The sequence below is a fragment of the Phyllobates terribilis genome, unplaced genomic scaffold (genome assembly GCF_046119375.1).
Source record: "Phyllobates terribilis strain yellow unplaced genomic scaffold, ASM4611937v1 Scaffold_5__5_contigs__length_657084704, whole genome shotgun sequence".
NCBI classification, from domain to species: Eukaryota; Metazoa; Chordata; class Amphibia; order Anura; family Dendrobatidae; genus Phyllobates; species Phyllobates terribilis.
The window spans coordinates 435,356,879-435,428,967 of NW_027362765.1; the positions used below are offsets into that span (position 1 = coordinate 435,356,879).

General features: G+C 43.7%; 1 protein-coding gene across 1 annotated transcript; it reads right to left on the reverse strand.

Annotated features, from left to right (window-relative positions):
* Positions 1-4,283: 4,283 nt before the first annotated feature.
* Positions 4,284-51,151, reverse strand: LOC141271615 (uncharacterized). Its single transcript, XM_073681658.1, has 4 exons — positions 50,971-51,151; positions 49,376-49,773; positions 48,876-49,044; positions 4,284-4,423 (listed from the first exon to the last, which is right to left on the reverse strand). The coding sequence occupies exons 1-4, from the start codon at positions 51,032-51,034 to the stop codon at positions 4,284-4,286; spliced, it is 771 nt and encodes a 256-aa protein (XP_073537759.1). The 5' UTR covers positions 51,035-51,151.
* Between the last annotated feature and the right edge of the window lie 20,938 nt (positions 51,152-72,089).

Here is a 72,089-nt window from a genome sequence, read left to right on the forward strand (position 1 = left end):
TGCCTGTCTAGCACTAATTATATGCAGCTGCATTATTCCTCAGAAGGACTTATTTCAGATGGATATATATATATATATATATATATATATTGTGGAATACCTATACTAACAGAACGTTCAATGGACCCTCTTATGCTGTATCATACACTTCAGTCTGCCACATACACTGCCTGCCTGCTTAACTCCTGCTATCACCACTGAATATATGCAGCTGGATTAGTCCTCAGAAGGACTGTTCTGATGGATATAGATATATGTTGTGGAATACCTATACTAACTATAAACAAGCAAATCTCTCCCTGACGCAGCAGCAGCTCTCCCTACTCTGCCTGTTTCCATAGTAGACTGTGACGAGCATGGTGGCGCCCAGTCTTATTCACACCTGATGATGCTGTGCGGACAGCCTATCACTGTAATGCCCACAATCAACATGGCTATGGCACTACAGTGCATGGCAGGCAATCCCTGCATGTTCATAGGCTCTCTAAAGAGTGCCAAACATGTAGGGAGTGGACCCGAGTTCCCGCCCAAGCAACCCGGAAATACTCGCCGAGCGCCAAGCTCGTCGAGCACAGTGATGCTCGGGAGAGTACCAAGCAGTGGCGGGCATGTTCGCTCATCACTAGTTAAGACCAGTAACAAACTGAACTATATGGCCCCTGGCTGGGTTCCACATATTCAGTAAAGTAAAATACAATCAAAACCTCAAAAAGTAAAGCAAAAAGAAGTTTCTGACTGCATAATTTTGGCAGGGTCTACCACTATGTTCCACTGTCTACTTGACGCTGTAGAATAATCTACAGATTCACGCAGCATCTGGGTTCCCACTACTCAATCCACTGCTATTCTGTTAAAGAACAATTATATATTTGAATAAGATAATGTATTAAAAAGGTGATATCTATCTAAAACTGAGATATGTAATTGTGTGTCTAGAATGTGTATGTTTGAGAAGTCAGAGCACACAATGCATTGAAGATCAGCCAGGCATAGGGCACACATAGCAAAGAAGATCAGTCAGGTATTATAAGTCCAGCGTACATCATGGATCTTCTATAGGAGATACAGCAGCAACTTGAAGTCTAGTTACCACATAACATACACTGAGTAGTTTACACATGATTCCCTGAATGTTTCTATGTGTAAACCTTTTTTAAAAATACACTGAACTGTGCAGCTATTAGAAAAGTGTGAACGGACATGTGCTGTTGTCCATTTTTCAATGTGTTTGTTACACGAAACCAGCCTCTAGAATATCTTTGTTTAAATGAATTAAAAGGGTTATACCACCAAACACAGCTGTTTTAAAATTGAAGTTGTTTTTGGTACTCCGTACAAATGAGTGGCTATGAAAAGCCACAGGCAACCAGACATTTGTAGTATTAAATATTATCTATTCCAATAAATCTGCTCTCCGTTCTGGTTTATAGGAATGTGTGACCAAGGTGAGGTATTTCTCTGTTAAGTCCATATGCCTTAATAGGGTATATATATGTGTTATCTTGATAAAACAACCCATTTTATTTTTTTCGAAGTTAGAGTATTCAATAGTTGGATGTAAAAATAATAAAACCATGCAATATGCAATACAAACACACCTAAAAAATAGAATTTGCAAATGACGCAAAGGAAACCATCAAATCAGTGTTAAACGGTGATCACATGTGGCGTGTGGTTATGGATTACTAGAAAATAAAACCACTACATAATCCTGATTTCCATGAATTTACAATTCAAAACCTTATAACACCAAACAATACAAAAACCTAATTATAGTTACATTTCTTCACACATTCCTGGACAATATCATATATACACTCACGTCATCCTTCTCCTGAGAGCATTTGTTCTTTTCAACATAAAGCTTTTTGAAGTTTCATGTTTTCATCTACCTGATCACTGTCTACAAATCAGAAAACTCTATTTATAAGGGGAGGAGTTGTAGAAAAACTTTAAATGCAGAGTGAGAGTCTCCTGTCATCCCAAGCGACTCTGGTTCTTCTCCCCTCGGGAAAGTGGACTGAGAAGCTCTGTGCAGCCATGAAGTTCCTCATCTTCTTAGCCCTAGTGGTTTTTGCACTTGCTGCTCCAGCTAAAAAGCCTGGTGAGAATATTTTTACTTGTAGAATGTATGAATACATGTTCTTTTCATAGGTTCATCTGTTTGCCATCATATTGTGGTCATGAGGACCATGTTATGTCCATAGTTCCTGTCAGGAAGTGCATGGAAGCCCTATGACTCCCTGGTATGGAGTCACACTGCCTCTATGTGATTCTGTATAGACTTTGTTGGGTGCTGTACTGTAGGTATGGAGATATTTTCCTCTAGAATATAATATAAGGAATCCTAAGGAGGTACTGTTGAAGACCAATGTTCCTCTATAAGATCTCTTCAAAACCGAGAAGTTGACTCCTGAACTAGTAATGTTACTGCCGATTAACTAAGGTCTCAGAGTAATTTAGAGTTTTTTATAGCTTTTCTTTAAATTAAAATGTAACTTATGCAGAGTGTTATGTTATGATAGTATGACTTATGCATGGATTTTAGCTAAAAATCATCAACTGAGTTAAATGAGAATATATCAGTGATCTTATTTTGATGGGCTAATGGGAGAGTTGATAACTTTTTTATTCACTTTTATTTTTAGTTCCTTTCAGCTCATTTATGACACAGACTCTATCAAAGTTTAATATGCAGGAAAGCAAAGAAGCTGTAAAGCAAAACTGCAAATTTTTAATGAAGCTGAATTGCAAAAATTATTTATAGACTCAAATGCATGCATTTAATTAAGTAAAAAATAAAAGTGTCCTCTGAGGTGGACTTAGCAATGAAGATAAATCTGATGGAAGCACGGTTTTGAAAAAGGAGACAAATTCAGCCACACATGTATACAGATCAGTAATTCAGTACCCATAGAATCATAGAAGTTTATGGCAACATAATGCATATCCGTATACCTTTAGAATCAAATAAAAAAATAAATACATAAATTTAAAAATCCCATATTCTTTCATTTGTCATAATTCTATGTGGTGCCAAATAATGTATATGTGATTTTTCCACAATTACCTGCATTTGACTTTCACTATTTTCTGCAGAGGTTAATTAGAACTAATGATTAATCAATTGTATCTTTAAACATAAATGTATATTGTACATGTTTTTCCAACATTATTGTTAATGTTTTTTGACCTATCACAGTTATTTGCATTGCAGGGAGTCACCACCTTCGGAATTACATTTGTCCTGACATTTTGTTTACACAGTCATGGGTCGCATTTCTGGCCTCTTCACTATAGGCCAGGCAACTGGCTGCATCCAGGTGGAGCTCACTGCGGGTCATAAGGTAATGTAATCATCGTAACCTTTTGACATACTAAGCTAAGGCATGGATGCGGCTTGAAGTCTTGGCCTTTAGCGAAGAGGCTGGAGATATGGCACACCTGACAACAGAAAGAAGAGGGCAGGACGGAAAGGTGAGTATTGGTTAAAAAATAAATAAACACATCTCCATCTGCCCTGCTGCTTGCCATGTGGACCCTTCTCTCTGCTTTTTCTTGCCACTTCTCAAAGGCTTCAAGTTGTGTCCAAGCCCCGGAGGTCACTGCGTATCATAGTATCATAAAAAAGTTGCAACTTTGTGACGTGCACTAAATTCCAAGGCCTGGACGTGTCCATAATCCCTAGCCTATAGTGAAGAGGCCAAGAGATGACTGAAAGAAGAGGATCATATGGCAGGCATCTAGTAGCAGGGCAGCTAGAGTGGTCAGCAGTGATATTTTAGTGTTTTTTTCCAGTTCTCTTCCAACTTACATAGAAATCAAGGTTACGAATAAAGCTGCAGAAGTATCTAGTTCATAACCTAGGGACTGCCTGTATTCAGAAAATGCATGTGTAATATATTAAAAATATGAGAAATATTTACAAAATGTTTTTTCATTCCAGAAAACCACCCTGGAGGTCCACTTGGCCATAAACCTTCACATCCTCCACCCACTGGCAGTATCCATCCATTTCATCATCACAATGTAACAGGATTACCCTCACATCATAACTATTCCAGACCACCTCATACTCAAGATTCAGAAGATTCAAATGAACATCCATTTGATCATCGCAATATGACAAGTCATGATAACTGTTCCAGACCACATTATCCACAAGATTCAGAAGATTCAAATGAACATCCATTTGACCATCACAATGTGACAGGACATGATAACTCTTCCAGACCTTTTCATTCAGAAGATTTGGATGGTGATGATCATCCAAGGCATAACAGTCAAGTTCCAGATGTATTTGGCTCAACCGCACCCAAGACTGGCAATCCTCCACCAGCCAAAGGTCCTAGACCAGTAGGAGGCTCATCACACTCTGGACATTCTGGCAAGTCACCAGCTGAAGCGGTATCACAAGCCAAACCTGGACAGGTAAGTTGAGTAATAATTGATCAATAATGTTTATGATAGGTATTCACTTTCATGGAAAATGTAGGAGATAAACATTGGGGCCTTGATTACAGCTTACAAGGAGATTTTCATTCATCTGTGATTATGCTGTAAATGATGCATAGGGACACATATTTCCAATTTACAAGTCAAGGAATAGAGGGATCACAGCTTATAATGGAGCAGAAAGAGCAGCAAAGTTGGATGTCGCTTAGCTTTTCAAAGAACACAAATGCTAAAGGTAATGTTCTGTACATAATTAGTGTATAATATCTATTTATCTCTGCTAACATCTATTTCAGGGTCCTAAATCTAGACCCAAACGACATGTGAATCATTCTGAGAATCATCCAACAGGAGCTCCACATGGAGATCATACATGCTCAACTCACACACATGAAAGTGGTGCAAGCAGAGCAACACACCCAGCTAACCATGGTGGGGGCAAGCCGGGAGGACCCAAAGGCCAAGCTAAGTTATGATTCTTATTAATCTGTGAGTTGTCAAATTTGAAATATTTATTCTTACATTTATTAATAGTGTATCAATGGCGTGTGATATTTGCCACATTTTGACTTATTATTAAATCAATGTGATGTGCAGACAATGTGCGCACATAATTAATGATGAAAACGTGCATGGAATACAGGGCTGCTCTCTAAATGTTGGTTTTGGGATGCAAGATAGGAGTAATGTTGTAGATACTGGAACTGTCTTCTTGTGACACAATTAAGTCCTTGGTAAAAATAAATATGCAGACAGCCCGATAATTCTAATAACTTGTTAGTGCATAATTGTGTTGTGCTTTAACAGGAGTCTGGGTATATTTCTGTTAATAGTCATAAAATACTGTTAAAAATATGACAGTAAATGCTACATACATATACATAAAAAAGGTTTAAACACATATATAAATACTTTTTAAAATTAAAAAAATAATTCACAAATTATTTAACTCCTTTGGAACAAGGCAAAAGACATAACTGATTTGATTTTTTGTGGATACAGCCGTATGAAGGCTGTGGCTATTTTTTGAATAACAAGAGGGATGAAATTGTGAATAAAATGTAATTTTACAATTTTTTTAAAGTTTTGTTTTTACTCAATTCATTATGCAGTAATACTGACCTGGTAACTAATTCTTCAGGTCAGCATAATTACAGTTATACCAGAATTGTACAGTTTTTCTTTTAACTATTAGTAGTGAAAACATTTTTTAAAAAAAAAACATTTGACTTGCGCCGCCATTTTCTAAGATTCCTAAATTTTTTATTTTAAGATCGGTGGAGCTGGATTAGGGCTTGTTTTTTTGCCTGTCAAGCTGTAATTTTCACATACAGCATTTTGAGGCATATAAAACGTATTTATCACTTTTTATTGCATTTTTTTGAAGAATTACATTGAATTAAAAACCAAAAATCTGGCGTTTGTATTTTTTTTCTCATTTCACCATTCAACAAGTATTTTAAATATTTAATATTTTGATAGACCGGACTTTTACAAACGTGGTAAATGGTAATACCAATATTAATATTATTTTTCTAGTTTTTATTTTAAAACTGGGAAAAGTGGGTGATCCAAAGTTTATATTTGTTTATTTTTTTACTGTTTTTAAAACTTTTTAAATTTAATTACCTTATTTTTTTAGTGCTTATAAGGCACTTTACCTGCAATATTTAACCACGTAATAAGGTCTTCTTTAAAACTCAGTCCATAGCTGGCTTTAGAGGAGTTTCAAACTGGTAGCAACATGGGCCATAATAGCCCATCAGTCTTTCACGACCTAAGCATAGGGGGCCATTGGCAGCAATGCATGCGCTCACTGTCTATCACGTTATTTAAATGCTACTGTCAGTGACTGAAAGCGGCATTTTAATAGCTAAACAGCAATGATGCCATGGGTGTATCAGAAGTGACAGACAGTTGCCCTGTAGTTGGTTGCAGGAGATCTCTAGATTGGCATTACACACACCTTCTTAGAAGCTGTCTCTCTAGGACCCAGCGGCTACCTTCCTCTGGCTAATTAACACCCTGGCCTGGGTGTATAAAAACCTGCTGTGTTCCAGAAGGAGGTGCTGGTGATATTTATTACTCCTTGTGAAGGCTTGAGCAAGAGCAGTACTTCTTCCTCTCTGGTGTTGAGGATGTGTGCGCAGTTGTCTCGAGTTGTCAAAAGCTAAGCAATTTTCCCTTGTTGGTCCTCTTTGTTGTCTTTAGTGTCAGTGGGGATCGACTAGCGCTGATCCCCTTCCTTCCCTAGCCAGGGCCAAACACCAAGGAAAGACAGGGTGAGGTACGAGTGCGGCGATTGGTGAAGAACCAATATAGGGACTTTAGTGGAGACAGGGTGATGCTAGGTCTATCTAGGAGGTCTCCACTCCCCCCCTTTCCTTAGAGTCTGGGCTTCCTTTGCCTCTTCCCTTTGTGTTGCACTAAGTCTTTCCCACACCTTGCGTGACATTTGAATGGTGTTATCGGTGATCGCTGCCATTACAGGCAAATGTCTGCTATGTATTACAGTTAGTATTTTCCCTGTATGGAACAGGCATAGCCCCTGTGCCCGCTGAATATATGCCCACCCTAGCCATGACTAACATATATGGCAGGGTGTGTGAAAGGGCTAATAAATGCACAGAAAAAAAATCTGTGTGATCCTAATGAACAAAAATCCTAAAGTATTCAATTGCTGTAAATTGAGAAGAGACAGTTTGTATAAATAGAGAATATTACAGAATAAATATTTTATTTGTAAAATCATATCATCATTCTAAATTATGATTAATTTTGGCAATATTTTAGATGTCCAGACTTTTCTAACCATCTTTATATTATTTTTGTTTTGCAGGAAGCTGAGAAGAATGATTTCAGAGTTTAGAGAGTTAGCAATCCCTCCATAAATGTAATAGCAAACGTTAGCATGACTGCAAATAAAATAATAATAAAAAACATTTCCATGAAGTTTTGTTTTTTTAAATATATTTTTGTAAAGTTTGAGCATCTTGTAGTAACAGCAATATAGAAGTGAATTAAAGAAACCGAGCCACAAAATCACAGAAACTGTGGACAACTGGGGAACTGCTTTAGGAAAAAAAAGCAATATTTCTCTTACATATACAATCCATTTAGAGAAGAAAAATATCAGGCCTTGTAATATATAGCTACAGATTCTTAAAATTAAAAGTAAAAATGGATCTTTATTGAACTACAGTTTCTGTAACTCCTAGAGTATTACATTTTTTTAAGCCCCACACAGGAGTGTATACAACTTTCCTATAGACTGCATTCACACATCTGTATGAGACGTCTGAGTGTTGTCTGATTTTTTTCAAACACTTGGACCCATTGAGTAGAATAGATGTATACACAAATCCATGAATTGAGATCTGTGTTACTCAAAGAATGTCCTATTTTGATTCATAAGATTCCTGGATAAGAATAGGACATTAAAGTCAGAGACGTACATATAAATCATGAAGTCTCATAGCAGAAGATCTAATTGGGCCTGTCCTCCGCCACAAAAAAAATATTTGGTGTGGTCACAGAAGAGCATATCTCACTACTTTGCAGCCCTTACAAAGCAATTTTCTTCATTAAAGCCCTTAAATTCCCCTTTCATTGCCCCCATAATGTATAATGCCAACAATAGTGCCCCAAAACACAGTATGATCCCCCACAGTGAATTCCTCCACAGTACCTTTTACACCCAACAGTATGTTGACCCTACTGTACCCCTCTTCTCAAACCCTTGATTAAAGTATCGGGATGACCCCCAACATAGTATAATGCCCCAACTGTGACCTCACAAGGTTTATAATGAAACTCCATACAGTATAAAGTCCCCCATACACCCCTCCACACAATATGATGACACCAACACAACCCCCACACTGTTAATGGCCACCACTAGCCAGGTAAACAGTATATTGGCCCCCACACAGCCCTCCAGACAGTATGAGGGACCTCACACAAACCTTCACACTGTATAGTTGCTTGCATACAGTATAATGGTCCCACACATAGCCCTGTAAACAGTAAGATGACAACCACATATACATCCAAACAGTATGATTGCCCTTCCCACATAACCCTGAAAATACTCTAATGGCCTCTCACTTTGCAAACATTATAATCGCCCATCACATAGCCCATACCCCGTATAGCACTTCATAAAGTGTAAAGGCTCCCACATAGCCCTCCATATAGTATAATGGCCCCCACATAGCCCTCCAAGTTCCGGTGAAGGGCCCTTCCCCTCGACTTCCGAGCACTATAGTGGCCGCGTGGTCTGCCACCATTGGCAGTACGCCACAGATTAAACTCTATGGAGATTCGTGAGACATGGATGAAAATTGGAAGGTTTTTGATTTGCTTTTGTTTTTCATCCGTGTCTCATGTATCTGTTGTTTAGTGATAAATTTTATTAAAAATATATGACCTTCTTTTTATTGGATTACAGTCCAGCACGACTCTTTAGTGAGAAAAAAATGGAAGACAAAAAAATGAAAGTGTTTAAGCCCCTTCCGCCTCGAACTTGTTATCACCTTCCAGACCAGGCCAAATTTTTCAATTCTTACCAGTTTCACTTAATGAAGAAATGACTCTGAAGTGTTTCAATATATCCCAGTGATTCTGAAACAGTTTTTTGAGACATCTTGTACTTCATGTTAGTGGTCAATTATGGTAGATATGTTTTGCATTTATTTATGAAAATATTGAAAATTTGGCAAACAGTTTGAAATTTTCACAATTTTCAAACTTTAAATTTTAATAAACCAGATAGTTATATCACATAAAATGGTTAATAAATCTTGACATCCCCATCATTTTTAAACATAATTTTCTTTTGTTAAGAAGTTAGAAGGGTTAGAAGTTAATCAGCAATTTTCCATTTTTCCAGCAAAATTTACAAAACAATTTTTTTAGGGACCACTTCACATTTGAAATGACTTTGAGGGAACTATGTGAGAGAAAACGCCCAAAAGTGAAATCATTCTAAAAACTGCACCCCTCAAGGTGCTGAAAACCACATTCAAGAAGTTTATTAACCCTTTAGGTGTTTCACAGGAATAAAAACAATGTGGAATAAATGAAAATGTAAATTTTCCCACAAAAATGTTGCTTTAGCTCCAAATATTTCATTTTCACAAGGGTAACAGGAGAAAATGCAGCAAGGGCAACAGGAGTTTTGGCATAACATTTTGGCTTTTTGTTGCAATTTGAATTTGTTGCAAATTACACTTGAGATGGGCAAACATGCTTGATGATGCTTGAATATCACTCGAGTATCTGGGTGCTCGGATATGCTCGGCACTTGGCTAGCATTGGCTGGTGCTCAGATTTGAGTTCCCTTCCCGCATGTTAGTTTTCTGTACACAGCCAATAAACGTGTGGGGATTGCCAGCCAGTCACTGCAATGCCGCAGCCATGTTGGTAGAGGCATTACTGTGATTGGCTGACCACATTACATCATCATCAGGGATTATAAAAGAAAAGGCACCACCACGCTCAGCACACTGACGCCATTGCACAGATCAGGGACAGTTCTTATTGGAGGGAGAGAGTGGTTGTCCAGGACTGTATGTGCACGGTTTTACTAATCAAAGCCCTCTAATGTTGATACTGGTGTAGACGCTGAGCCATCATATTATCAGTCCTTCTAAGGGTAACTGTGCTTTGTGTTATTTGTATAAGAAATAGTGTTGAGCGAACATGCTCGACACTGCTCGGTACTCACCCGAGCATCACGCTACTCGGGATGTTCGGCGAGGACCGAGTATTTCCGGGTTACTCGGGCGGGAGCTCGGGTTTCCGCCCTGCATGTTTGGCACTCTTTACAGAGCCAATGAACATGCAGGGATTGTCAGCCAGTCACTGTAATGCCGCAGTCTTGTGGCTTGTGGGCAATACAGTGATTGGCTGGCCGCACAGCGTCACCTCGAGTTTTTAAAACTGGGCGCCGCCATCTTGGACACAGTTGCTCCAGATCAGACAGTGTAGGGACAGCGCTGCTGATTTAGGGAGGGATATATCCTGCGAAATAGTTAGTGTAGGGTCTGTAAAGGCTGCCAGAGCAAACAAACAGTCCTTCTCAGGACTAATATCCATCCCAGATATCAGGCAGGCAGGCAGGCTGTATAGGAGACGCAGTTGTTATACCAGCAAATGCTGCATTACAGTTCTGTGTGCTCCTGTTGCTGAAATTGCTGGACATAGCTCCAGGTCTCGGGGGCCAGGAAAAATCCTTTTTTTTCATCTCAATCATCTTTTTTTTTCCTCCTTCACACTGTACAAATACCCATCTTATTAACCTTTTCGTGTCCCCCAAATATATCTGTTGAAAATAGTCTGGTGTAGGCCCAAGGAATACAAGTGTGGTTTTGCTGTTCCACGGTAAAAAATCTCTATTATCCTGCTTTTGGCATTTTTTGCAGTAAGAAAATAATATTAGTGTCTCCTGATTGTTCAGACACAAATATATCTGTTGAAAATAGTCTGGTATACACCAGTAAATAATATCTGTGGTTTTGCTGTTCCACGGTAAAAAATCTAAATTTTCCTGCTTTTGGCATTTTTTGCCGTAAAAAAAAAAATAATAGTGTCTCCCTGAATTTTCAGACACAAATATATCTGTTGAAAATAGTCTGGTGTAGGCCCGAGAAATACAAGTGTGGTTTTGCAGTTCCACGGGTCAAATTTCTGTATTATCTTGCTTCTGGCATTTTTTGCCGTAAAGAAAAACAATAGTAGTGTCTCTTGATTGTTCAGACACAAATATATCTGTTGAAAATAGTCTGGTATACACCAGTAAATTATAACTGTGGTTTTTGCTGTTCCAAGGTAAAAAATCTCTATTATCCTGCTTTTGGCATTTTTTGCCGTAAAAAAAATAATAGTGTCTCCTGATTGCTCAGACACAAATTTATCTGTTGAAAATAGTCTGGTATACACCAGTAAATTATAACTGTGGTTTTGCTGTTCCACGGTAAAAAATCTCTATTATCCTGCTTTTGACATTTTTTGCCGTAAAAAAAAAACTAATAGTGTCTCCCTGATTTTTCAGACACAATATATCTGTTGAAAATAGTCTGGTGTAGGCCTGAGAAATACAAGTGTGGTTTTGCAGTTCCTCGGGTCAAATCTCTGTGTCATCCTGCTTTTTTGCATTTTTTGCCGTAAAGAAAAACAGTAGTGTCTCCTGATTGTTCAGGCACAAATATATCTGTTGAAAATAGTCTGGTGTAGGCCCGAGAAATACAAGTGTGGTTTTGCAGTTCCACGGGTCAAATCTCTGTATTATCCTGCTTTTGGCATTTTTTGCCATAAAGAAAAACAGTAGTAGTGTCTCCTGATTTTTCAGACACAAATATATCTGTTGAAAATAATCTGGTGTAGACCTGAGAAATACAAGTGTGGTTTTGCAGTTCCACGGGTCAAATCTCTGTATTATCCTGCTTTTTTGCATTTTTTGCTGTAAAGAAAAACAGTAGTGTCTCCTGATTGTTCAGACACAAATATATCTGTTGAAAATAGTCTGGTATACACCAGTAAATTATAACTGTGGATTTGCTGTTCCACGGTAAAAAAATCTCTATTATCCTGCTTTTGGCATTTTTTGCTGTAACAAAAAAACTAATAGTGTCTCCCTGATTTTTCAGACACAAATATATCTGATGAAAATAGTCTGGTGTAGGCCCGAGAAATACATTTGTGGTTATGCAGTTCCACAGGTCAAATGTCTGTATTATCCTGCTTTTTTGCATTTTTTGCTGTAAAGAAAAACAGTAGTGTCTCCTGGTTATTCAGACACAAATATATCTGTTGAAAATAGTCTGGTGTAGGCCCGAGAAATACAAGTGTGGTTTTGCAGTTCCACGGGTCAAATCTCTGTATTATCCTGCTTCTGGCATTTTTTGCCGTAAAGAAAAACAATAGTAGTGTCTCCTGATTGTTCAGACACAAATATATCTGTTGAAAATAGTCTGGTATACACCAGTAAATTATAACTGTGGTTTTTGCTGTTCCAAGGTAAAAAATCTCTATTATCCTGCTTTTGGCATTTTTTGCCGTAAAAAAAATAATAGTGTCTCCTGATTGTTCAGACACAAATTTATCTGTTGAAAATAGTCTGGTATACACCAGTAAATTATAACTGTGGTTTTGATGTTCCACGGTAAAAAATCTCTATTATCCTGCTTTTGACATTTTTTGCCGTAAAAAAAAAACTAATAGTGTCTCCCTGATTTTTCAGACACAATATATCTGTTGAAAATAGTCTGGTGTAGGCCTGAGAAATACAAGTGTGGTTTTGCAGTTCCTCGGGTCAAATCTCTGTGTTATCCTGCTTTTTTGCATTTTTTGCCGTAAAGAAAAACAGTAGTGTCTCCTGATTGTTCAGACACAAATATATCTGTTGAAAATAGTCTGGTGTAGGCCCGAGAAATACAAGTGTGGTTTTGCAGTTCCACGGGTCAAATCTCTGTATTATCCTGCTTTTGGCATTTTTTGCCATAAAGAAAAACAGTAGTAGTGTCTCCTGATTTTTCAGACACAAATATATCTGTTGAAAATAATCTGGTGTAGACCTGAGAAATACAAGTGTGGTTTTGCAGTTCCACGGGTCAAATCTCTGTATTATCCTGCTTTTTTGCATTTTTTCCTGTAAAGAAAAACAGTAGTGTCTCCTGATTGTTCAGACACAAATATATCTGTTGAAAAGAGTCTGGTATACACCAGTAAATTATAACTGTGGATTTGCTGTTCCACGGTAAAAAAATCTCTATTATCCTGCTTTTGGCATTTTTTGCTGTAACAAAAAAACTAATAGTGTCTCCCTGATTTTTCAGACACAAATATATCTGATGAAAATAGTCTGGTGTAGGCCCGAGAAATACATTTGTGGTTATGCAGTTCCACAGGTCAAATCTCTGTATTATCCTGCTTTTTTGCATTTTTTGCTGTAAAGAAAAACAGTAGTGTCTCCTGATTGTTCAGACACAAATATATCTGTTGAAAATAGTCTGGTGTAGGCCCGAGAAATACAAGTGTGGTTTTGCAGTTCCACGGGTCAAATCTCTGTATTATCCTGCTTTTGGCATTTTTTGCCATAAAGAAAAACAGTAGTAGTGTCTCCTGATTTTTCAGACACAAATATATCTGTTGAAAATAATCTGGTGTAGACCTGAGAAATACAAGTGTGGTTTTGCAGTTCCACGGGTCAAATCTCTGTATTATCCTGCTTTTTTGCATTTTTTGCTGTAAAGAAAAACAGTAGTGTCTCCTGATTGTTCAGACACAAATATATCTGTTGAAAATAGTCTGGTATACACCAGTAAATTATAACTGTGGTTTTGCTGTCCCACGGTAAAAAAATCTCTATTATCCTGCTTTTGGCATTTTTTTGCTGTAACAAAAAAACTAATTGTGTCTCCATAATTTTTCAGACACAAATATATCTGTTGAAAATAGTCTGGTGTAGGCCCGAGAAATACATTTGTGGTTATGCAGTTCCACAGGTCAAATCTCTGTATTATCTTGCTTTTTTGCATTTTTTGCTGTAAAGAAAAACAGTAGTGTTTTCTGATTGTTCAGACACAAATACATCTGTTGAAAATAGTGTGGTGTAGGCCCGAGAAATACAAGTGTCGTTTTGCAGTTCCACGGGTCAAATCTCTGAATTATCCACTTTTGGGCCATTTTTACCTAAAAAAAAACTGTTTGAGTATGTCGCTCACAGTTCAGCCGCAAATATTTCTATTTAAAATTTTCTGGTATACCCCAGTAAACAATTACTCTGGTTTTGCCATTCCACGGTAAAAAATCTCTATTATTCAGCTTTTGTTTTTTTTTCCGTAGAGAAAAACAGTAATAGTTTCTCCCTGATTGTTCAGATTGTTTAAAAGAGTCGGGTGTAGGCCAGGGAAATAGAACTGTGTTTCTCCTCTTCCACAGTTCTAATCTACTTTTTATTACCCTTTTTCCATTGATAGTGCGAGTGTAAGCTATTTTACTTCCTTTACAATGGGCGAGGCGCTTGGCAAGGGACGTGGAACTGGACGTTCTGGTGATGGTGCGTGCAGAAGACGGGGCTGTGGCCAAGGTGAAAATGTGCCACAACCAACAGCCACATCTTCTCGCTCCCACTTCTTGACCGAATTACTAGGGAAACACAGAACAACACCAATGTTGCGAGCTGATCAGTGTGAACAGGTTATTAATTGGAGAGCAGATAATACTTCCAGTTACCTGGGCACCACCACCTTCAGTCTGTCTTCCACACGGTCAACTCTTAGTAGCCGTGAGTCTCGACCACATACTCCCCCTCACCCTGATGCTCCTTCCTCCTACCATGCCCAGCGCTGTCAGACAGCAACTGATCCCACAGTTGGACACTCTGAAGAGCTGTTCACTGGTCCATTTCCAGATGTGTGCCCCTCGCCTGCTCGGCTTGAAGTGGTGGAAGAGGAGATCCTATGTAGCGATGCCCAAATATTTGAAAAGCCACGGCCACGGGAAGTCGACGCTGGCAATTTGTCACAAGAGGTGGACAATGACGAGACACAATTGCCAGGAAGTGAGGAGGAGGATCGTGGTGCGAAAGTGGAAGAGAAGGAGGTGGTGGATGATCTAGTAACTGACCCAACGTGGCAGGAGGACATGCAGAGCGAGGCCAGCAGCACACAGGGTGAGGGAGGCAGAGTACCCCAACAGGCAGGAAGAAGCAGTGTGGTGGCTGCACACAGAAGGCGGGCAACAGCTCCCCGTAACACCAACACGAGGGACGTTGCCAGTACAACCTGTAGGTCTTCCAGAGTCTGGAATTTTTTTAAAGACTCTGCTGATAACCCCAAAAAGGCCATTTGTACCACCTGCCATGCCAGCATCAGCAGGGGTGACAAAACTACCAGCCTGACCACCACCAGCATGATCAGGCACATGGCAGCAAAGCACCCGACTTTGTGGGGCGAACCCCAGGGTCCACGACCAGAGTCAGCGGGTGTCACCACTGCTTCTTCCGCTGTTGTGCGTGCAAAAGAACCCCTGTTGTGTGTGCAAGGCAATCCCCTGTCCATACTGCATGCAAAGATGCCCCCTCCTCTCAGTCTTCACTTGTTATGGCAGTTTCTCAAGAAACAGCATCAACATCCACGTCCACGTCCCACCGCAGCGTTCAATTGTCCATATCCCAGACCTTTGAACGAAAGCGGAAATTCGCAGCTAACGCCCCACAGGCCACAGTCCTAAATTCGCACATTTCATGACTGCTTGCATTGGAAATGCTGCCTTTTAGGCTGGTGGAGATGGAATCCTTCCACAACCTTATGGCGGTGGCCGTCCTTCGGTACTCGGTCCCCAGCTGACACTATTTTGCCTGGTGTGCCATCCCCGCACTACACAAGCACGTGTCCCAAAACATCTGCTGTGCCCTCAACAATGCAGTTACTGGGAGAGTCCACCTGACAACGGACACGTGGACAAGTGCTTGTGGCCAGGGACGGTACATCTCCCTGACGGCACACTGGGTAAACATAGTGGAAGCCGGGACTCAGTCGGACCTTGGGACGGAACACATCCTCCCCACACCGAGGATTGCGGGCCCTATGTCAGTCAGAGTTGCCCCCACAGTGTACAGCTCCAGTGCATCATCCTCCTCCTCCTCATGATCAGCCTCCATCTCAGATATCACCACATCAGTTACAAGCTGGAAGCACTGCAGTACTGCCTCCGCCAAGGGGCAACAGGCTGTGCTGAAAATTCTAAGCTTAGGTGAGAAACCTCACCCTGTTTGTGAGTTGTGGACAGCTGTGAAAGAGCAGTCCGATCTGTGGCTGAGACCGCTGAACCTACATCCAGGCATGGTCGTGTGTGACAATGACCGTAACCTGGTGGCGGCTCTGAGGCGAGATCACACACATACCATGCCTGGCTCATGTACTTAACCTCGTGGTTCATCGGTTTCTTAAATCGTACCCCGAGTTGCCAAATCTGCTCGTCAAAGTACGCCGCCTGTCAGCTCATTTTCGCAAGTCGGCTACAGCTTCCGCCGCCATTGCTGTGTTGCAGCAGCGTTTGCAGCTTCCGTCACATCAACTGGTGTGTGATGTCCCCACACGTTGGAACTCTACCCTCCACATGTTGCAAAGGATTTGTGAGCAGAAGACAGCAGTTGTGGAGTACCAGCTGCAACAAGGCCGTAGATATGCAGGTCAGACTCCACACATAAGTCCTCAGGAGTGGACCTGGATGTCTGACATATGTACCATCTTGACAAACTTTGAGGAGTCTACCAAGATGGTGAGAGGTGATGACGCCATCATTTGCATCAGCATTCCACTTGTCTGTCTTTTGAAACACTCTCTGCAGAGAATTAAAGAGGAGGCATTGCAGCCAGAGTATGATGAGATGGATCAAGAAGCCGTAGCGGTCGATTACACACAGCCCAGCCTCATCTCATCCCAACGTGCATTTGGGGACAATGAGGGAGAGGAGGAGGAGGAGGAGGAGGAAGAACAGGAGCTTGTATCGTGCGCTGTAGACGGTAGTACCTGTACAACTGTGATACCGTCGGTTCAGCGTGGGTGGCCTGAGGACAGGGGGGTGGAGGAGGAGGAGGAGGAGGAGAGCATGGTCAGTCGTCATCTTGGTGAGGACACAGAAGTCTTGCCCATTACCAGTCTGGCACGCATGGCTGACTTTATGTTACGCTGCCTTTACCGTGACCCTCGTGTTGTCAAAATATTGGGTGACAGTCATTACTGGTTGGTGACACTTTTAGACCCCCGCTACAAGGAGAACTTTCATTCTCTTATTCCTGAGGTGGAGATGTCTACAAAAATGGGGCAGTACCAGAAGGCCCTTGCTGCAGAGCTGTTAAAAAAATTCCCATCTGAACACGCTAGCGGCAGAGGTCACAGTTCGTTGACCAACCAAGGCGTACAAGCGAGAGAGAGGCAACTCCAATCCAGCAATGGCAGGGGAACACTGTCAACGTTCTGGGACAGTTTTCTGAGACCCGCCCAGCTTACAGGCCCTGAGGAGCGGGGTACTCTCACAAGGAGTGGAAAGTTTCAAAAGATGGTGAGGGAGTACCTTGCCGATCGTACCAGCGTCGTCCGTGATTCCTCTGTGCCTTTTAATTATTGGGTATCCAAGCTGGACACTTGGAATGAACTCGCTCTGTACGCCTTGGAAGTCCTGGCCTGCCCTGCCGCTAGCGTGTTATTGGAGCGTGTTTTTAGTGCCGCTGGGGGAATTATAACTGATAAGCGCACTCACCTGTCAACTGCCAATGCTGACAAGCTGACTTTTAACACAATGAACAAGGGCTGGATTGGGCAAGACTTCTCATCACCACCAAATGACAGCAGAGTAACATAAAGTCAAATCCACAGTGTTATTTCGGGAGGTGTATTCACATGCACCGCTTCACACCCACACATGGGTATACGCTTCCTCATTTTGGCTGTTTTATGTTCTTCTCCTTATCCTCAGCCTCCACCACCACTATACAACCAGGGTGACCGTGGTCTGTGTTGCCATTATTGAAATTTCCTCCGTCCTTATTTTTGTCAGCTTTTGCTTGGAAAGCATAAGCAAAGACTGAGGGAGACCCACTCCCCAAAAATGGGAAAAATATTTTTAAAATGCTGTAATGTATGGCTCTTGTAAGGGGCATTTAAAGCGTATTGTTAAGCTACTGGTACCTCCACCACTTTTCCGAGGGGCATTAAAAGCGTCTTGTTAAGCTACTGGGACCTCCACCACTTTTCCGAGCGACGTTAAAACCGTCTTGTTAAGCTACTGTGACCTCCACCACTTTTCCGAGGGGTATTAAAAGCGTCTTGTTAAACCACTCTGAACTCCACAGCTCTTCCGATGGGCATTGAAATGTTGTTTTTAATTAACTCTAACCTCCACGACTCTTCAAACAGGCAATGCATTTCCTCCTAATTTTTGGCAGCTTTTGCTTGGAAGGCATAAGCAAAGACTATGGGAGACACACTCCCCAATAATGGGAATAATGTTTGTAATATGCTGTACTGCATGGCTCTTGTAAGGGGCATTGCAAGTTCCTCCATGCTAATTTTTGGCAGATTTTTCTTGGAAGGCATAAGCAAAGACTATGGGAGACACACTCCCAATAATCGGAATAATGTTTGTAATATCCTGTACTGCATGGCTCATGTAAGGGGCATTGCAAGTTCCTCCATCCTAATTTTTGGCAGCTTTTGCTTGGAAGGCATAAGCAAATACTATGGGAGACACACTCCCCAATAATGGGAATAATGTTTGTAATATGCTGTACCGCATGGCTCTTGTAAGGGGCATTGCAAGTTCCTCCATCCTAATTTTTGGCAGCTTTTGTTTGGAAGGCATAAGCAAATACTATTGGAGACCCACTCCCCAATAATGAGAATAATGTTTGTAATATGCTGTAGTGCATGGCTCTTGTAAGGGGCATTGCAAGTTCCTCCGTCCTCTTTTTGGCAGCTTTTGCTTGGAAGGCATAAGCAAGGACTATGGGAGACACACTCCCCAATAATGGGAATAATGTTTGTAATATGCTGTACTGCATGGCTCTTGTAAGGGGCATTGCAATTTCCTTCGTCCTAATTTTTGGCAGCTTTTGCTTGGAAGGCATAAGCAAAGACTATGGGAGACACACTCCCCAATAATGGGAATAATGTTTGTAATATGCTGTACTGCATTGCTCTTGTAAGGGGCATTGCAAGTTCCTCCGTCCTAATTTTTGGCAGCTTTTGTTTGGAAGGCATAAGCAAAGACTATGGGAGACACATTCCCCAATAATGGGAATAATGTTTGTAATATGCTGTACTGCATGGCTCTTGTAAGGGGCATTGCAAGTTCCTCCGCCCTAATTTTTGGCAGCTTTTGTTTGGAAGGCATAAGCAAATACTATTGGAGACCCACTCCCCAATAATGGGAATAATGTTTGTAATATGCTGTACTGCATGGCTCTTGTAAGGGGCATTGCAAGTTCATCAGTCCTAATTTTTGGCAGCTTTTGCTTGGAAGGCATAAGCAAAGACTGTGGGAGACACACTCCTCAATAATGGGAATAATGTTTGTAATATGCTGTACTGCATGGCTCTTGTAAGGGGCATTGCAAGTTCCTCCGTCCTAATTTTTGGCAGCTTTTGCTTGGAAGACATAAGCAAAGACTATGGGAGACCCACTCCCCAATAATGGGAATAATGTTTGTAATATGCTGTACTGCATGGCTCTTGTAAGTGGCATTGCTTGTTCCTCCGTCCAAATTTTTGGCAGCTTTTGCTTGGAAGGCATAAGCAAAGACTATGGGAGACACACTCCGCAATAATGGGAATAATGTTTTTAAGATGCTGTACTGTATGGCTCTTGTAAGGGGCATTAAAAGCGTCTTGCTAAGCTACTGCGACCTCCACCACTTTTCCGAGGGGCATTAAAACCGTCTTGTTAAACTACTGTGACCTCTACGTCTCTTCAAAGGGGCATAAAAAGTGTCTTCTTAAGCCACTCTGAACTCCACAGCTCTTCCAAGGGGCATTGAAATGTTGTTTTTAATTAAGTCTAACCTCCACGACTCTTCCAACAGGCATTGCATTTCCTCCTAATTTTAGTCAGCTTTTGCTTTTCAATGCAAAGGCTAAAACTAAGGGAGACCCACTCCCCAATAATGGGTAGAAGGTTTTTAGTACGCTGTAATCCACGTCTGTTTCAAGGGGCATTGCAGTTGATCATAATTTTTTTAAAGCCTTCCATTCACTCCTTAGGCCAACAGTGTACAGGAGACCCAGTTGCTATAAATGGAAAAAATGGTTTAGTTAAGGCCCTCTGACCTCCATGTCATTTCCAAGGGGCATTGGAGTGCCTCAAAATTTTTGGTAGGCATTGCACTCACTGTATGCCCTATAACTGTGTAGCCGAACTGCTCCTTTTGTTACAGAAACATATCCTACAAGACATATCTGGTTGACTGGCCTGATATTGATGTGAATGGTCCCTGTTCCTCCTGCTCTTTCTCCTTTGCCACTGCCTCATCCATCATTTATCACCTGAAGCTTTGTTTTAATGGGAGTCATAGAACTTGGATAGTAGCAGGAAAACAAGCAGCAATCCTCGGAGGAGGTAGGATATGCGCCAAAACGCTGACCACCTCAGGCCTAGCCGCTACTACATACATGCGCTTGCATTCCAAGAAAACAAAGCAGATGCTAACTTCTATCATCATCATCATGCTCCTCACCTTGGCACTCTTAACTCCCCTGATGGAGAAGCCAGGACCCACCGGAGGAGTCTGGTTCTCTGGTGGGCTCGTCCAATGCTGCCCTAAAGCAGGCCGGGCTAAGAAAACTGTGTGGGGGGATGTTCCAAGGAGAAATAGGGGCGGCTGGGGACCAGTTTATGGACACCCGGCTGCCGGGCGGCTGGGGACTGAGTATTAGAGATGAGCGTTGTTCTACTCGAACTGTTCGCCAATCTCAAATTCGAGCTGTTTTGGGCGGTGTTCGAGCCGTTCGGCGAACACGAACAATTTGAGAAAAATTCGGCTGTTCGAGGTTATGTTCGATAACTGTTCGTGCACCAAAATCATAACTGGATTTTTTCTCAGTAATGATGAAAATTAATGTTAATACACAGTTTGAGTGTACAGCGGGGTGAGGGGAGGGGCAGGGGATGGATCTCTGCAGGAACAATGAAGATCTCCATTTTTTTTTCTCTTTCCCGCATTTGCAGTGGGGAGGTGCAATCTGTCAGCCTATCAGCAGCGCACACACGGAGCGAAGTGCTTTTTTTCACACAAGCAAGGGCATGTGTCATTGGCAGTGTATGTCACATGTCCTTGCCCTATAAGACCAAGCCATTTTCCCCGTCGCCACCATTTTCTCACTGCTGCAGCTGCGTGTTAGACGGCACCGCTGTTGCTGTGTGCGCTATACCTTGTTAATTTCAAGCCAATTTTCGCACAAATCTACAGATAGCTTGGGAGTAGGGAATAGTTGTGATTGCAGTCCTTTTAAGGACTAGGTTACAGCATTTCCTACGACTTTTATCAGGCAGGTCTGTGCTCTTAAATAGATAGATTGTGGGAGTAAAGACTAATTGTAATTGGAGTCCTTTTCAGGACTAGGTTACATCAGTTCCTATCAGTTTTTGCCAAGCAGGTCTGTGCCAGTGCTGTGCAAGTTTTTTTCACAGCATTTGGCTGAATCTAGCAAAGCTAATCCTTTTTAGCCTATTGCAGAGTGTGTTAGTCAGTGGAGTAGCCTATCTGTGTTGCAAGATATACAACCTGTGTATAGAATACCAATTTTTTGACTGCACCTAGTGAAGTAAAATCTTTTGGGCATAGCATCATTCTATTAGTCCATCTATACTGACCTCCATCAGGTTGCAAATTGAATATAATTTTTTTCTGCATCTAGCTCTGAAAAAATATTGGGCTTCTAGCTGTGTGCGGGACTTGTTCTATTAATCCATCTATACAGACCTCCATCAGGTTGCAAACTGAATATATTTTTTTCTGCATCTACCTCTGAAAAAATATTGGGCTTCTAGCTGTGTGTGGGACTTTCTCTATTAGTCCATCTATACTGACCTCCATCAGGTTGCAAATTAAAAAGAATTTTTATCTGCATCTACAGTACCTCTGAAAAAATATTTGGCCTTCTAGCAGTGTGTCGGACTTTCTCTATTAGTCCATCTATACTGACCTCCATCAGGTTGCAAATTCAAAATAATTTTTATCTGCATCTACAGTACCTCTGAAAAAATATTTGGGCTTCTAGCTGTGTGTGGGACTTGTTGTATTAGTCCATCTATACTGACCTCCATCAGGTTGCAAACTGAATATATTTTTTTCTGCATCTACCTCTGAAAAAATCTTGGGCTTCTAGCTGTGTGTGGGTCTTGTTCTATTAATCCATCTATACAGACCTCCATCAGGTTGCAAACTGAATATAATTTTTTTCTGCATCTAGCTCTGAAAAAATATTTGGCCTTCTAGCAGTGTGTCGGAATTTCTCTATTAGTCCATCTATACTGACCTCCATCAGGTTGCAAATTCAAAATAATTTTTATCTGCATCTACAGTACCTCTGAAAAAATATTTGGGCTTCTAGCTGTGTGTGGGACTTGTTGTATTAGTCCATCTATACTGACCTCCATCAGGTTGCAAACTGAATATTTTTTTTTCTGCATCTACCTCTGAAAAAATATTGGGCTTCTAGCTGTGTGTGGGACTTGTTGTATTAGTCCATCTATACTGACCTCCATCAGGTTGCAAACTGAATATATTTTTTTCTGCATCTACCTCTGAAAAAATATTGGGCTTCTAGCTGTGTGTGGGGCTTGTTGTATTAGTCCATCTATACTGACCTCCATCAGGTTGCAAACTGAATATAATTTTTTTCTGCATCTAGCTCTGAAAAAATATTTGGCCTTCTAGTAGTGTGTCGGACTTTCTCTATTAGTCCATCTATACTGACCTCCATCAGGTTGCAAATTAAAAATCATTTTTATCTGCATCTACAGTACCTCTGAAAAAATATTTGGCCTTCTAGCAGTGTGTCGGACTTTCTCTATTAGTCCATCTATACTGACCTCCATCAGGTTGCAAATTCAAAATAATTTTTATCTGCATCTACAGTACCTCTGAAAAAATATTTGGGCTTCTAGCTGTGTGTGGGACTTGTTGTATTAGTCCATCTATACTGACCTCCATCAGGTTGCAAACTGAATATATTTTTTTCTGCATCTACCCCTGAAAAAATATTGGGCTTCTAGCTGTGTGTGGGTCTTGTTCTATTAATCCATCTATACAGACCTCCATCAGGTTGCAAACTGAATATAATTTTTTTCTGCATCTAGCTCTGAAAAAATATTTGGCCTTCTAGTAGTATGTGGGACTTTCTCTGTTAGTCCATCTATAATGACCTCCATCAGGTTGCAAACTGAATATATTTTTTTCTGCATCTACCTCTGAAAAAATATTGGGCTTCTAGCTGTGTGTGGGTCTTGTTCTATTAATCCATCTATACTGACCTCCATCAGGTTGCAAACTGAATATAATTTTTTTCTGCATCTAGCTCTGAAAAAATATTTGGCCTTCTAGTAGTGTGTCGGACTTTCTCTATTAGTCCATCTATACTGACCTCCATCAGGTTGCAAATTAAAAATAATTTTTATCTGCATCTATAGTACCTCTGAAAAAATATTTGGGCTTCTAGCTGTGTGTGGGACTTGTTGTATTAGTCCATCTATACTGACCTCCATCAGGTTGCAAACTGAATATATTTTTTTCTGCATCTACCTCTGAAAAAATATTTGGCTTCTAGCTGTGTGTGGGACTTGTTGTATTAGTCCATCTATACTGACCTCCATCAGGTTGCAAACTGAATATATTTTTTTATGCATCTACCGCTGAAAAAATATTGGGCTTCTAGCTGTGTGTGGTACTTGTTGTATTAGTCCATCTATACTGACCTCCATCAGGTTGCAAACTGAATATAATTTTTTCTGCATCTAGCTCTGAAAAAATATTTGGCCTTCTAGTAGTGTGTCGGACTTTCTCTATTAGTCCATCTATACTGACCTCCATCAGGTTGCAAATTAAAAATAATTTTTATCTGCATCTACAGTACCTCTGAAAAAATATTTGGCCTTCTAGCAGTGTGTCGGACTTTCTCTATTAGTCCATCTATACTGACCTCCATCAGGTTGCAAATTCAAAATAATTTTTATCTGCATCTACAGTACCTCTGAAAAAATATTTGGGCTTCTAGCTGTTTGTGGGACTTGTTGTATTAGTCCATCTATACTGACCTCCATCAGGTTGCAAACTGAATATATTTTTTTCTGCATCTACCCCTGAAAAAATATTGGGCTTCTAGCTGTTTGTGGGTCTTGTTCTATTAATCCATCTATACAGACCTCCATCAGGTTGCAAACTGAATATAATTTTTTTCTGCATCTAGCTCTGAAAAAATATTTGGCCTTCTAGTAGTATGTGGGACTTTCTCTGTTAGTCCATCTATACTGACCTCCATCAGGTTGCAAACTGAATATATTTTTTTCTGCATCTACCTCTGAAAAAATATTGGGCTTCTAGCTGTGTGTGGGTCTTGTTCTATTAATCCATCTATACTGACCTCCATCAGGTTGCAAACTGAATATAATTTTTTTCTGCATCTAGCTCTGAAAAAATATTTGGCCTTCTAGTAGTGTGTCGGACTTTCTCTATTAGTCCATCTATACTGACCTCCATCAGGTTGCAAATTAAAAATAATTTTTATCTGCATCTACAGTACCTCTGAAAAAATATTTGGGCTTCTAGCTGTGTGTGGGACTTGTTGTATTAGTCCATCTATACTGACTTCCATCAGGTTGCAAACTGAATATATTTTTTTCTGCATCTACCTCTGAAAAAATATTGGGCTTCTAGCTGTGTGTGGGACTTGTTGTATTAGTCCATCTATACTGACCTCCATCAGGTTGCAAACTGAATATAATTTTTTTCTGCATCTAGCTCTGAAAAAATATTTGGCCTTCTAGTAGTGTGTCGGACTTTCTCTATTAGTCCATCTATACTGACCTCCATAAGGTTGCAAATTAAAAATAATTTTTATCTGCATCTACAGTACCTCTGAAAAAATATTTGGCCTTCTAGCAGTGTGTCGGACTTTCTCTATTAGTCCATCTATACTGACCTCCATCAGGTTGCAAATTCAAAATAATTTTTATCTGCATCTACAGTACCTCTGAAAAAATATTTGGGCTTCTAGCTGTGTGTGGGACTTGTTGTATTAGTCCATCTATACTGACCTCCATCAGGTTGCAAACTGAATATATTTTTTTCTGCATCTACCTCTGAAAAAATATTGGGCTTCTAGCTGTGTGTGGGTCTTGTTCTATTAATCCATCTATACAGACCTCCATCAGGTTGCAAACTGAATATAATTTTTTTCTGCATCTAGCTCTGAAAAAATATTTGGCCTTCTAGCAGTGTGTCGGAATTTCTCTATTAGTCCATCTATACTGACCTCCATCAGGTTGCAAATTCAAAATAATTTTTATCTGCATCTACAGTACCTCTGAAAAAATATTGGGCTTCTAGCTGTGTGTGGGACTTGTTGTATTAGCCCATCTATACTGACCTCCATCAGGATGCAAACTGAATATATTTTTTTCTGCATCTACCTCTGAAAAAATATTGGGCTTCTAGCTGTGTGTGGGACTTGTTGTATTAGTCCATCTATACTGACCTCCATCAGGTTGCAAACTGAATATATTTTTTTCTGCATCTACCTCTGAAAAAATATTGGGCTTCTAGCTGTGTGTGGGACTTGTTGTATTAGTCCATCTATACTGACCTCCATCAGGTTGCAAACTGAATATAATTTTTTTCTGCATCTAGCTCTGAAAAAATATTTGGCCTTCTAGTAGTGTGTCGGACTTTCTCTATTAGTCCATCTATACTGACCTCCATCAGGTTGCAAATTAAAAATAATTTTTATCTGCATCTACAGTACCTCTGAAAAAATATTTGGCCTTCTAGCAGTGTGTCGGACTTTCTCTATTAGTCCATCTATACTGACCTCCATCAGGTTGCAAATTCAAAATAATTTTTATCTGCATCTACAGTACCTCTGAAAAAATATTTGGGCTTCTAGCTGTGTGTGGGACTTGTTGTATTAGTCCATCTATACTGACCTCCATCAGGTTGCAAACTGAATATATTTTTTTCTGCATCTACCCCTGAAAAAATATTGGGCTTCTAGCTGTTTGTGGGTCTTGTTCTATTAATCCATCTATACAGACCTCCATCAGGTTGCAAACTGAATATAATTTTTTTCTGCATCTAGCTCTGAAAAAATATTTGGCCTTCTAGTAGTATGTGGGACTTTCTCTGTTAGTCCATCTATACTGACCTCCATCAGGTTGCAAACTGAATATATTTTTTTCTGCATCTACCTCTGAAAAAATATTGGGCTTCTAGCTGTGTGTGGGTCTTGTTCTATTAATCCATCTATACTGACCTCCATCAGGTTGCAAACTGAATATAATTTTTTTCTGCATCTAGCTCTGAAAAAATATTTGGCCTTCTAGTAGTGTGTCGGACTTTCTTTATTAGTCCATCTATACTGACCTCCATCAGGTTGCAAATTAAAAATAATTTTTATCTGCATCTACAGTACCTCTGAAAAAATATTTGGGCTTCTAGCTGTGTGTGGGACTTGTTGTATTAGTCCATCTATACTGACCTCCATCAGGTTGCAAACTGAATATATTTTTTTCTGCATCTACCTCTGAAAAAATATTGGGCTTCTAGCTGTGTGTGGGACTTGATGTATTAGTCCATCTATACTGACCTCCATCAGGTTGCAAACTGAATATAATTTTTTTCTGCATCTAGCTCTGAAAAAATATTTGGCCTTCTAGTAGTGTGTCGGACTTTCTCTATTAGTCCATCTATACTGACCTCCATCAGGTTGCAAATTAAAAATAATTTTTATCTGCATCTACAGTACCTCTGAAAAAATATTTGGCCTTCTAGCAGTGTGTCGGACTTTCTCTATTAGTCCATCTATACTGACCTCCATCAGGTTGCAAATTCAAAATAATTTTTATCTGCATCTACAGTACCTCTGAAAAAATATTTGGGCTTATAGCTGTGTGTGGGACTTGTTGTATTAGTCCATCTATACTGACCTCCATCAGGTTGCAAACTGAATATATTTTTTTCTGCATCTACCTCTGAAAAAATATTGGGCTTCTAGCTGTGTGTGGGTCTTGTTCTATTTATACATCTATACAGACCTCCATCAGGTTGCAAACTGAATATAATTTTTTTCTGCATCTAGCTCTGAAAAATTTTTGGCCTTCTAGCAGTGTGTCGGACTTTCTCTATTAGTCCATCTATACTGACCTCCATCAGGTTGCAAATTCAAAATAATTTTTATCTGCATCTACAGTACCTCTGAAAAAATATTTGGGCTTCTAGCTGTGTGTGGGACTTGTTGTATTAGTCCATCTATACTGACCTCCATCAGGTTGCAAACTGAATATATTTTTTTCTGCATCTACCTCTGAAAAAATATTGGGCTTCTAGCTGTGTGTGGGACTTGTTGTATTAGTCCATCTATACTGACCTCCTTCAGGTTGCAAACTGAATATATTTTTTTCTGCATCTACCTCTGAAAAAATATTGGGCTTCTAGCTGTGTGTGGGACTTGTTGTATTAGTCCATCTATACTGTCCTCCATCAGGTTGCAAATTAAAAATAATTTTTATCTGCATCTACAGTACCTCTGAAAAAATATTTGGCCTTCTAGCAGTGTGTCGGACTTTCTCTATTAGTCCATCTATACTGACCTCCATCAGGTTGCAAATTAAAAATAAGTTTTATCTGCATCTACAGTACCTCTGAAAAAATATTTGGGCTTCTAGCTGTGTGTGGGACTTGTTGTATTAGTCCATCTGTACTGACCTCCATCAGGTTGCAAACTGAATATATTTTTTTCCGCATCTACCTCTGAAAAAATATTGGGCTTCTAGCTGTGTGTGGGTCTTGTTGTATTTGTCCATCTATACTGACCTCCATCAGGTTGCAAACTGAATATAATTTTTTTCTGCATCTAGCTCTGAAAAAATATTTGGCCTTCTAGTAGTGTGTTGGACTTTCTCTATTAGTCCATCTATACTGACCTCCATCAGGTTGCAAATTAAAAATAATTTTTATCTGCATCTACAGTACCTCTGAAAAAATATTTGGGCTTCTAGCTGTGTGTGGGACTTGTTGTATTAGTCCATCTATACTGACCTCCATCAGGTTGCAAACTGAATATATTTTTTTCTTCATCTACCTCTGAAAAAATATTGGGCTTCTAGCTGTGTGTGGGACTTGTTGTATTTGTCCATCTATACTGACCTCCATCAGGTTGCAAACTGAATATATTTTTTTCTGCATCTACCTCTGAAAAAATATTGGGCTTCTAGCTGTGTGTGGGACTTGTTGTATTAGTCCATCTATACTGACCTCCATCAGGTTGCAAACTGAATATAATTTTTTTCTGCATCTAGCTCTGAAAAAATATTTGGCCTTCAAGTAGTGTGTCGGACTTTCTCTATTAGTCCATCTATACTGACCTCCATCAGGTAGCAAATTAAAAATAATTTTTATCTGCATCTACAGTACCTCTGAAAAAATATTTGGCCTTCTAGCAGTGTGTCGGACTTTCTCTATTAGTCCATCTATACTGACCTCCATCAGGTTGCAAATTCAAAATAATTTTTATCTGCATCTACAGTACCTCTGAAAAAATATTTGGCCTTCTAGCAGTGTGTCGGACTTTCTCTATTAGTCCATCTATACTGACCTCCATCAGGTTGCAAATTCAAAATAATTTTTATCTGCATCTACAGTACCTCTGAAAAAATATTTGGCCTTCTAGCAGTGTGTCGGACTTTCTCTATTAGTCCATCTATACTGACCTCCATCAGGTTGCAAATTCAAAATTATTTTTATCTGCATCTACAGTACCTCTGAAAAAATATTTGGGCTTCTAGCTGTGTGTGGGACTTGTTGTATTAGTCCATCTATACTGACCTCCATCAGGTTGCAAACTGAATATATTTTTTTCTGCATCTACCTCTGAAAAAATATTGGGCTTCTAGCTGTGTGTGGGACTTGTTGTATTAGTCCATCTATACTGACCTCCATCAGGTTGCAAATTGAATATAATTTTTTTCTGCATCTGACCCAGCCAATAGTTTTGGCCTAATACCACAGTTTGGCCACTCAGCTCTGCTCGGTTACCATTCATTGTTTTTTTGTGCAAACAACTCCAGAGTTGTGAATTAGTTAACCACCAAAATGAGTGGAAAAAGGCCTGCTGCTGGTGGAAAGGGGAATAGGCGTGTTGGGAAGGGGAAAAAAGGTTGTGTCCGTGGGGTAGGTGTTAAAGCAACAGTAACATCTGCAGAAGAAAGACCATCTTCCAGCCAAACTAAAATGTCTACTTCTTTTAGCGGACAATGTGATAAGATCCCTTTCTTACGGCCACGCCAATCGCTACAAATTCCAGATGAGGCACAAAAACAGCAGGTGCTTCAACGGATATCAAGTGCTCCTTTAAGTGGGCTCTCCTCCACATCAACTTCAACATCACAAATACTCCAGTCCTCAAAGGTGTCACCCAAATCGCACTTGCTTCCTCACAGCTTCCAAATCTCCAGCTGCCCGTCTGAGTATGAGGTAGAACAGATGGTTGAGTCTGCAGAGCTGTTTACTCATACTATAGCCTGGAAATCCAGCACTTCTGTGAATCCAGACGAGGAAATGATCTGCACTGATGCCCAGAATCTTTATGAGTCGGATCCAGGACCAGACGCAGAAGGTTCTGACCATAATGTAGAACTTCATTCCCAAACTGTAACTCCTGTTGGTGGAGACAATGAGGAAGACGATGATAAGACTCAAATACCTGATTGGAGCGACAACTTTAGTTTTTTGTCAGGGCAGGAACAGGTTGGCTCTGAGGACGACGGGTGTGATAACACACAGGGTGATGATGATGAGGTTGGAGATCCCACTTACTGTCAACCCACAGTCAGCCAAGAGATGAGGTCAGCAGAGGAGGTGGAGGAAGACGCTAGTGACGACGAGGTCAGGTTGCGCCTTCCTGGACAGAGACGTAGTACTGGAAGCACGTCAACAACTGCATCCTCAAACACAACTCTGCCTCTCACCACAAGTCGTGGTGGCTCTTCAGGTCGCATGGGTGCTAAGCCTTGCATAGCCTGGGCATTTTTTCAGATCGATAAAGATGACCCAACTCGTGTTATCTGTAACATTTGTCAGCAAAAGCTAAGTAGAGGCCAAAAAATACATAGTTTGAGTACTTCATGCATGAACCGGCACATGGACATGAAGCATAAGTTGCAGTGGGAAGCTCAGTGTGCTACAATGCGGCCTAGCCGGCCGGGCCAACCACCGTCTGCCATATCTTGTGCATCCGCGGCCTCTTCATCCTCTGTGACTGGGGGGACAGCAGTCACACCTGTTTTGGGGCGCAGACCTGCCACCTCTTTACCCGCAACAGCCAGCGTGATTGGGAGGTCATCATTTTCTTTGGAGGTGGTAACACCAGCTGGTGTTGAGCGCTGTCCGACATCGATAGCACCACCTTTGGATCAAGGCAACCTAACATGTCCGCCTGCATCTTCCTCACAGACCGGCAGTTTGCCGGGGACACCCTTATCAACCCCGTCTAAGCACAATAGCCAGCCCTCGGTCCCTCAGATGTGGACAATAAAAGACCATTTCCTCCTAGCCATGAGAAAGCTAAGAGGTTGAATTTCACCATCTGCAAGCTCTTGGCTACAGAAATGCTGCCTTTCCGCCTGGTGGACACAGAGGATTTTCGAAACCTTATGTCCGTCGCAGTGCCCCAGTACCAGATGCCCAGTCGGCACTACTTCTCAAAGAAAGGTGTGCCTGCGCTCCACCAGCATGTCGCACACAACATCACCGCTTCTTTGAGAAACTCTGTGTGTGACAGGGTGCATTTCACCACAGACACTTGGACGAGTAGGCATGGACAGGGGCGTTACATGTCGCTGACTGGGCACTGGGTAACTATGGTGACAGCAGGACAAGGGGCTGCTGTCCAAGTCTTGCCGTCCCCACGAGTTGTGCGTCAATCCTCTTTATGTCAAAGTTCCTCCACTGCTTCTGCCTCCTCAACCTCCTCTCGGTCTTCCACCTGCACCCAAAGCCTGTCTGGTCATGCCACAAGCTTTCTAACTGCGCAGAAGGGATCCTGCACACCTCCTTACTATGCTGGCAGTAGGGCTCAACGTCATCAGGTGGTTTTTACTTTGAAATGTCTGGGAAATGTGAGTCACACAGCTGAGGAGTTGTGGTCAGCTCTGGAGAACCAATTTCATGAATGGTTGTCTCCACTGGACCTGAAACCAGGGAAGGCCGTGTGCGACAATGCTGCAAACCTGGGTGCGGCCCTTCGCCGGGGCAATGTCACACACGTGCCTTGTATGGCTCACGTGTTGAACCTGGTTGTCCAGCAATTTTTAGCCCACTATCCCAGACTAGATGGCCTTCCGCAGAGGACACGGTCGCTGTGTGCTCACTTCCGCCGTTCGCATCCCGCAGCTCAGCGACTTACATCTCTACAGAAGTTGTTGGGCCTGCCACTTCACCGGCAAAAATGCGATGTGCCTACCCGGTGGAATTCAACTCTGCACATGTTGCAGCGACTGTGGCAGCACCAACAAGCCCTGGTGCAATACGTTCTGACGTATAGCCTGGGCCAACGAGATTCAGAGGTGGGGCAAATCACGCTGGAGGAGTGGTCTCAGATCAGGGACCTATGCACCCTTCTGCACAGTTTTGAAATGGCGACGAAGATGTTTAGTGCTGACGATGCCATTATCAGCATGACTATTCCGGTGATTTACATGCTGGAGCACATGTTAAACAGAATTCGGAGTCAGGTGGTGGCACAAGAGGAGGTGGAGGAAGTAGAGGAGGAGGAGTTGTATGCGGAAGGGCTAACATCTGCAAGGTCCAGACGGTCGGCAGCACCAAGGCGGCAGGCATGTAAGGGTGGGGGAGATGGTTTTACCAGGGCGCATGGTAGCAGCCAAACTAGTGAGGAAGGTGCAGGAGCCCAGGAAGAAGTGGAGGACGAACTGATGGAAGACTCATCAGATGAGGGAGACCTTGATCACATTTCTGTTGTGCGAGGTTGAGGGGAGAGGACAGAGGAAGGAAGCATGATTGTTACCTCGCCACCAACACAACAGGGACTTGGTGCTCCTGGATGCGCAACACACATGAGTGCCTTCTTGCTGCACTACCTGCAACATGACCCTCGAATTGTGAGAATTAGAAATAATCCTGACTACTGGGTTGCCACACTGTTAGATCCCCGGTACAAAAGTAAATTTGCAGAAATTATTCCTGCCATAGAAAGGGATGCACGCATGCAGGAGTATCAGCAGAGACTGTTGCAGAATCTTACATGTGCTTTTCCACAAAATACCAGTGGTGCACGTAGTGAATCTCACAGTTCCAACTTGCCAACCGTGGGACCGTCAAGTGTTCAGCACTCAAACCGTAACAGAACCACAGTATCTGCTGGTAACATCAATTTTGCGGAATCATTTCACCACTTTTTTAGCCCATCCTTTGCAAGGCCACAGGAGACAAGAAGTCTGACACATAGTCAACGCCTAGAGACGATGGTACAGGAGTATCTCCAAGTAAACATTGAAGCCACGACTGTGTCACTGGACCCTTGCTCTTTTTGGGCTTCCAATCTGGATAAATGGCCGGAGCTAGCCACTTACGCCTTGGAGATCTTGTCATGCCCCGCAGCCAGCGTTCTGTCTGAACGTGTGTTCAGCGCTGCTCGTGGTGTGCTGACAGATAAGCGCACGCGGCTCTCCACTGATAATGTAGACAGACTCACGTTCATAAAGATGAACAAATCATAGATCCGAAACGACTTTTCTACCCCTGTGTCATCCTGGGGAGAGTAAAAGCTTGATGATTGGTTAAAATCACCCTACCAACCGTTTTAAGCTTTCAAATTACTAATCATGTTTATCTGTATCTTGACTGGAAAATAATTTGGGCTTTGTAGCAGTGTGCAGCACTGATCCTATTAGGCCATTTATAATAAGCTCCACCAGATTTAAAATTAAAAATAATTTTTAGCTGCATCTAGCCCGGAAAATAATTTTGGGGCTCCGAGATGCGCAAGACACATAAGTGCCTTCTTGCTGCACTACCTGCAGCATGACCCTCATATTGTCAGAATTCGAAGTAATCATGACTACTGGGTTGCCACACTCTTAGATCCCCCAAACTTTTCGATCAACCTTTTCATTTTAATAAAGACCAAAAAAATGGTCATTTTTGAAATTATAAGCATTAGCAGGTTGTTAGAAACTGAAATCAAACAGTTTTCAACTCAAAACTTTATTGTAGGTGATGTTACATTTTCACATAGGACCCCTTGTTCGAAAGGAGCTTCTGAACTCTCTCGTCCATTGAATTTGTCAGGTTTTGGATGGTTTCTGCTTCAATTGTTTTGCATGAGGACAGAATACCCTCCCAGAGCTGTTGCTTAGATTTGAACTGCCTCCCGCCATCATAGACACTCCTTTTAATGATGCTCCAAAGGTTCTGAATGGGGTAGAGGTCAGGGGAGCATGGGGGTCACACCATAAGCTTGTCCCCTTTTATGCCCATATCAGCCAGAGATGCAGATGTTTTATGTGCAGCATGAGATTGTGCATTATCATGCAGAAAAATGATCTTGCTGTGAAATACACGGTTCTTCTTCTTGAACCATGGCAGGAAGTGCTGTTTGAGAAAATCCACATACATTATGGAGTTCATCTTTAGCGCCTTCAGGGATCCTAAAGGGGCCGACAATCTCTCTCCCCATGATTCCAGCCCAAAACATTACTCCACCTCCTCCTTGTTGGCGCTGTAGCCGTGTTTGCGTGGGGTGTCCATCAACCAGCCATCCTCCACTCCATCCATCTGGACCATCGAGCGCTGCACGGCACTCATCCGTGAACAAAACAGTTTTGAAATCAGTCTTCATGTAATGTTTGGCCCACTGGAGCCGTTTCTGCTTGTGTGAAGTGGATAGAGGAGGTCGACAGGATGGCGTATGCACAGCTGCAAACCTCTGAAGGACCCTGCATCTTGTTGTTCGGGGGACGTTGGAGGCACCAGCAGCTTCAAAAACTTGTCTGCTGCTATGACAAGGCTTTCTTGCCGCTGCTCTTTTAACCTGACGTAATTGCCTGTAGGAAAGAGTCCTCAATTTGCCCTTATCAGCACGCACACGTGTGTACTGTGAATCAGCTACATACTTCTTGATTGCCAAGACACTTCATCCTGATCATCGCACAATGTTGATTGTAGTCATGCCTTGACCTAAACACTCCACAATTTGTTGCTTCTCAGCAGCCGACACATCCTTTTTCTTTCCCATTTTGGCAGAAAATGTAGGCTGCTTAATAATGTGGGAGAGCCTTCTTAAGTAGTCTTGCCTTTCATTGGACACACCTGCCAAACTAATTAGCACAGGTGTCTGCAATTGCTTACAGTGATATAAAGAGCCCTGACACACATCACCATCAATGAGTTTAACTGACAAACAAACAAATTCTTCCCTTATCACTCCTAAACACTTTTTGCATAATAATTTGGAACGCAGTGTACATGTGCTTTTCCACAAAACACCAGTGGTTCACGTAGTGAATCTTACAGTTCTAACTTGCCAACCGTGGTCTGTATGGAATTGTTCAATAAAGGGCCCAAAATTAAGATAACATAGATGGGAGAGGTCTCTATGAATAGGAATTCCTAAGTATTTGATACCCTGTGAGGGCCAGGCAAAGGGAAAGTTGGACTGGATGGAATCCTATATGGATTATGGGGAGGGAGACATCGAGGGCCTCAGACTTCGCTGCATTGATTTTAAAATTTTACCATGTAACAAAGTGATCTATTTCAGCCATAACAGCAGGGATGGATATATGTGATTGAGTGATATATACTAGGACATCATCAGCAAATAGAGAGCACTTGTACTCGGTGCCTCCCACCTCAATCCACCTAATACTGGGGTTATGGCGAATTGATGAGAGCAGGTGCTCCGTCACTAGGATGTATAAGAGAGGGGACAGAGGACATCCCTGCCTTGTCCCATTGGTGATTGTGAAAGGTCATGAAAATGTTCTGACGCACCCCCTGGGCCTTGGGACACCCGGAGCCGGACCCTTTTTGGTGGATGCTGGTGGTTGTAGTCTTCGTGGCGGCGACCCGGTTCCGTGGCTCAGGGTGGTCAAACCAGTGGCGGAACTATTTATGTGGTTTTGATGTTTAAATGTCCGACTACGCCACCCGTGGATTGCGGTCAGAGTGAACCGCCGCTACAGGGCAGACCGCTGAGGCTGGTGTTGTGGGTGCAGCAGAGCGTAGCATAACTCCCCACGGGAGGAGTATAGCCTCAGGGCAGTGTATGCGGAGGATGGGGGTGATGGTGCAGGGCAGCAGCAGTAACGACACGGAGTCAGTGATGCAGTCCAGGGCCTTTACTCACAGTTCTTATTATCCAGACCACGTCTGCAGGTAACGGCTACCCACGTCGTACTGTGCTCACCAGGTGAGGGGCTCAGACAACTCCCAGATAACTTTGGAGCACTTCACAGGACCCCCTTTGTGTGTCCTTTGTCTGGCCTTTCTTACCAACACTTCTGTCCGGCTGCCTCGGGCCTCCTCTTGGTAAACTTGGCGCCAGTTTCCCTGACCCTTTGTGGTGCCTTCCTAGCGGGTGTAGCGAGGGGCTGCGCCACATAAAATGTCAGATCCTCCGGTTTCTAGCTGAGTGTCGTTTCCTGCCTCCACTAGTTCTGGGACCGGTCTCCCCCTTTGGCCTGACCCCTCCACGCAGGTGGATTCGGGCGTGCGGTGGCGACTCGCCCGTCCGCACCCCTGGGATCCCTTCATTCCTCATTCCTGGAGCCTTCTCCGCTCCTCTTCCTTCCTTCTCCCTCTTCCAGGCCTGGGCCTCTGTTACTAGGCCCGCCTCCGGAGCAGAGCTCATGCAGAGCCCCTGCTCCCTGCCACTTCTGCTCAGACTTCTCTGCACTGAACTAAGATGGTGCCCACCTTTTATACTCCCTTCTCAATGCACCCAGGAACTGCTTCCTCCCTGCTCCTGCACTACAGGGTTCCCCTTCCTCATTGTTCCCTCCCCCCACTCCAGCCAGGGACAGGGACTGTCGTGCCAATCTCAGAGGCATATTGGTCGCCCTGCCCCACGGCAATGTGGTGTAATGCATGCAGGTGTCGGGTCCTGATCCACATTCCATCCTTACCTGAGAGTGAGATATCACACCTCTGGGTGAGGTGCAATACCTCTGTAGCAACCGAGCCCTCAGGGTGCTACAGTTCCATTTATCTTCAGCCTAGGTGACGTATTGTGATACAGGGCTGTGTTTTGGCTATAAAAGGGTCCCCGAGACCCCTACCCCAAGCTTTTTAAGAGAATCATATATGGCGTGTCAGGAGACTCTATGGAATGCTTTCTCAGCATCCAACGAGAGTATCTAATTACAAATTTTTAACTGCATCTAGCCCAGGAAATACTTTGTGCCTAGTAGCAGTGTCTGCTAGTCAACGGATTATCCCGGCTGTTAAGCAAGCTACACCACCTGTAGTTTAGACACTTAATTTTTTCAAAGGAAATGCTTCGGGACCATGGGATACTCAGTGAAGAGCATCAGGAGGCACCCAAAGGCATAGGGGCTGGGACTGGCAGTAGGATGCCTTGCGGTGGACAGCCGAGCTCGATCCTTATAAAAGCTTTTTAACTGCAGCAGCTTTAGTGGACGCTACTGGAGCTGGAATTACGCGGCTGCTGGCATGAGACTTGCCCTCCAATAGATCCTTGTAAATGGATTTAAAGTGTATTCATTCAAATTAGAGAGACAATTTAAATTAAAAAGCTTAGAGCTGCCTCCACCACAGGGGGGCTCGCTCGACCCACCAGCGGACAGGCACCAGTATTGGGAGAGGGGGGCTGGCCATCAGGGTTCACCGCGGCTCTGGCACAAACCCGGCGACACGGAGGTGGCACGGGCAGGAGCGGACTGGCCGTGTCGGCTTCTCACTTTTTGGATTTTAGAAGGGCATGACATGCCTATATCTGTGTCTCCCCCTTCTTTTACTCCTCCACCTCTTTTATTTTCGCATGACTATATGTACTTGTCACTTTTCCATGTGTTAGTTATGTCTTCTGAGCAGTTTGTCAGCTTTTGGACACCTTTGAAGGTGTTTTCTATATGTTTCTATGTGTTTTTGTTTGCCTGCCATTGGTTTTAACAGTATTTGAAGGTGTTCGACGAACAGTTCGACGAACAGTTCGGCGAACACACGGGTGTTCGATGAACCGAACCGAACTCGAACACTACGGGGGTGGCTCAACACTACTGAGTATGGATTCCAGGCCACCAACGCAGCCAAGACGTGGTGGCCAGAGTCCACCTCCACATGCCTAAAAGGCCCAATTTCAAGTGCAAGCAAGCAAGCAGTATGGTATTGCAGCCTGGAGGTGGGTGGGTGGCAGGCTGCATACTTGAGCTTGCATTGCAAGGAATGGGAGAGGTACAATTGAACACTGCCATGGGACAAGGACTTGAACGGGGATAGTTGCAACTCTGCAACGACAGGTGCAGGGTGGGAGGCATCTTCACATGTACCATGAACAGGGGTTTGGCATGCACAGACTACAGTAGAATAGGCTGTCCTTCCCACTAAATGCACGGGGGAGGGCACAGGCAATGTTTTGGCATGCGCGCTTAATCATATGTATAAGGCACACCGGCACAAATAGGGGCGGCTGGGGACCGAGTATGGATACCTCGCTGCCGATGCAGCCATGAGGTAGTGGCCAGCTTCGGCCTCCTCCAAACTAAAAGGCCCCATTTGAAGTGCAAGCTAGCAGTATGGCATTGCAGCCTGGGGGTGGGTGGCAGGCTGCACACTTATGCTTGCATTTAAAGAAAACAAAGCAGATGCTAACTTGTATCATCAACATCATGCTTCTTACCTTGGCACTCTCAACTCCCCTGATGGAGAAGGTAGGGCCCACTGGAGGAGTCTGCTTCTCTGGTGGGCTTGTCCAATGCTGCACTAAAGCAGGCCGGGCTAAGAAAAGTGTGTGGGGGGATGTTCCAAGGAGAAATAGGGGCAACTGGGGACCATTTATGGACACCTGGCTGCCCCCAGGCGGCTGGGAACTGTGTGTGGACACCCGCCCGCGGGGCAGCTGGGGACCGAGTGTAGACACCCGGCCGCCCCTTGGTGGCTGGGGACCGAGTGTGGACACCCGGCCGCCGGGCGGCTGGGGACTGAGTATGGATACCAGGCCGCCAACGCAGCCATGACGTGGTGGCCAGATTCTGCCTCCACATGCCTAAAAGGCCCAATTTCAAGTGCAAGCAAGCAGTATGATATTGCAGCCTTGGGGTGGGTGGGTGGTTGCATATTTGCCCTTGCATTGCAAGGAATGGGGGAGGTACAATTGAACACTGCCCTGGGACAAGAACTTGCACGGGGATAGTTGCAAGTCTGCATCTTCTGATGCGGCAAGGATCACGTCTGATGGGCACACTTTTAGGCAGTGACCTGGGTGTCAGAGATGCTTCCAGGGGTCTTCCCCATGCTGTTCCCATGTCTTTTCAGCACTGTATGCATGTGTCACACAGCACATGGCCAGATAAGGTTGTAAAATGTTAAAATTACATTTCCCGGTGAATGCATTTGTCACGGTTGAAAGCAATACAAAAGTGCAAAAACGCATAAAAAATGGTACTTGTGAAAATAGCCAAGGTGTGGAGGAGTATTTTTTTGGGGGGTTATTTATTTTACCTTATACACAAGTCTTTACCCTGGAAAGGAACTTCCTTAACATATTTCACAGGAAAGCAGTTTCAGTTTCGTTTTTGAACGTTTTATTGTGAGCCCTTAAAAGTGGCTTAATACCTCTGACCACGTTGTTGACAGCAGTGACCTGGGGGTCAGAAATGCTTCCTGGGGCGATCCCCATGCTGTCCCCATGTCATTTGAGCACTGTCACTATTGTTTTGGGCACTTGTTAGGCTTTTAAAAGACTGTCGGCGGTGCAGCCGCAAAAATGCTCGGGTCTCCCATAGAATAACATTGGGCTCGTTGCTCGGGTCGAGCACCCGAGTATCACGGCGAGCTCGACCCGAGCTTCGAGCACCCGAGCATTTTAGTGCTCGCTCAACACTAATAAGAAACATTCTGCATTTCATCTAGGAGGGACAGATGCAGGAGCAGGGAGAGTAGCTAAATACAGTCTCTAGACTGGCTTATGGGTTTGCGATCCGTTGCTAAATATGTGTTTGTTGCAGGTGACCACATTTTTTTTAAGGGGGTAAAAAAATTTACTATTTTGTTCTATATAGAGTTTAACATACTTTACAGTGGTATATAAATCTCACAAAAGACGTTCATAAAATGTTTCTGGATTAAATTTGTTATCCATACTGTGTAATGTGTTTAGTGTTACATTATGGTGGTATTACTGTACAAAAAACATTCAAAAAATCTTTCCTGGATTGAATTAGTAATCCATACAGTGTAACATGCTTAGTGTTACATTGCGGCGGTATTAACCTTCAAAAAAAGTTCAAAAAATGTTCTGGATTGAATTTGTCATAGAGTATTACGTGCTTTGTGTTACATTACAGTGGTATTAAACTCCAAAACAATGCTTTGCCTCCTGCAGGTGAACAAATTTTATTTTATTTTTTATAAAAAAAACTTTGGTTTCCAGAGACTTAGCAATTGGAAAATGTGTAAGGCGTGCTGTAAGGGATGGGGATGTGGTTGCGCTGATGATGGTGCACACAGATGCTGAGGACGTGGGGGCAGGTGTTGGCAGAGTACAAGAAACATGCCTTCCACGACACATAACTTCCTATCCCTTTTTGCAGAGAGGCATGGGACACCATTTGTGAAGCCACACCAGTGCAAACAGGTGGTTGGTTGGATAGCAGATAATGCTTCCAGCATGATTGTCAGCACCCCCATGCTTCCACACGGTCCAGTCTCATCAGCCAACAGTTGGGATCACTTAATCCTCACCCTTGTCCTCCTTCCTTCCACCATGTTGACTCCCAGGAGACCAGTGATCCCACACTAGGACACCCTGCATCTTCCAAGAGAGAAAAGAGGAGATGTTCTTTAGTGATGCCCAAAACTTAGTGCAGCCACAAGAAGATGACGGTGGGGAATGGCAAATTTTGTTTAAGGAAGTAGTTGATGATGAGATACAGTTGCCGATAAGTCAGGTTATTGTTAAGTCACCAAGTCAGGAGGATCAGGGTGCAGTGGTAGAAGATGAAGTGAGGGATTTCAAAGTCTCTGACTCAACCTGGGAAGCTGACATGCAGAGCGAGGCCAGCAGCACTGAAAGGGAGAGATAGCCTGCACCAAAAAGTAAGAAAAGGCAGTGGGGTGACCATAGGGAGAAGGCGGGTAACTGTTCCGCAGAGCACTGAGTTTGGTGTTCCTCAGTCTGGATCTTTTTTAACCCCTTTAAAACCCAAGGTGGTTTGCACGTTAATGACCAGGCCAATTTTTACAATTCTGACCACTGTCACTTTATGAGGTAATTACTCTGGAATGCTTCAAAGGATCCCCCTAATTCTGAGACTGTTTTTTCATGACATATTGAACTTTATGATTGTGGTAAAATTTATTCGATATCACTTGCGTTTATTTGTGAAAAAAATGGAATTTGGCGAAAATTTTGAAAATTTAGCAATTTTCAAAATTTGAATTTTTATGCACTTAAATCAGAGAGATACAGTACAGACCAAAAGTTTGGACACACCTTCTCATTTAAAGATTTTTCTGTATTTTCATGAATATGAAAATTGTACATTCACACTGAAGGCATAAAAACTATGAATTAACACATGTGGAATTATATACTTAACAAAAAAGTGTGAAACAACTGAAAATGTGTCTTATATTCTAAGTTCTTCAAAGTAGCCACCTTTTGCCCTGATGACTGCTTTGCACACTCTTGGCATTCTCTTGATGAGCTTCAAGTGGTAGTCACTGGAAATGGTTTTCACTTCACAGGTGTGCCCTGTCAGGTTTAATAAGTGGGATTTCTTGCCTTATAAATGGGGTTGGGACCATCAGTTGTGTTGTGCAGAAGTCTGGTGGATACACAGCTGATAGTCCTATTTGATAGACTGTTAGAATTTGTATTATTGCAAGAAAAAAGCAGCTAAGTAAAGAAAAATGAGTGGCCATCATTACTTTAAGAAATGAAGGTCAGTCAGTCCGAAAAATTGGGAAAACTTTGAAAGTGTCCCCTAGTGCAGTTGCAAAAACCATCAAGCGCTACAAAGAAACTGGCTCACATGAGGACAGCCCCAGGAATGGAAGACCAAGAGTCACCTCTGCTTCTGCGGATAAGTTTATCCGAGTCACCAGCCTCAGAAATCGCAGGTAAACAGCAGCTCAGATTAGAGACCAGGTAAATGCCACACAGAGTTCTAGCAACAGACACATCTCTTCAACAACTGTTAAGAGGAGACTTTGTGCAGCAGGCCTTCATGGTAAAATAGCTGCTAGGAAACCACTGCTAAGGACAGGCAGCAAGCAGAAGAGACTTGTTTGGGCTAAAGAACACAAGGAATGGACATTAGACCAGTGGAAATCTGTGCTTTGGTCTGATGAGTCCAAATTTGAGAACTTTGGTTCCAACCACCGTTTCTTTGTGCGACGCAGAAAAGGTGAACGAATGGACTCTACATGCCTGGTTCCCACCGTGAAGCATGGAGGAGGAGGTGTGATGGTGTGGGGGTGCTTTGCTGGTGAAACTGTTGGGGATTTATTCAAAATTGAAGGCGTACTGAACCAGCATGGCTACCACAGCATCTTACAGCGGCATGCTATTCCATCCGGTTTATGTTTAGTTGGACCATCATTTATTTTTCAACAGGACAGTGACCCCAAACACACCTCCAGGCTGTATAAGGGCTATTTGACCAAGTAGTGGAGTGATGGGGTGCTACGCCAGATGACCTGGCCTCCACAGTCACCAGACCTGAACCCAATCGAGATGGTTTGGGGTGAGCTGGACCGCAGATTGAAGGCAAAAGGTGAAACTAGACTCCTCAGGGAACTTATCTAGATGTGTGGTGAGCACCTTGAACCTCCAGGTGCTACACAGAATTTTATAACATTGAGCCGTAAAAATAAAATTTTCACATTTTTCCCACAAAAATGTTTTTCAGCCCTCAATTTTGCATTTTCAAAAGGTTAACAGGAGAAATTGCACCATGCAGTTTGTTGTGCAATTTCTCCTGAGTAAGTAAATACCCCATATGTGGGGGAAAACCATTGATTAGGTGCACGGCAGGGTTCGAAAGGGAAGGAGCGCCATTTGACTTTTTGATTGTAAAATTTGCTTGAATAATTAGCGGACACCATGTTGCGTTTGGAGAGCCCCAAATGTGCCTAAACAGTGGAAACCCCCCACAAGTGACACCATTTTGGAAGCTAGACCCCTCAGGGAACTTATCTAGATGTGTGGTGAGCACCTTGAACTCCCAGGTGCTTCACAGAAGTTTATAACATTGAGCTGTAAAAATAAAATTTTCACATTTTTCCCACAAAAATGTTTTTTGGACCCCAATTTTGCATTTTCATAAAGTTAACAGAAGAAATTGCACCATGCAGTTTGTTGAAATATTTCTCCTGAGTAAACAGATACCCCATATGTGGGGGAAAACCATTGTTTGGGCGCACGGCAATTTTCGGAATGGAAGGAGCACCATTTGACTTTTTGATTGTAAAATTTGCTTGAATAATTAGCGGACACCATGTTGTGTTTGGAGAGCCCCTGATGTGCCTAAACAGTGGAAACCCCCCATAAGTGACACCATTTTGGAAACTAGACCCTTCATGGAACTTATCTAGATGTGTGGTGAGCACCTTGAACTCCCAGGTGATTCACAGAAGTTTATAGCATGAAGCCGTGAAAATAAAAAAATCTAACTTTTTCCACAGAAATGATGTTTTAGCCCAAATTTTTTTATTTATGGACCCCAAAAACGTTTGTGCAATTTTCCCTGAGTACACCAATACCCCATATGTGGGGAATATACAGTGTTTGGGTGCACGGCAGAGTTCAGAAGGGAAGGAGCACTGTGTGACTTTTTGAACGCAAAATTGGCTGGAATCGAGAGCGGATGCCTTGTCGCGTTTGGAGAGCCCCTGATGTGCCTAAATAATGGAAACCCACCACAAGTGACACCATTTTGGAAACTACACCCCTCAAGGATTTTATCAAGGGGTATAGTGAACATTTTGAACCCAGAGGTACGACACAGAATTTGATAGCATTAGGTCATCATATTGAATAAGTTGTCATTAGTCTTGAGCGCAAGTGCTCGCTACTTGAGTGTGCATCGGGTACTCAGGTATGCACCATTTATCGTGGGTGCTCGAGTGACATGCTCGAGTCCGCACCCCCATGTTTCACGGTTATTAGACACCCAAAAAAAACATGCGGGGGTCGCTCGTGCATGGCAGGCAATCCCCGCAAGGTTTTTTTGGTTGTAAAGTATATGGGGCGGGGACTTGAGCATGTTACTCGAGCACCCATGATACTCAGTGCATACCCGAGCACTCGATGCAAACTCAAGCACTTGCGCTCAGCACTAGTCTCCATATCGTCATTTTTTTTTTTTTACTTTTAAAAAAAATCCCAACCCTAACCCTAGCCCAACCCTAACCCCAACCCTAGCCCAACCCTAGCCCACCCCTAACCCCAACCCTAGCCCAAGCCTAACCCCAACACTAACCCTAGCACAACCCTAACCCCAACCCTAACCCTAGCACAACCCTAGCCCAACCCTAACCTTAACCCTAGCCAAACCCTAACCCCAATCCTTTCCCCCAACCCTAGAACAACCCTAACCCGAGAGTTTATTTTTTACACCGTTCCTCGTGCGGTATAAGTGATTAGATGACTTTATTCTTTGGGTCGGTGCAATTACAGTGATACCAGAGTCATATCAGGTTTTTATGATTGACAGCTGTCACACACTAAAAGACCCATTTTTTGTAAAATTTAGTTTTTGCATCGCCATATTTTGAGAGCAATAATTTTTCCATATTTTGGCCGACAGAGTCATGTGATGGCTTGTTTTTTGTGGGATGAGTTGACATTTTTATTGATGCCATTTTTAGGCACGTGACATTTTTTGATCGCTTTCTATTCGATTTTTGGGAGGCAGAATAAACAAAAACCATCAAGTCAGGAATTGTTTTTTTTAAAATTATTTTATGCTGTTCCGCGTGTGGTAAAATTGATAAGGTAGCTTTATTCTTCAGGTCAGTAAGTTTACAGCGGTACCACATTTATATCGTTGTTCTATGTTTTGGCGCTTTTACACAATAAAAGCTATTTTATAGAAAAAATTATTGTTTTGTATAGCTTTATTCTGAGAGCTATAACTTTTTTATTTTTCTGCTGATGGAGCTGTATAGCGGCTTGTTTTTACAGGTCAAGATGACATTTTCAGCGGCACCATTTTTATTTATATTCGTCTTTTTGATCGCGTGTTATTCCATTTTTGGATTGGCGGTATGATGATAAAGTATTATTTTTGCTTTTTTTTTTTACCGTGTTCACTGAAGGGGCTAACTAGTGGGACAGTTTTATAGGTCAGGTCGTTCCGGATGCAGCGTTACCAAATATGTGTACTTTTATTGTTATTTTTTCATTTTTCAAAATAATATTTAGTGATAGGTACATTATATCTTTATTTTTGGGGGATTACTTTTTTATTTTTTTTTAAATATTTTTACAATTTTTTTTTTTTTTTTCACTTTCTGTCACTTTTTTTTAACTTTTATTCTTTGTCCCACTATGGGACTTTCACCTTTTTTTTTATTCTAATCGCCTGTATAGCATAGGGATGGAGCACCATCCCTGTGCTATACAGGCTGTCAGCGCTGCAGGTGCAGAAGATACTTTGGTCATGCACTGCGCATGACTAAAATATCTTCCTGCTGTCTGGTGACCCGGATGTTGTCATGACGACATCGGGTCGTCATGGCAACATCCGGGAAGCTGCGACACAGAGCGCTGGAGGCCGTCCGGAGAGGTGAGTATCGGCGATCACTTCCCCTTGCCCCTGGAATACTGCGATCGACTTTGATCGCAGCATTGTGGGGGTTAATGTGTCGGGAGCGGTGCGGGACCGCTCCCTGCACATATCATCCAGTGTCAGCTGTGACAATCAACTGACACCCGGCAGCAATCGCTTATGTGCGGGCTCAATCGCAAAGACATACTAATACATATCAGGCTCTTAAAGCCCAGGGCGCAGATACGTATTAGTACGTCTTGGGCTTTAAAGGGGTTAAAGAGAGTTCTGAGACATTTGTCATTTGAAACCTGTGCCATGCCAAGATCCAGCAGGGGTCTGATCACTAAGAGCCTAAACACCACCAGCATGATCAGGGATATGTCATCTAAGCACCTGACTCGGTGGGCCGAATGCCTGGGTCAACGATTTGTGCCAGCGGGTGACACCACTGCCTCTTCCCTTGTGCTAGTTGGTTCCCAATCCCCTGTCCATGGCACTGTTGCAGATGCCTCTCGCACTGCACCTGTCGTTGCAAATTCTGAGGCACCATCATCAGACACTGACAAAAAGTTGTCCCAGCACTGCGTTCAGCTTTCCCTACCTCAGGCCATGGAACAGAAAAGAAAATTCCCATCTACCTACCCACAGGCCCAAATGCTAAACGGGCACATTTTCAGGCTGCTTAAAGTGGACATGTTACAGTTTAGACTTGTAGACACAGAGAATTTCCTCTGACTCAAGGTGACAGCCGTCCATTGGAACTCAGTCACCAGTCGCCACTTTTTCCCCAGATGTGGCATCCCCGCCAGGTACCAGCACGTGTCTAGGAACATCACCCAAGCCCTTACCAATGCAGTTATTGGGATTATACACTTAATAGTGATGAGCAAGCCTGCTCGCCACTGCTCGGTACTCGCCCGAGCATCACTGTGCTAGGAATTTCTGGGCCCCCTTGAGACTCCGCCCAGACTCCACCCCAGCTTCACCTCCACTCCTTGAACCATCCACAGTCCCACCGCCCACTCTTGGAAAAACTCCACTTCTGCACCACGTCTTCACCAATCACACTTTAATAGTTCCCATCGAACACCAGATCACATACATAGCCAGCAGCTTTTTTTTGGGCCAAAAGATTTTTTAAGCTGCCACCAAGGTAGACTCTCTTGGCCGGGCCCTACTCTACTCTAACCTAATAAACATTTCATAAAAATATCCAATACTCTTTTTTAGGTATATTTTATTTATTTTTCTTTAAGTGAATGTGTCACATACATTTCTTTTAAACCAATTGTAACCAGATTGTGATTTTTTTTTTTATAATCTGTATTTCTGATTGCAGATTCCATCAATTATTCCCTCCCCTCCCAAACCAAAATTTATAAGCTACTGGAGAATCCTGAGTGCTGAAGCCTGATTTTGTAATTCAGCATTTGGTTTTGCAGCATCGCTCAGGATCATCAAGTAACTTATAAAGTTTGGTTGGGGGTTGGAAGGGGGAGGGGAGGAAATGATTACATCATGCAATCACGTACTGAAATGGTGGACAAATTAATACATGGACATAAGTTAGCTACTTACATAGCCAGTTGTGTTGCCGTGCCCGCCGTCAGTCATCCACCAGCAGCCTCACCTCCTCCAGCAGCCTTCACTCCTCCAGCAGTCTCACATCCTTCAGCAGCCTCCCCCCCTCACCAGCATCCCCTCAGCAGTCTCCTCTCCCTGATTTGCATCCCCTCAGCAGCCTCTCCTCCTTTAGCAGCCTCCCCTCCTTTAGCAGCCTCCCCTCCCTCAGCAGCCTCTCCTTCCTCTGCAGCCTCTCTTCCTTCAGCAGCCTCCCCTCCTTCAGAAGCCTCCCCTCCCTCAGCAGCCTCTCCTCCCTCAGCAGCCTCCTCTCTTCTAGAAGCCTCCCCTCCTTCAGCAGCCACCCCTCCCTCAGCAGCCTCTCCTCCTACAGCAGCCTCCTCTCCCTCAGCAGCCTCCGCAACTTCAGCAGCCTCCCCTCCTTCAACAGCCTCCCCTGTTTCAGCAGCCTCCCCTCCTCCAGCAGCCTCCCCTCCTTCAGCAACTTCCTCTTCTCCAGCAGCCTCTCCTCCTCCAGCAGCACAGCGCAACACACATAGACAGCCTTACCGCCCGCCACCATCCTTGCAACACATGTGGCACACTGCTGCTCTGCTCCAGATTGAAGAGTGTGCAGCGTGTCACACGACCAGGACCATAATGCACCCGGCCGTGGATTAAAGGTACAGTGCTCATTTCCATCTGCAGGGTGCATCATGCGATGAACTGTTGTTCCTAAGGGCCCGGTAAGCAGAAGCAAAGAGAGGGGGGACTTCAGGCCATGGGCTTGGGGTCCAGGCTGGCAGGGCCCCCCTTTTAGCTTCTGGTCACTGGGCCCCATACAGCAGTAAGGGCAGTAATGCCCTGATGGCTGCCCTGAATGTGTGATTGGTGAGGACGTGGTACAGAAGTGGAGTTTTTCCAAGAGTGGGCGGTGAGACTGTGGAAGGTTCAAGGGGTGGAGGCAGAGCTGGGGTGGAGCTTGGGCGGAGTCTCAATGGGGCCCTGAAATTTTTGACAGTATGGGGCCCCGAATTTCCTAGTGGCAGCCCTGGGTGTAATAATAGTAACAATGTTAGCAAATAGCTCCAATTAGAAATCTATTATTGTTCTGATTCGCTATGCTGCATTGCAGTTGCTTAGATATCCATGGCATCTCATTTGTATTTGAATTGAAATGCTGACTACTCAGGAATGCAGCAACAGATAGAAGATGTAAAGGTGTGGATAGTTTTACGTTTCAAAGACCTACTTGATCATATATGCAGTTTGGAGGGGGTGATTTGATGTTACTACAAATTCCATTTTATATTGCCACAGCAATGGAATTGAACCATGTGGGAGTTATGGAAACTTTAACTCTCAGAGACTTCGAAAAATAAAATTTATTGCTGTTATTAGTGATCTGTGGCTGCATTTTTCTAGGTCTGGTAGTTTACCATTCTAAATGGGTTGTAGAGGTTAGAAAAACATGACTTCCTTTTATCAAAACTGTATCACACCTGTTCTCAGTTTATGTTTATTTTTTCAGGCCTGTCTCTATAATTCATTTCTATATTGGGATTAATACAAAATTCTCCAACCTCATACAAATTTCATTTAAAAAATAAAACTTCATGGAAATGTTATTTTAATTTTTTTTTTTTATTATTCTCTTGCTTGCTAACATTTGCTAATCCATTTAAGGAGACATTTTAAACCATCATAAATGCTGAAGTCGTTCTTATCAGCCTTCTGCAAAACATAATAATATACAATAGAATGGTTAGACAAGTCTGGACATCTAAAATGTTGCTAAAATTACTCATTAACAACTTAGGAAGTTTCTCTGACATTGCAACAAGAATAGTTATCCTGTGATAATCCATATAATTCTCTCTTTATACAAATTTACTCCTTTAGATTTAATATAATTGAATATTTTAGGATCTCTGCTTTAGGATTTTTGACTTTAGGATCACATAGATTTTTTTTTTCATTCTTGCATGCATAAATCTATATCAAGCCGTTTTTTACAATCTTTGCTGTGATTTTATTAAACAATTTTAAAAAATTTAAGAAGAAAGATTTCAAATTTGGCAACTCACAGATTAAGAATAATCACAACTTACTTTGGCCTATGTTCCCTCCCGGCTTGCCTCCACCATGGTTAGCTGTGTGCGGTGCTTTGCTTGCACCACTTTCATGTGTGTGAGCTGAGTGTGAGTGATCTCCATGTGGAGCTTCTGTAGGATGATTCGCAACATGTTTCACATGTCGTTTGGGTCTAGGTTTAGGACCCTGAAATAGATGTTAGCAGAGATATCATACACAAATTAGGTACATAACATTCCCTTCGGCATTCATGTTCTTTGAAAAGTTAAGAGACACCCAATTTGGCTGCATTTTCTGATCTGATATGAGCTGTGATCCCCCCATTACTAGACTTCTATATGGGAAATCTGTTTTCCTATGCATCAATAACAATATAAGCACATATGAATGTTAGTCTTATTGAAAGCTGTAATGAAGGCCCCATTGTTTACCTCCAACTTTTTCCAGAAAATGGTTCAATTAAAAAATATGTGTATGTCCATCATAATCATTATCGATCAATTATTACTCATCTTACCTTTCCTGGTTTGGCTTGTGGTGCAGGCTTAGCCGATGGCTTGCCCGAGTGTGTTGGTCCTCCTGCAGGTTTAGGATGACTTGGATGGTCATCGTCATCCAAGTCTTCTGAATGGGGAGGTTTGGAAGAGTTATTGTGTCCTGTTACATTGTGATGGTCAAATATATGTTCACCTAAATCTTCCAAATCTTCTGGATGATCTGGCCTGGAAGAGTTATCATGTCCTGTCACATTGTGATAGTCAAATGGATATTCATTGGAATCTTCCGAATCTTCTGGATGAGGTGGTATGGAAGAGTTATGATGTGGGGGTAGTCCTGTTACATGATCATGGTCAAATGGATGGATACTGCCACTGGGTGCTGGATGTGAAGGTTTAAGACCTCCAGCGTGTTTTTCTGTTACAAAACAATTTATGTAAATATTTTTCTGATAGATGAAATGGCAGAACGATAATGTAGAAAAGACATGTACAATTTACATTCATATTTAAAGATATGAAACATACAATTGCATAATCATTTGTTTTAATTAACCTCTGCAGAAAGTAATTTAAGTTTAAGGTATTTGTATAGCTTACAAAACTTTTGGCACCATGTGGAATTACAACAGCTCTGTTGTATTGTATGAAAACTAACAGAATATGTGATTTTTTTAAATTATTTATTTATTATTAATATTTATTTTTATATAAACCCCCATAAAATTCTATGGTTATATGGAGGTTATATTACAGGTCTGTATGTCTCCCTTTTCAAAACTGTGCTTCAAACAGATCACCCATCATCTAAGACATTTTGTTATATTTATATACATGTATTTGAGGAATTTTTGCCACTTTGATATTTTCAATGGTCATAAATCAGATGATAGGAGAGTAAAAAGGCAGATAAAAGAGTCATAAGCTCTTCGATTGGACCATCAGAAAGAGCTCACTGATATATTCTCAGTTAACCCATCCTGTATCCAAGCATTTGTAGGTATAACACAGAGGTTATAGAAGGCAAAAAGTGTAACATTTTTAACGGGAACCAATTAGAAAAATAAATAGCTAAATATATTAGCTAAATATAAAAGCATTTAAGTATGAAAATACATTTTCACCAAAGTTGGAAACCCCTTTGAACTTCTACATAAATAATACTATCATAACATAACAACCTATCAATAAATGATATTGCAATTCAATGCAAAACTAGAAATAACCCTTTCTCTAAACCTTTTTTTCATCGGTTGTAACATTACTAGTTCAAGGGTAAATTTTACGTTTTGTGCATACGGTTATACTACTTCTCAGTTTTGATGAGATCCTATAGAGGAAAATGGAGCTTCAACTGTCCCTACATAGGATTCCTTATTAAATTAGTCAAGAGGAAAATATCTGTGTTATTACCATACGGCACCACATACATACAGAACCATATAGAGGCAGTGTGGCTCCGTACTAGGGAGACATAGCATGACGCATAGTATGACGCACTTCCTGACAGGGATTATGGACATAGCAAGGTCCTCATGACATCAATTTGATAGCAAACAGATGAACCTATGAGAAGAAAATCTATTCATACATTCTACAATTAAAATATTCTCACCAGGCTTTTTAGCTGGAGCAGCGAGTGCAAGAGCCACTAGGGCGAAGAAGATGAGGAACTTCATGGCTGCAGAAAGCTTCTCAGTGCACTTTCCCGAGGACAGAAGACCCAGATGCTTGGGATGACAGGAGACTCTAACTCTGCATTTAAAGTCCTTCTTCAGCTCCTCCTCTTATAAATATAGTTTTCTGATTTGTAGACAGTGAGCAGGTAGATGAGAGCATGAGGCTGCAAAAATCATTTTGTTGAAAAGAGCAAATGCCCCCAAGAGAAGGATGACGTGAGTGTATATATGATATTGTCCAGGAATGTACGAAGAAATGTTACTATAATTAGATATTTCTACACTGCTTCAGAGTAGTAAGGTATTGAATTGTAAATTCATGGAAATATCGTATGTATGGAAGTAAGCACGTGAACACACTGGATTAGAGACTAATTGTTTTCTTACATTATGTACGGAATATGGATATTTAAGTTAAATAAATTGTATGTCAGTTGATACATTACTCATTTCTATTAAAGCTAATCATACTTATGATTGTGCTTTATTGTTAAATTTTGCAAGCATACAGTAGAAATTGGTGCAGTCTTCGCTATATTTGTTATAAAGTACATGAAGTTCACACTCTTGCTAAAATATCATACTAACTGAACTAATTGGTGACATTATGCTTTTCCCTGTACCGGAACTTCGCTGCCTCAGAGTACACCTTGACTCTACCCTGTTCTTCAAACCACACACCCAAACCCTTATCACCTTCTGCCGCTTCAACTCAATTTTTTTTTTCAGAATTCATCCTTCCCTCAAACCTGAATTTTTTAAATTCTTCTGTGGCCTCCCAGTACACACTCTTGCACCTTTCCAGTCCATCCTTTATACAGCTGCCTGACTAATCCACCTCTCCCCTCACTAATCATAGATTCATAGAATGGTAGAGTTGGAAGGGACCTCCTGGGTCATCTGGTCCAACCCCCTGCTCAAAGCAGGATTCACTAGATCATCTCAGACAGATGTCTGTCCAGCCTCTGCTTGAAGACGTCCATTGAAGGGGAACTCACCACCTCTCGTGGCCGCCTGTTCCACTCATTAATCACCCTAACTGTCAAAAAGTTTTTTCTAATATCTAATCTGTGTCTCCTCCCATTTAGTTTCATCCCATTGCTTCTAGTCTTTCCTTGTGCAAATGAGAATAAAGATGATCCTTCTACAATGTGACAGCCCTTGACATATTTGTAGACAGCTATTAAGTCTCCTCTCAGTCTTCTTGCCTCTCTCCAGTGCAAATCCCTTCTCTGGCTTTCAATTCCTCAACAAATTCAGTTTAAATTACTAAAGACCTACAAAGCTGTCCATAACCAGTCTCCTCCATACATCTCCAAGCTAATCTCCTGATACCTTCCCATATGTACTCTCTGGTCCTCACAAGAGCACCTTCTCTCCTCTGCTCTTGTACATTCCTCATCCAATCGCCTCCAAGACTTCTCCTGAGCATTCCTCATCCTCTAGAATCCTGTACCCCCATCCCGTCCAATTTTCTCCCACATTCGGAACCTTTAGACAGAAACTTAAAACACATCTTTTCCAGAAAGCTTACAGCCACCTCATTACAGCCTGCAATGTCCCTACTATCACCTTACTACTACCGAAGCTACTGCATCCCCCCGAACTACTGTCTCTTTCCTCATCACCCTGTAGATTGTAAACCCAAAAGGGCAAGGTCCTCGCCCCCTCTGTAACAGTTTGTCACGGTTAGTTTTCTCATCATAGTTTATATATGTATTCTGTATGTAAACTCTTTGCACATGTTCAGCACCATGGAATCAATGGGGCTCTAAAAATAAATAAATAATAATAATAAAAATAATTATTATTATTATTTAAGTGGGAGCCTTTAAACTCCAAAAACTTGTTTTACACTAATTATACAATCCTATTAAAAACTTGACCTATGTAAAAATTATACCTGCCATTTAGATTTCACTTCTTTAGTGTTTCAGAAATACAGTACATTTTATATGCAACTGAGGGCTTCTTTGTGCTTCGCTTGTGTGGCCAAGGGCTCAATGCACGGTTTGGTTGTCCCTGGACAGAGCATGTGAAACCAAACCAAGCAAAGGGGCACATAGTCCCAGTCTTTTACTGGTTTTAATTAGTGATGAGCGAGCAATAAAATGCTCGGGTACTCATTGTTCGAGTCAAGCAAATTGGAATGCTTGAGTACTCGGTCCGAGTAACGAGCCCAATATAAGTCTATGGGAAACTCGAGCATTTTTCCGGCGGCTCCCCCCGGCGGTCTGCAGAGGGCCTAAAAATTGTCCAAATCAATAGGAACAGTGCTCAAATTACATGGGAACAGCATGGGGAAGATCCCTGGAAGCATTTTTGACTCCCAGGTCACTACTGTCAACAACGTTGTCAGAGTATTACGCCACTTTTACAGACTCACAATAAAACATGCAAAAATGAAACCAAAATGGATTTTCCTGGGAAATATGTTAAGGAACATCCTTTCCAGGGTAATGACTTGTAGATAAGGCAAAATAAATAACCATTAACAAAAATGCTCCTCCACACTCCACACCTTGGGCTATGTTCACACGTAGCATTTTTGATATGCTTTTGCACTTTTGCTTTGCTTTCAACCAAGACAAATGAATTCAATAGGAAATGTCATTTTAAAATTTTACAACCTTATCTGGCCATGGGGTGTGTGATGCATCATCAGATACATCCTGTATCATTTATGATTGAGGGACTCTGAAAGTCACAAAGACAATTTTTATAGGGCCATCAGGTGGCCCTTACTATTCTTAAAGGGCAAAAAGTCGGCCCTCGCTATTGGTAGAGAGCCATCAGCTGGCTATGCTTTGTTGTTCCCATTATTAAAGAGTGGGTCTCCTATACTGTTATTGCGTATGCAATGACTGCAACAGCTGCCAAAAATTTGGAGGAATTCCAATGCCCCTTGCAAGAGATGTAGAGGTCGGAGGGTATCTTGCAAAAAATGCTCCCATTATAAGGAAATGTGTCTCTCATACTGTTAGCCTATGCAGTGAATCAACGGCTGCCAAAAATTTGGAGGAATTCCAATGCACCTTGCAAGAGACGTAGAGGTCGGAGGGCCTCCTGAAAGCAATGTTCCCATTATTAGGAAGTATGTCTCCCATACTGTTTGCCTATGCAGTGAAGCAACGGCTTCAAAAAATTTGAAGGAACTCCAATGCCCCTTGCAAGAGACATAGATATGTTGATATGGTACATATGGTGGTGATATGGTGGTGGAGGGTGAGGATACGGAGAAGGAGGAGGACAAGAGAAAATATACAAAATCAGGAAGCGTATACATACTGTATGTCTGAGTGTGAAGACAGAGGTGCAGGGGAATAGAGTTTGACCTCCCAAAAATCACCCACTGGATTTGAGTTTATGTAATGCTGCTATCATTCGGTGGTGTTGAGAAGTCTGGCCCAATCCAGCCCTTGTTCATTTTTATAAGTGTCAGCCTGTGAGCATTTTCAGTTGACAGGCGGATGCGCCTATCGGTTATAATTTCAACAATGGCACTAAAAACACGCTCTGACAAAACGGTAGTGGCAGAGCAGGCCAGGACCACCAAGGCATAGAGAGCCAGTTCATGCCACGTGTCCAACTTGGATACCCAATAATTATAAGGCACAGAGGAATCACGGAGGACGTTGGTACTGTCGGCAAGTTACTCCCTCAGCATCTTCCACAACTTTTCCCTTCTTGGGAGAGTACTCTGTGCATCAGAGCTTGTGCGATGGGAGGGTCTGAGAAAACTGTCCCAGAACTTTGACAGTGTTCCTCTGCCTCTGCTGGATTGCATTTGTATCTCTCTCGCCTGTAATCCTTGGCTGTCCCACGAACTGTTACCTCAGCCACCAGCGTTTTCAGATGGAAATTTTTTTAATAATTCCGCAACAAGGGCCTTCTCGCACTGCCCCATTTTTTTAAGGCCTGTCCTGCAAAGGAATAAGAGACCGAAATTTCTCCTTTTAGCATGGGTCTAGAAGTGTCACCAACCAATAATCACTGTCACCCAAAATTTGGACAACACGAGGGTCACGGGAAAGGCAGCGTAACATAAACTCAGCCATGTGTGCCAGATTGCAAAGAGACAAGACTTCCGTGTCCTCACCATGACGGCGACTAACCATGCTCTTCTCCTCATCCTCCTCCTCTTCCTCCTCCTCCCTGTCCTCAGGCCATCCACGCTTAACAGACAGTATGACAGTTGTGCAGGTAGTACGATCTATTGCGCATGAAACTAGCTACTGTTCTTCCTCATCCTCCTCCTCTTTCTCATTGTTACCCAATCCACGTTGTGATGAGATGAAGCTGGGCTGTGTGTAATCACCCTGTATGGTACCTTGCTCCATCTCATCATGCTGCGCCTGCAATGCATCCTCTTTAATTGTGAGCAGAGAGCGTTTCAGAAGACAGAGTAGCAAGATGGTGAAGCTAATTATGGCGTCATCGTCGCTCACCATCTTGGTGGAGTCCTCAAAGTTTTGGAGGATGGTACATATGTCTAACATCCATGTCCACTACTCAGGTCTTATGTTTGGAGTCTGAACTGAATACCGATGGCCTTGTTGATGCTGGTAGTCAACACCTGCCCTCTTCTGCTCACAAATCCTTCTTAACATCTGCAATGTAGAGTTCCAACGTGTGGGGACATCACACACCAGTCGGTAAGCCGGAAGCTGCAAACGCTGCTGAAGCACGGCAAGGGCGTTGGAAGCTGTAACTGACTTTCTAAAATGGGCACACAGGCGGCATACTTTGACAAGCAGTTCTGGGAGATCCGGGTAGGTTTTGAAAAAACGCTGAACCACGAGGTTAAACTCATGGGCCTGCATGGTATGTGTGGGAGCTCAACTCGCCTCAGAGCCAGCACCACGTTCCGGCTATTGTCACACAATGCCTGGCTGTAGGTTCAGTGGTGTCAGCCTTAGATCTGCCTGCTCTTCAGAGCTGTCCACAACTCTTCAGCATCGTGCGGTTTGTCACCTAAGCATATTAGCTTCAGCACAGCCTGTTGCAGCTTGGCTGAAGCAGGGCTGCAATGCTTTCAGCTTGTGACTGATGTGGTCATTTTGGAGATGGAGGCTGAAGAAGAGGAGGAGGATGAGGTGCAAGGGCTGTTGAATGTGAGGTCAACCCTGATTGACCCAGGGCCCCCAATCCTCTGCATTGGGAGGATGTATTCCATCCCAATGTCTGACTGGGTCCCAGCTTCCACTATGTTAACCTATGTGCCGTCAGCGAGATGTACCGTACCCGTCAACAAGCACTTGTCCAGGTGTCCGTGTTTGGTGGACTTTCCCAGTAACTGCATTGTTGAGGGCACGGTTAATGTTGTGGGACACGTGCTTCTGTAATGCAGGGATGGGACACCGGGAGAAATAGTAGCGGCTGGGGACCGAGTACCGAGCGAAGGCCATCGCCATCAGGTTGCGGAACGCTTCCATCTCCATGAGCCTAAAAGGCAACATTTAGAGTGCAAGCATTCGCGAAATGTGTGAATTTAGTAGTGTGGCCTGTGGGGCGTTAGCTGCGTATTTGCGCTTGCGTTCCAAGGACTGGGGTAGGGACAACTGAACGCTGTACTGGGACAAGGACATGGACGTGCTTGCTGATGGTGCTAGTTGAGTGTTCAACAACAGGTGCAGGGCGGGAGGCATCTTGGCATGCGCCATAGACAGGAGATTGGAGGATTGGCGTGCACGCACAACAGTGGAACAATCAGTGATGTCACCCGCAGACACTGTTGCTGGTCCCTGGGGTTCTGCCCACTTAGTTGGGTCATTTGCTGCCATGTGCCTGATCATGCTGGTGGTGGTCAGGCTGCTAGTTTTGCTACCCCTGATGCTGGCCTGGCAGGTGGTGCAAATGGACATTTTGGGTTTATCGGCAGAGTCTTTAAAAAACAACCAGACTTGGGAAGACCTAACAGTTGTACTGGCAACTTCTGTCGTGTTGATGTTATGGGGAACGGTTGCCCGCCTTCTGTCTGCGGCCACCACACTGCTTGTTCTTGCCTGTTGAGGAGCTACATCTCCCTCCCCCTGTGTGCTGCTGTCCTTGCTCTGCATGTCAACTTGTCAGGTTGGGTCAGGGACTTCATCGTCCACCACCTCATCTTCCACTTCCGCACCCTGATCCTCCTCCTGACTTTCTGGCAATTGTGTTTCATCATCATCCACCTCTTGTGACAGTTTCCGAAAGTCGCCTTCGTGTGACCGTGGCTGCTCAAATATTTGGACATTGCTACATGCGATGTCCTCTTGCCCCGCTTCAAGTGGACAGTGCAAAAGGCCCGAATCTAGAAATGTAAAAGTGAACAGTTCTTCGGAGTGTCCAAGTGTGGGATCAGTTGTCTCCGGGCACTCGGCATGGTGGGAAGAAAGAGGATCAGGGTGAGGAATAAACAGTCCAGACTCACGGCTACTGAGACTTGACCATGTGGAAGACAGAGTGGTGTTGGTCGTGGCTAGAGATGAGCGGTGTTCGAATCAAACTGTTTGCCAATCTCAAATTCGAACTGTTTTGGGCGGTGTTCGAGCCGTTCGACGAACCCGAACGATTTGAAAAAAATCTGGCTGTTCGAGGTTATATTCGATAACTGTTCGTGCACCCAAATCGTAACTGGATTTTTTCACAGTAATGCTAATAATCAATGTTAATACACAATTTGAGTGTACAGCGGGGTGGGGGGAGGGGCATGGGATGGATCTCTGCAGAAATAATGAAGATCTCCATTTTTTTTCTCTTTCCCGCATTTACAGTGGGGAGGTGCAGTCTGTCAGCCTATCAGCAGCGCACACACGGAGCGAAGTGCTTTTTTTCACACAAGCAAGGGCATGTGTCATTGGCTGTGTATGTCACATGTTCTTGCCCTATAAGACCCAGCCATTTTCCCCATCGCCACCATTTTCTCACTGCTGCAGCTGAGTTTTAGACGGCACTGCGTCTGCTGTTAGCGCTATATTGTGTAACTGAATTGCAAGCGAATTTTCTCTTAAATAGACTGAAAGGTTTAGGGAGTAGGGACTACTTTGTAATTGCAGCCCTTTTGAGGGCTAGGTTACAGCAGTTCCTAGCACTTTTAGCAGGCAGGTCTGTGCTCTTAAATCGACAGATAGGTTGGGAGTAGTGACTAGTTGTAATTCCAGCCCTTTTGAGGGCTAGGTTACATCAGTTCCTATCACTTTTTGACAGGCAGGTCTGTTTTAGTGCTGTGCAAGTGTTTTTCACAGCATTTGGCTAAATCTAGCTAAGCAAATCCTTTTGGGCCTCTTGCAGTGTGTGTTAGTCAGTGGAGTAGCCTATCTGTGTTGCAAGCTACACCACCGGTGTATGTAATACAAATTTTTTACTGCACCTAGCCAAGTAAAACCTTTTGGGTCTGTAGCAGTGTGTGGCACTCAATCTATTAGGCCATCTATACCAAGCTCCACCAGCTTTGAAATTAATAATAATTTTTAGCTGCATCTTGCCTGTAAAATAATTTTGGGCATATTAGCAGCGTTTGGTACTCATTCTATTAGGCCATCTATACTAAGCTCCACCAGCTTTCAAATTACTAATAATTTTTAGCTGCATCTTGCTTGGAAAATAATTTTGGGCATAGTAGCAGTGTGTGGTACTCACTGTATTAGGCCATCTATACCAAGCTCCACCAGTTCTGAAATTGATAATAATTTTTAGCTGCATTTTGCCTGGAAAATAATTTTGGGCATAGTAGTATTGTGTGGTACTCATTGTATTAGGCCATCTATGCCAAGCTCCACCAGCTTTGAAATTAATAATAATTTTTAGCTGCATCTTGCCTGTAAAATAATTTTGGGCATATTAGCAGTGAGTGGTACTCATTCTATTAGGCCATATATACTTAGCTCCACCAGCTTTCAAATTACTAAAAAATTTTAGCTGCATCTTGCCTGGAAAATAATTTTGGGCATAGTAGCAGTGTGTGGTACACATTGTATTAGGCTATCTATACCAAGCTCCACCAGTTTTGAAATTAATAATAATTTTTAGCTGCATCTTGCCTGGAAAATAATTTTGGGCATAGTAGCAGTGTGTGGCACTCATTGTATTAGGCCATCTATGCCAAACTCCACCAGCTTTGAAATTACTAATAATTTTTAGCTGCATCTTGCCTGTAAAATAATTTTGGGCATATTAGCAGTGTGTGGTACTCATTCTATTAGGCGTTCTATACTAAGCTCCACCAGCTTTCAAATTACTAATAATTTTTAGCTGCATCTTGCCTGGAAAATAATTTTGGGCATAGTAGCAGTGTGTGGTACTCATTGTATTAGGCCATCTATACCAAGCTCCACCAGCTTTGAAATTAATAATAATTTTTAGCTGTATCTTGCCTGTAAAATAATTTTGGGCATATTAGCAGTGTGTGGTGCTCATTCTATTAGGCCATGTATACTAAGCTCCACCAGCTTTCAAATTACTAATAATTTTCAGCTGCATCTTGCCTGGAAAATAATTTTGGGCATAGTAGCATTGTATTAGGCCATCTATACCAAGCTCCACCAGCTTTGAAATTATTTTCCGGGCTAGATGCAGCTAAAAATTGTTATTAATTTTTCTTCCCAATAGTGGCAGCAATAGAAATATGTGGCGCGCGCCTGGCTAACAAAAATATACGCTTCATAACAAAAAACACCAGCCTAGAGCACTGCATTAATAAGATGGCATTATCGTCTCTCCCAGTGCTAGGCCTACTACACCTGCTAGCATTCCTGTGCCTAAAACACAATGTATGGGTCCGCGCTAGCCACGATGCTGAGGGGTCTAAAGCTGCTGCTAACGCTTTATCACAATTCAATTGGCAGATTTTCACAGAGCTCCTCCCCATTGCCCACCCATCGGGTAACAGTTGCCCACCCTCCCTATGGGATCTAGTGGCGAATAGTTGATGCCATTAATCAGAGCGCCCGTTGCCCCGTCGACGTGGAAAGCATACGGTAAGGCATGGGAAGAGTGGACATGACTAGTAGCAGGCAGACGGGTTGACCAATGTGAACAAGCCAGATTACAAGTCACCATAGAATTTCTCCACCAGCTAATGATGAGGGCCATATCAGGGGCGTCAGTGCAGCCGTGTCTGACCGGAGTAGCATTTCACTTCCAACTACTGAATTGGGGAGATGTGACAAAGAGATTCATCATCAGACAATCCATAAAAGGGTGGAAAAGGGGTCAGCCAAGTCAGGAGTGTAGACGTCCCGTCCCGTGTCACTAACACTGATTTCTCACATCATATCCCTAACACCATTAACATGACACTCACAATTTGAAGCAACACTACTGTCTACTGCATTTGCAATCGCCTTCTTCGGGGCGCTATGCATAAACGAATTAGTCCCTCAATCCAAAATTACCACCAGTGGAGGCTTATTACACCAGGACGTAGTCATAGCCAATAATGCAATACGTCTACACATACGCCTATCGAAAACGTTTCCAGTGGGCAGGGGCACTTGCGTACTTCTACAACCCACAAACGGTACACTGAGTCGGGTAACAATAGTAAAAACATATATAACCATCAGATCACAAAGTAATTTCTTCCTATCACACATTGATGGAATGCCATTATCAAGATACCAGTTCTAAGCTATATTTAATAAATGCATAACATCGGCAGGGAACCACCCCAAAGATTACGGGACACACTCATTCCGCATAGGCGCGGCCACGGAAGCAGCAAGAGCAGGACTGTCAGAAACGGAAGTTCAGAGGATAGGGAGACGGCGATCCACGTGTTTGGTGAGATACATAAGACCGGACTTGTTATCCTAACATGGTTTGTTTCTTTTACAGGTGATGCCAAGCCAACAGCGTGGGTGATAGGCCACTCGTATATATATTGGGTAGAAAAAAGGGTGAAAGTCCGCCCAGGCGGGAGGAAATTAGAGTTTCATAACACATATTTCAACTGGAGAGTAGTGTTGAGCTATACCTTCCGATATCAGGAAAAATCGGATCGGATTGGATCGGGCCGATACTCAAAAAGTATTGGATATCGCCGATTCCGATACCGGAGACCAATGCAAGTCAATGGGACACAAATATCGGAATGAAAATAAACCCTTTCTTTCCTTGTAGGTTAATTCTATATGAAGGAAAACAACTAACAATAATGTAGAATGTATTGGGGGAGGTGGTTGCCCAAATCGATGGGAACAGTGCTCACAGTGAAACATGAAAAGCCGGCAATTCAGCAGCAGCATAGACCGGTACCTGACAATTTAGAACAGAAAGAATAGAGCTTCACACATAGATTAGATAGATAGAAACATGTCAGTCACATATATAATAAGTACAGTGACAGTGTTGCTTACTGTACTTGTCATTTAGTGTAAAGGTTTTATTTAAAAAAATAATAGTGTTTTCATGCACCGTCTCTTTTAAAAAGCCGGCCGGCAATTCAGCAGCGGTACCCGACAATTTAGAACAGAAAGATAGAGCATCACACATAGATTAGATAGATAGAAACATGTCAGTCACATATATAAGAAGTACAGTGACAGTGTTGGTTACTGTACTTGTCATTTAGTGCTAAAATAAAGGATTTATTAAAAAAAAAATTGGCGTGGGGTTCCCCATAATTTTAGTCTCTAGCAGATGTTAAGCAGAAGGCTGGGGCAGATGTTTGAAGCCTGGGAAGGGGGTAATACCCATGGAGCTTCCCAGGCTACTAATATCAGCCCCCAGCTGAATACCTAGCCTTTACTAGCTATTAAAATGGGGGACCCCCCCAAAAAAATGACGTGGGTCACCCCTATTTTAATAGCTAGCAAAGGCTAGGCAGACAGCTGGGGGCTGATATTAATAGCCCAGGAAGGGTGCCATGAATATTGGCCCCCTCCCAGGCTAGAAACACCAGCCGTCAGCCGCCCCAGAAATGGCGCATCCATAGGATGCGCCAATTCTGGCACTTAGCCTCGCTCTTCCCACTGCCCTGTAGCGGTGGCAGTGGGGTAATAGGGCTGGGCTTGATGTCAGCTTATAATGCCAGCTGACATCAAGCCCAGGTTAGTAATGGAAAGGCGTCTATAAGACACCGCCATTACTAACCCCATAGTCAAAGTTAAAAAAAATACAAACACCCAGAATTAAGTCCTTTAATTGAAATAAAGACACAATTCTTTATTGTTCTAAATTAAACCATACTTACCATCACGCCCATTCCAGCTGAAGCCAACGATCTCCTGCAATAAAAGAAAAATAATAACCAACATCATCCTTACCTTTCGATTGTTCCCAGGACGGCTCCAGCTCTGCTACATCGAGATGACAGGCTGGATCGCAGCATAAAACTGCCATCCAGCCTGTCATCCCGCAGACACTGAGAAGCGCAGGCTTGCTTGCGCTCCTCAGTATCTGGCTGTGACGGCATCCAGATGAGCCGACAATGAACTCGGCTCACCTCATGCATGTCACTGACAGCGTGGGAGAATTCTCCTGCGCATGCGGTGAGCGTGAGAGAATTCTCCTGCTGAAGCGCTGAGCACAGGAGAATTTTCCCACGCTGTCAGTGACGTGCATGAGGTGAGCTGAGTTCATTGGACATGACCTCGGCTCATCTGGATGCCGTCACAGCCTGACACTGAGGAGCGCAAGCAAGCCTGCGCTTCTCAGTGTCTGCGGGATGACAGGCTGGATGGCAGCGTTCTGCTGCGGTCCAGCCTGTCATCTCAATGTAGCAGAGCTGGAGCTGTCCTGGGAACCATCGAAAGATAAGGATGATGTTGCTTTATTATTTTTCTTTTATTGCAGGAGATCGTTGGCTTCAGCTGGAATGTGCGTGATGGTAAGTATGGTTTAATTTAGAACAATAAAGAATTTTGTGTTTATTTCAATTAAAGGACTTTTTTCAGGGTGTTTGTGTTTTTTTATATACTTTACTAGAAATTCATGGTGGTCATGTCTAATATTGGCGTGACCCCATGAATTTCGGGCTTAGGGCCAGCTGATAATGCCAAGCTGGCCCTAACCCCTTTATTACCCAGTGACCCACCGCACCAGGGCCCTGGATGAGTTGGGTACAGCGCCAGAAGATGGCGCTTCTATGAACACGCCATTTTCCGGGGTGGCTGCGGACTGCAATTTGCAGTGGGGGGGGGGAGCCAGAAAGCTTGGGCCTCCCTGCGCTGCGGATTCCAGCCCCCAGCTGCCTAGTTGTACCTGGCTGGACACAAAAATAGGGCGAAGCCCCACATATATTTTTTTTTTATTATTTCCTGAAATTCATGAAATAATTAAGAAAAAAAGGACTTCCCTATATTGTTGTGTCCTTCCAGGTACAAATAGGCAGCTGGTGGTTGGGGGCAGCCCCTTCCTGCCTGCTGTACCTGGCTGGACACAAATATAGTGCGAAGCTCATCTGGATGCCGTCACAGCCAGACACTGAGGAGCGCAAGCATGCCTGCGCTTCTCTGTGTCTGCAGCATAGCTATCTGGATGGCAGCTTTCTGCTGCGGTCCAGCCTGTCATGTGAATGTAGCAGAGCTGGAGCCGTCGTGGGAACCAAGGAAAGGTAAGGATGATGTTGCTTTATTACTTTACTTTTATTGCAGGTGATCGTTGGCTTCAGCTGGAATGGGCGTGATGGTAAGTATGGTTTAATTTAGAACAATAAAGAATTGTGTGTTTATTTCAATTAAAGGACTTTATTCTGGGTATTTGTGTTTTTTTTTAACTTTGACTATGCGGTTAGTAATGGGGTAGTCTTATAGACGCCTCTCCATTACTAACCTGGGCTTGATGTCAGCTGGCATTATAAGCTGACATCAACCCCAGCCCTATTACCCCACTGCCACAGCTACAGGGCAGTGGGAAGAGCGAGGCTAAGTGCTAGAATTGGCGCATCCTATGGATGCGCCATTTCTGGGGCGGCTGGCGGCTGAAGTTTCTAGCTTGGGAGGGGGCCAATATTCATGGCACCCTTCCTGGGCTATTAATATCAGCCTAAAGCTGTCTGCCTAACCTTTGATAGCTATTAAAATAGGGGGGACCCCTCATCATTTTTTGGGGGGTCCCCCCATTTTAATAGCTAGTAAAGGCTAGGTATTCAGCTGGGGGCTGATATTAGTAGCCTGGGAAGCTCCGTGGGTATTACCCCCTTCCCAGGCTTCAAACATCTGCCCCAGCCGTCTGCTTAACCTCCACTAGAGACTATAATTACGGGGAACCCCACGCCAATTTTTTTTTTAATAAATCCTTTATTTTAACACTAAATGACAAGTACAGTAACCAACACTGTCACTGTACTTCTTATATATGTGACTGACATGTTTCTATCTATCTAATCTATGTGTGATGCACTATGTTTTTATTCTAAATTGTTGGTATACCGCTGCTGAATTGCCGGCCGGCTTTTTTAAAGAGATGGTGCATGAAAACACTATTATTTTTTAAAATAAATCCTTTACACTAAATGACAAGTACAGTGAGCAACATTGTCACTGTACTTATTATATTTGTGACTGACATGTTTCTATCTATCTAATCTATGTGTGAAGCTCTATTCTTTCTGTTCTAAATTGTCGGGTACCTGTGTATGCCGTTGATGAATTGCCGGCTTTTCATGTTTCACTGTGAGCACTATTCCCATCGATTTGGGCAACCACTGTAATGCCACAACCACCATGGCTCTGGCATTAACGTCTTAAAAAAATATTAATTCCTGCTATTCCATTTAATTCTAATGTAAGGGAGATAATGTAATGTCAGCGCTTGAGCAGGAGAATTCTCTCACGCTGGGATGGCATTCTGATGACAGGCTGGATCGCAGCTGAGCGCTGCCATCCAGCTTGTCATCCTTCAGAGACACTGCAGAGTTCAGGCATTAAGTGAACTTCCGATTCCGGTATTCGATATTCTAAAAGTATCGGAACTCAGTATCGGAACTCCTATACTGTGAATATCGGTCGATACCGGATATTTCAGTATCGGAATGCTCAACACTACTGGAGAGGTATTAGAGGCCTGCTATGGCCACAGGTCTAATGGAGGTAATCAAGGTAGGGAGAGAGGCAAGAGGTCCGGTCATCTTAGTTATACAGGCCGGGGGAAACGACCTAGGTCATCACAAGAGCGCATAACTAATGGCAATAATGAAACTAGACACTGAGCGCTTCAGAGAATTTTTCACAAAACTAACTATAGTATGGTCAGAGATTGTGCCGATAGCGGTATGGCAAGGTGCGCGAGACATCACGGCCATCGAACGGACAAGGCGGGTAATAAATATTCGGATGGCAAAATTTAGAAGAGACAGAGGCGGTGTAGTGATACAACACCGACAACTGGAAGGAGATAAAGCAGGCCTCATAAGGCCCGATGGTGTTCACTTAATGGATATTGGACTGGACGTATTCCTGTCAGGACTCCAGGACAGAGTGGAACGAGTGTTAAGAGTGATGGATGGGGGTCAGAGTCCTGCATACGAGTACTCAGGATCCTCCATGGCCTGGAAATAGAAAGGACATGTTGGAGAGTTACACTTGTTGGCCAACTTGCCGGTGTGGAGACCCAGGGCATGCTGCAACAAGCTGAATTATTTTAGAAATAAAATGCCTTTCTAATGGAATGAGTATAAAGAGTTAATAAAGCTGTGACCGATCCTCACCCATCCAGTTGTAAGAGTTACATTATTGTATTGTCAAGGAAAAGGGGGCGGTAGGGGGGCTGAGCGTCTGGGTTTGGTTGGGGGTCCCCACAGTCTGCCTATCCTAGATGCATTTAAAAATTCTTATTATATACACAGGCGGTGCAGCTTGCTTCGCAGCTGGGCCACTACGCCCAAAGTATTGCCTTGGCTAGATGCAGTTAAAAATTCTACGCTGACTAGCAGACACTGAAGCTTAGGAGCAGACCTCTGAGTAAACAGCTCTTCCGACTCAACCATCTGTGTTACCCCAAGCCATAGTGTATGTAGTTTATTTCAGTTAAAAGGAGGGGGGGCCCCAACCCACCTGGAATTGACGATGCCAACGTCACGTAAAACACAGCAAGGGGACTCCAAAAAGAGTCTCCATTTTTTCCAAAAATTGTGGCACAGACACCACTTAAGTGGCATCAATTGCCCCAGAGTTGCTTAAAACGGTTGGTGAGGTGATTTTACCAAATCCTCAAGCTTTTAGTCTCCCCAGGATGACACAGGGGTAGAAAAGTGCTTGCGGATCAATGATTTGTCCAGTGACACAGTCATGGCTTCAATGTTTACTTGGAGATACTCCTGTACCATCGTCTCTAGGCATTGACTATGTGTCAGACTTCTTGTCTCCTGTGGCCTTGCAAAGGATGGTCTAAAAAAGTGGTGAAACGATTCCACAAAATTGCTGTTACCAGCAGATACTGTGTTACTGTTACGGTTTGAGTGATGAAGACTCGACAGTCCCACGGTTTTCAAGTTAGAACTGTGAGATTCACTACGTGCACCACTTGTGTTTTGTGGAAAAGCACATGTAAGATTCTGCAACAGCCTCTGCTGATACTCCTGAATGCGTGAATCCCTTTCTATGGCAGGAATTATTTCGGCAAATTTACTTTTGTACCGGGGATCTAAGAGTGTGGCAACCCAGTAGTCGGGATTACTTCGAATTCTGACAATCCAAGGGTCATGTTGCAGGTAGTGTAGCAAGAAGGCACTCATGTGTCTTGCGCATCCAGGAGGACCAAGTCCTTGTTGTGTTGGTAGCGAGGTAAGAATCATGATTCCTTCCTCTGCCCTCTCCCCCCAACCTCACACAACAAAAATGTGATCAAGGTCTCCCTCATCTGATGATTCTTACATACCCATCGCCAGTTCGTCCTCCACTTCTTCCTCGGCTCCTGCACCTTATTCAACAGTTTGGCTGCTACCATGCGCTCTGGTTAATCCCTCTCCCCCACCCTCCCATGCCTACCGCCTTGGTGCTGCCGACCGTCTGGACCTTGGTGATGTTATCCCTTTCGCATAAGACTCCTCCTCTACTTCCTCCACCTCCTCTTGTCCCACCACCTGACTCTGAATTCTGTTTAATGTGTGCTCCAGCATGTAAATCCCCGGAATAGTCAAGCTGATAATGACATCGGCGTCAGCACTTAACATCTTCGTCGCCATTTCAAAACTGTGCAGAAGGGTGTGTGGCGCCCCTGAGGGTTCAGTCGCCACAGAAGTACTGCATCTCACCCAGAGGTGTGGTATCTCACCCTCAGGTAAGGAAGGAGTATGGCTTGGGACCCTAACACCTGCATCCAACACATACCCGCAGTGGTGGTAGGGCGAAATTGCTCCTAAGGGAGAGCACAGTCCCAGGTCCCTAGCTGGCGGGAGGGTCCTATGTAGTGGGTGTGGGTGGAGAAAGAAGCTTAGGGGAGCACATGACAGGGAGAGTATAAATAGGAAGCCATCTTAGAAAGAGCAAGCCAGTCAGAGGAGGAGAAGTGACAGGAGCAGAGGCTCTGCATGAGCTCTGCTCCGGAGGCGGGCCTAGCCTGGGAGGCCCAGGTCTGAAGGAGAGAAGAGAGGAGTGGGAGCAGGAAGGCTCCAGGAACCGAAGTGACCCTAGGGGTATGGGCCATGCAGAAAGCCACCCGTACGCCCGCTGCTACCAGGAGTTAGAGGGGTCAGGCCATATTAGGGGAACCGGTCCCTCAGCTAGCGGAGAAACAACAAGGCTCAACTAGAAACCGGAGGCTGCAGCATTTCATCTACTGCAGGACAAAGTCCACACCAGTCTCACTAAGAAGGTAGCCACATAGGACCCAGGGGACGGAACACAAGTCGCCCGTCAAGGCCCGAGGATACCGGATAGAAGTGTCACTGGGTGTGAGGTGCAAGGAGAAGGCCAGAGAAAGGACACACAGAAGGGGGTTCTGCTAAGTACTCCGGAGCTATCTGGGGGTGGACTGAGCCCCTCACTGAGTACGCACAGCACGACGGGGGAGATTGCTCTGGTAACTGTAATCTGGACTGCAACAACTGTGAGTAAAGATCTTGGGACTGCATCACACGGACTCTGTGTTCAATACTGACTCCCTGCACTACAACCACCATCATCCACCCACACTGCCCTGAAGCTACACTCTTCCTGTGGGGAGTAATAATACCATTGCTGCAAAACCACCAGCTTCAGAGGACTGTTCCGCAGCGGCGGCCCCTTTGGCCCCACTCCATAGGTGGCGTAGTCGGACATTATAAAACCCATATATACAAATTACCCTTGGATTGACCGCCCTGGGTCACGGACCGGGTCACCGCCACAGTGACTACAACCCCCAGCGCCTACCGGCCCGGCTCCGGGTACCCCACGGCCCAGGGTGCGCGTCAACTTCATAGGTCCTTGATATGAGACCACCCCTGCAGCGTGATTTGCCCCACCTCTGGATCTCGTTGGCCCAGGCTATAAGTCAGAACGTATTGCACCAGGGCTTGTCGGTGCTGCCACATACATGGCAACATGTACAGAGTTGAATTCCACCATGTCGGCACATCGCATTTCAGCCGGTGAACTGGCAGGCCCAACGACTTCTGTAGAGATGTATGAGCTGCAGGATGCGAACGGCGGAAGTGAGCACACAGCGACCGAGCCCTCTGCAGAAGGCCATCTAGTGGGCTAAAAATTGCTGGACAACCAGGTTCAACACTTGAGCCACACAAGGCACGTGTGTGACATTGCCCCGGTGAAGGGCCGCACCCAGGTTTGCAGCAATGTCGCACACGGCCTTCCCTGGTTGCAGGTCCAGTGGAGACAACCATTCATGAAACTGGGTCTCCAGAGCTGACCACAACTCCTCTGCTGTGTGACTCACATTTCCCAGACATTTCAAAGTAAACACCGCCTGATGCCATTGAGCCCTGCTGCCAGCATAGTAAGGAGGTGTGCAGGATTCCTTCTGCGCAGTTAGAAAGCAGGTGGCATTACCAGTCAGGCTTTGGGTGCAGGTGGAGGACCGAGAGGAGGTTGAGGAGGCAGAAACAGTGGAGGAACTTCTAGATAAAGAGTATTGATGTACAACTCGTGGGGACGGCAAGACTTGGACAGCAGCCCCTTGTCCTGCTGTCACCATAGCTACCCAGTGCCCAGTCAGCGACATGTAACGCCCCTGTCCATGCCTACTCATCCAAGTGTCTGTGGTGAAATGCACCCTGTCACACACAGAGTTTCTCAAAGAAGCGGCGATGTTGTGTGCGACATGCTGGTGTAGCGCAGGCACACCATTCTTTGAGAAGTAGTGCCGACTGGGCATCTGATACTGGGGCACTGCAACGGACATAAGGTCTCGAAAATCCTCTGTGTCCACCAGGCGGAAAGGCAGCATTTCTGTAGCCAACAGCTTGCAGATGGTGAAATTCAACCTCTTAGCTTTCTCATGGCTAGGAGGAAATGGTCTTTTACTTGTCCACATCTGAGGGACCGAGGGCTGGCTGTTGTGCTTAGACGGGGTTGAGTAGGGTGTCCGCGGCAAACTGCCGGTCTGTGAGGAAGATGCAGCTGGAAAAGTTATGTTGCCTTGATCCAAAGGTGGTGCTCTCGATGTCGGAGAGCGCTCAACACCAGCTGGTGTGTCCACTTCCAAATGAAATGATGACCTGCAAATCACACTGGCTGTTGCGGGTAAAAAGTTGGCAGGTCTGCGTCCAAAAACATGTATGACTGCTGTCCCCCCAGTTACAGAGGATGAAGAGGCCGCGGATGCACAAGATGGGGCAGACGGTGGTTGGCCAGGCCCTCTAGGCCGCATTGTAGCACAGTGAGCTTCCCACTGCAACTTATGCTTCATATCCATGTGACGGTTCATGCATGAAGTACTCAAACTATGGATTTTTGGGCCTCTACTTAGCTTTTGGTGACAAATATTACAGATAACACGAGTTGGGTCATCCTTATCGATCTGAAAAAATGTCCAGGCTATGCAAGGCTTAGAGCCCATGCGACCTGAAGAGCCACTACGACTTGTGGTCAGAGGCAGAGTTGTGTTCGAGGATGCAGTTGTTGACGTGCTTCCAGTACTCCGTCTCTGTCCAGGAAGGCGCAACCTAACCTCGTCGTCAATAGCATCTGTGATGCCCAGCTGCGCTTGGTATCACAGATCCTAGAAGAGTGCATTGATGGAATCCTCCACAAGAGGCCCCCATAAACATTCACACATCTCCACCTTCCACCTCAGACCAGCAGAGGGAGCCCGTTAGGGATATAAATAGGGAAGGTGGAGCTAGGCAGTTCAGTTCCTCTGAAGAATTCCTGCAGTAGAGAAGCCTAAGAGAGATCAGTCTGCAGTTGAGCTCAGTCTAGTCTAGGGAACTCAGTTAATAGTTCAGCAGTGGAGAACGAGGATCCTGCTAGCTAGATTCAGGGAGCCCAGTTAGAGCTTAAGGTGTGCCGGCGCCATAAGATCGGTGAAGCGCCGCAAGCTGCCGTTAGTGTGTATAGCCTAGTGATGGCCCGAGTAGGCCAAAGGCGAGTGGAGAGTTAGTACATAGGGGGCAGAGGAGCTTAACCACCTCACCCGAAAGCATTTACCGGACACCAGATCCGAGCTTACCGGGAACTCTATGACTCAGTAAGGCATAACCGGAATCCCTGGAGAACTACATGTCCCAGGATCGCTAAGGTGCTGATACGTAACAGAGCCAGGAGACGCTTAGGCCCCACATACTGGGAGCGTGAAGTTCAAGACAAGGACCTACCACAAGGTCAGCCAGCGCAGGACAGAGATAAAGTTAGGCCTAGCTCCAGGCAGGTCAGAAACTTACTATGCAGAGGCAAGAAACAGGAGGCCCTACACCCACTCATTGGGGAGGATCCTGATATGCACCCTTCACCCTACAGTGCTCCGGGATGTGCCTGTATTTCCACCAGTAAAAGGTACTGAAGTGACTACCGTGTCTGTTCCCACTCTTTCTCTGACGCAGCTGGGTCTCGCCTGTCCTGCATTCCCCCCTGCATACACTTTTCTGAGGCCTAGCTCCACCTGTGGGGAGCTATACCATCAAGCTGCCTTATCACCGGCCTCAGTGGACTGCTGCAGTGCTGGTGCTTCTCACCAGATACCACAGGTGGCGTCACGAACTCTTATAAAATTAACAATTATCCACCCTTTTAAAGAGTGACCCTAGGGTACGGGCCCGGGAGCCGACTACCGCGACATCCCCAAGGCCTGGCAAAGACCCGGGTACCGAGTCATCCCCATCCCCTGGGCTATTCACATCCTCCTCCACCTCCTCTGCTGACCACATCGACTGGCTGACGGTGGGTTGACAGTAAGTGGGATCTCCAACCTCGTCATCATCACCCTGTGTGTTCTCACACCTGTCTTCCTCAGAGCCAACCTCTTCCTGCCCTGACCGAAATGTCAAGTTGTCGCTCCAATCAGGTATTTGAGTCTCATCATCGTCTTCATCATTGTCTCCACCAACACGAGTTACAGTTTGGGAGCGAGGGTCTACATTATGCTCAGAACCTTCTTCATCTGGTCCTGGATCCGACTCATAAATATTCTGGGCATCAGTGCAGATCATTTCCTCATCTGGATTAATAGAAGCTCTGGAGCAGACCTCCGTTTCACAGGCTATAGTATGAGTAAACAGCTGTGCAGACTCAACCATCTGTGTTACCCCATACTCAGACGGGCAGCTGGAGACTTTGGAGCTGTGAGGAAGCAAGTGCGATTGGGGTGACACCTCTGAGGACTGGAGTATTTGTGATGTTGAAGTTGAGGAGGAGGAGAGCCCACTTGAAGGAGAACTTGATATCCGTTGAAGCACCTGCTGTTTTTGTGCCTCATTTGGAATTTGTAGAGATGGGCGTGTCCGTAAGAAAGGGATCGTATCACATTGTCCACAAAAAGAAGTAGACATCTTAGTTTGGCTGGAAGATGGTCTTTCTTCTGCAGTGTCCCCCCCCCCACCGCGGGGGGGCTCGACCCACCAGCGGACAGGCACCAGTATTGGGAGAGGGGGGCTAGCCGTCAGGGTCCACCGCGGCTCTGGCACAAACCCGGCGACACCGAGGTCGCACGGGCAGGATCGGACTGGCCGTGTTGGCTTGGTACTCCAGCGTAGTCCCTCTGC

Coding starts and splice junctions, on each gene's coding strand:
- LOC141271615 (XM_073681658.1), bottom strand. CDS start 51,034: ATGAAGTTCCTCATCTTCTTCGCCCTAGTGGCTCTTGCACTCGCTGCT. Junction 49,045..49,375: donor CACAAGCCAAACCAGGAAAG/GTAAGATGAGTA, acceptor CATCTATTTCAG/GGTCCTAAACCTAGACCCAA. Junction 4,424..48,875: donor GGGAGGGAACATAGGCCAAA/GTAAGTTGTGAT, acceptor TTACCTGTCCAG/GTTTGGCTTGTGATACCGCT.